The sequence below is a fragment of the Dendropsophus ebraccatus genome, chromosome 10 (assembly GCF_027789765.1).
Source record: "Dendropsophus ebraccatus isolate aDenEbr1 chromosome 10, aDenEbr1.pat, whole genome shotgun sequence".
Taxonomy (NCBI): domain Eukaryota; kingdom Metazoa; phylum Chordata; class Amphibia; order Anura; family Hylidae; genus Dendropsophus; species Dendropsophus ebraccatus.
Window position 1 is genome coordinate 90,703,692 of NC_091463.1, and position 72,089 is coordinate 90,775,780.

Genomic DNA, 72,089 nt, shown 5'->3' on the forward strand with positions numbered 1-72,089 from the left:
TGCCAAGACTGACAAACAATTTAATTAAAAAAAAAAAAAAACATAGGCTCACCTGTACATGTTCCCCCAGTGTCCTCTTCGGGGTCTCTGGTGTCCGCTGCTGATCGTAGCTGCCTCAAGCCTGCTCAGCCAATCACCAATTGGGATGGGACATCGCTGCGGCCAGTGATCGGCTGAGTTGGCTGTCACTCTCGAGACAAGAGTGACAGCCTTCTCAGCCAATCACTGTCTGCAGGGCTGTCCAGTCTCAGTTAGTCAGTGATTGGTTGAGTAGGCTGCCTCTCGTCTCAAGAGTGACAGCCCACTTAGTCAATAAATAACTGACTGAGATAGGAAAGTGCTGTCGACAATCATTGGCTGAGCAGGCTGTCACTCTTGAGACAAAAGTGACAGCCCGCTCAGCCAATTACTCGCCTCACCACTGTCCGGTGTAAGTGATTGGCTCAGCGGACTGGAGGCAGCTGCAGGGGACACTGGAGATTAGAGAAGGAGGACACTGGGGGGGGGGAGCGTGGACAGGTAAGTATTGCTGATCATTTAGCTTTCTGTTCACAAGACCTTGGACTTAACTTAAAAGTTTTGTGAACCTGCCGAACCAAACTTTAGAAAACTTTGCTCATCTCCAGTGCCCAGGGAATCATAAAAAAATATATAAATTTACCTTGCCCCAAAGCTGAGCAAAATTTAAAATATCATCTTTATATAATATACGTATACTTTTTTGAATAATCTACTACTAGCCAAATATTTCCTGAGGCCTTTATGTGGTTAAGATGCACAAAGTGTGGACAAATGGGATATTCCAAGTAATTTTTTTTTAATACAAATCGTTATAACCTGAAGATCAAATTTAAATTTTACATTTCTAAATAGCAATTCAAAGCAAGGGGCTTCTAAAATGTTGCATTATATATTTCAAGTGACTTTTTCTAAACTTAAGTAAAAATTTCAAGAAAGAAGTTAAAAGTTTGCATCTATAGTACTAGTAAATATCCCTAGAGGCAGATCTCCAGAGGCAGCTTAACTTAAATTGTCACTGACTGGTAACAGTATAGACTGAACCTACGTGTCCAGATAAGTGAATGACACATGTTCTGTGGCATATAGGGAATTTTTTATGATAAATCTTTAAGTCCCATAAGGGACTATAATAAGCAATTAGTGGAGAGCTCAAACGTATCTATTGGTATGATTCACTTAACAAGCGAATTACCTTTGGCATCCAACTGGCTTGTAGGACCAAAAAAGTTCCCAAATCTCACCACATTGCAATATGTCATCACAAAGGGGTTCTCCAATGTTCCAGAAGCCCATTTTCTTTCTGCTCATTTCTCAATTATCTCACCACTCTTGGTGGGAATATGGTCATTCTTATACTGGCTGCTAAAGTTGGATAAAGCCCTAAGGCTAGGTGGAAAACATGGATATAGTCACTGGCTGTATCCATATTTTCCAGACAACCTTAGAGCTATATCCAACTTCAGCAGCCGCCGCTAATCAAATGCTGATCGTTCGGGTTCGGATGGACTCGAACCCGAACCCGGTTCGCTCATCTCTAGTAATCATACATTCAGACGTATATTGGGAACCAAGCCAGTAGTTAGATATAGACTTCATTTCCATTGTCTGAGAAAGCAGTAGTGTTATAGATGTCCATGTGGGGGTGAGGACATCCCTTGTCACAGCTATTTTATGATACAATGTCACCCAAGCCACCCAAGTTGACATGTGAGCTCTTGTAGCACTTTGTATTTGGGAGGGCACAATGTGAAGTAATGCACATATGGATTGATAGTTTTATGACCCTTTTGAGAGGGAGGAAATATGTTAGAGGGTACAAACTCACAAAGCAGGTGTAACAACAGGAGTCGTGAATAAGCAGAAGCACCACGAGCAATGACAAAACCCAGAATATGGAGTGAAGTCTAAGGGCCCTATACTACGGGGTGATTATCGTTTGCATAATCGTTAACGATAAACTATCCAAACGACCGCTATTGCAAAAGACCTGAAATCAGTCACCCATTCACATGGAAAGATAATTGTTACTTATGATCGTTCTTGCGCTCGTCTTGTCGTTGCTATTGCGTTCGTCACTACTGCGAACGACCGAACGACGTCTTATTCAATGCAAACGATTTGCAAACGAGCAACGATAAAAATAGGTCCAGGTTTTATTAAACGATCACCAATTTCTCGTTCGGTCGTTAGTCATTAACTGCTATTCAACCGAACGATTATCGTTTAGATTCGAACGATTTAACGATAATATGATTGAAAGTCCTCCCGTGGAATAGGGCCCTAAGGGGCCGCTATTTTTTACCAGAGCCTGACACAAGATGGGTTGGACTTGCTTGAGTACACGGCCCCAGGGTTGCCACTAAGGATGGTCCGAACCTGCTTCTGTTCGGGTTCGTACGAACCCGAACTCTCGGAAATGATTCCCGCTGTCTGCCCGCTCCGTGGAGAGGGTGGATACAGTGGGAGGACCGCCTGGAAAACTGGGATACAGCCATAGGCCTCCCTCTGTATCCACCCGCTGCATGGAGCGGGCAGACAGCGGGAATCTGATGCCGAGCGTTCGGGTTCATACGAACCCGAACCTCGTCAGGTTCAGATCATCCCTAGTTTCCACCCTTGCTTTGGCTGGATACACATAGGAAGATGGGCAGGACAGCAGCAGTGCTCACGTCTGGAACCTGAGATGGAACCATGGGCAGGAATCAAGGGCAGGAGAGCTAGGGACTGCAGCACTAGGGGTTAGCATGCAGAGGTCAGGGCAGGGTCAGATATTTATAGTGGAAATGCATAGAGCAGGGACCAATTAAGAGCAAATTGCCCTTTCAAGTTTAACTGGGGCAGTGCCGGAGGAGAGGAGCAGGAGCGCGGATCGGTGAATTTCCCTGCACGGGACACCACCATGGCCATGACATTACATCTCTGCATATGAAGAGATGTAAAGGAGATTGAAAAAAAGGACAGCTATTTTAAAGTCAAAGCCTTTAACTTTAAGGCTTATGTTAATATTAAGAAGAAATAATCAACAGAAGCCTGTAGAAAGAAAAAAAAATCAAGTAAAAATAACCATTAGGCAATAGGTGACCTTTTACTAAATAGTGTTGTGCAATACAAGGTATAACACTAGGGCTGGAAATCAATAACAGGCAGCAGAAGTTTTCAGGTCACTGTTTCCGAAATGAACATAATCTCCTCCACGTAACTTTCTGAATGAAATCAGCCCCAGATGTGTACAGGAGCACACAGTTAAAAAGTATTTTCTAAAAACATACTGTACAACGTGTTTCTGGGTCGGTCCACCCCTTCATCAGGTACAAAATAAGAATGATATAATTTGACTTAATTGCGTAGACTGTTCCATAGACAGGATATTACATTGTAGAACCATAAATATACATGTATTTCAAATATGGTTTTTTTCACTGACAGGGAAAATTATTTGTAGTAAAGTTTGGTATGCCATCATGATTGTTTTTGGTTTTGTAACATTAATATGCTTTGTTTTATTACTCCATGACATTACCACACTTGTAGGTCACTGAACTGGAAACAGAACAATTGCTCAACTCTACAATTTACACTGCCGCTCGGTTATTTGACATCTCTAATATTGTGTCACGTCAGGCAGGGGTCGAGCTGGGGAAAACACCCCTGAGTCTTAACTAGAGGGATTTATCACTAAAGATTAAATGACTGTGTAGTTCAAACAGTCACTTACAGTCCTTGACTTTTGGATATGGCATGGACCCTTGCTTTGCCCTAAAACTATTCAAACTACGATAAACTATGAATTAAATGCACAAAACACTTTTTTTTCAAAATGTCCACAGCTTTATTAAAATTATAAGACTACAACAACAGTAGTCAGGTAAAGTGCCAGTCTGATTCACGATCACTGAGATCCCCTGCACCCGGCCAGACAGCAATAAAGGGGACAGCATGTTCTGGCTTACCATTCTAGCAGAGACAATACCCTTTAAGGGCAACAATGACCCTACTAAAGATCCTCACCTCTGTGCTTAACCACAGTGCCCTCCCCTGGTTGACATCATCATTACAACATCCGTAAAGGGGTTCTCCAGGAAAAATTCATATTTAGCCATGGTGTCAGGCTGCGGGAGACATGTCAGTAGCTGCGGGTTCCCAGGCCGCCCACTCTGCACCACAGTTATTTCATGCAGCTCCCATCATAAATGACAGCTCAGCATAGAGTCTATGCTGACCAGCCATTCCTATGTAAACGAGAAGTCATTGAATGTTTTGAAAACACTGGCACAGGCAGGCTCTTTGCAATGATTGCAGATTACACTATCTAGGACATGTAAAAAAAACTTTTACAAACTTTAAAATTAAAATAGCAATTCAAAGCAGGAGGCTTCTAAAAGGTTACGTTATATGTTTCCAGTGACTTTTGAACTTTTAACACTAACTTTAGTAAAAGTTTCAAGAAAGAAGTTAAGCATTGTAAGTTTGTATCCATAGTACAAGTAAATATCCCTAGAGGCAAATCTCCAGAGGCAGCTGAACTTCTGAGATAAATTATAAAGGACTAATGTCACCGACTAGTAACAGTGAAGACTGACCCTACATGTGCAGGTAAGTGAGTGACAACCGCTCTGCCGCGTATAGGACGTCTGTGATCACTGCTGGAGAAGTGTAAAACCATGAAAAAAATGTTTGCCTTTGTTGACAAATCTCTTATTACAGAGCCGAATTCTCTCATTTCAGATTTTATCTTCTGATATTCAGGAACAACATCCACGGATTAAACTCCGGTGACTTTATTGTTTAACACATTGGGCCTCATGTATTATGTCTCCATTAAAGTCATTCATAGAAGTTAAATATTGTTTGAGTTCCGGCAATGACATTTATTACTCTTTTCGTTTAACCTGATTAAGAAATGAAAATGCGCCAAACTTTTACATAGTGCTGTTACAAAGAGGAAGAAGAAGACTGAGCTGTAAGTGCGGTGTGCATGTGTGTCAGTCAGTCAGTAATGTGTGTGTCAGTAATGTATGTGTGTCAGTCAGTAATGTGCATGTGTCATTTAGTAATGTGTGTGTGTCAGTCAGTAATGTGTGTGCGTTAATTAGCAATGTGTGTGTTTTAGTCAGTAATATGTGTGTGTCATTTAGCAATGTGTGTGTCTGTCAGTCAGTAACATGTGTGTCAGTCAGTAGTGGATGTATCAATAATGTGTGCATGTGTGTCAGTAAGTGTGTGTTTGTGTATGTTAGTGGCGTCTCAAATGATTGTGCATAGTGGATGGATAAGGGACCCGTTGAGACACTGTCGCCCAAGGACCGCAAAAACCTGGAGCCAGTCCGGAGTGTAAGGACTTTTTTTATACACTACTGTATGATCTGTAGTTTTTATCAGCACAATGTGTGTTTGGATCAGACTTTATTATCACCTTTACTTGGATCATAAACACTTAAATAGATCGGACAATATGCCATATGCCAATATTAAATCCTTTTTTTTTTTTTATGTTTGTATTCGGGGAGGGGGGGGATGATTTTGTGTGTATATATATATATATATAAGTTTTCCACACTTTCTGAGTTTCACTGGCTCAATTAGCAAAGCCAATATGGCCAGCATGGTGGCTAGTAGCTAGCACTTGATATCCATGAAGCCAAAGCACCCCTTGAGCTTGCTCATAGTCCCTGATGGCTCACATGATGTAACTCTACATCACGTGTTGTCAAAGAATTAAAGTGAATGTACACTTGCTTTAAGTGTTGCACATAAATAGAATATAAAAGCAGTAACAGTAAAAGCGTTTTGGTCTAGGATTTATGCACACGCGTACAGATTATCAGACATGAAGCATAAATTACGCAGTGGCGTATGCTCACAAGTTCGGATATTTAAAAAAAAAAAAGATTATAACCATTCCGATAATCGAACAAAGTGTTTGTGATCAACGAACACGAACAATTAGCGCCAATTTACGAGCATGTTAGCTCATCACTAATAGAGAAGAGTTTCACCAGTTATTCAATGTGTACAACAAAAATTATTTTATGGTATTTTTTGTACAGATTTGAGCACGACGTAGAACCAATGAAGTCTCCAAACCTCACCACACTGCAATATTTCATCATTAAGGGGATCTCCGATGTTCCCAAGTTTCAGGTACCCATTTTCCTTCTGGTCTTTCTCATTTACCTCACCACACTTGGTGGGAATATGACCATCCTGATATTGGTTTGGAAAAACAATCATCTGCACACTCCCATGTACTTCTTCCTTGCCAATCTCTCCATCCTGGACATGTCTTCATCCACCATCACGTTACATAGGACCCTCACCAACTTCATAATGGGTGATAAATCTATATCGGTCTGTTCCTGCCTGATCCAGATGTATTTCTTCTCTTCCCTCACCAGTGATGAGTTACTGATCCTGACCGCCATGAGTTATGATCGCTATGTGGCCATCTGTAACCCCTTACATTATCATGCGGTCATGAACCACAGAGTTTGTGCTGTCTTGGCTATGGCTTGTTGGGTCTGGGGGTTTCTTCAGGTTACTCCTGTAGTTATTTCTCTTTTCCAGTACAAATGTTATAGATCCAATGTGATCAATCACTTCTTCTGTGATGTGATGCCCTTGGTAAAGCTTCTGTGTGGTGACATATCATTTTTGGAACTTTTTGTTTTTATCCTTGGGGTTCTACTTGCAACATTTCCTTTTTTTCTCACTTTTGTTCCTTATCTGTTCATAATAACTTCAGTATTGAAAATCCGATCCAGCGCTGGACGACATAAAGCCTTCTATACGTGTTCTTCTCACATTACGGTCATCGTCCTACTCTATGGTACTCTTGTGTGTCAATATCTCAGACCTAACTCTAACTTGGATTCTAACAAGCTCTTCTCTTTATTCAACACGGCTGCAGTCCCCATGCTGAACCCATTGATTTATAGTTTAAAAAATAAAGATGTTAAGTTTGCTTTGAAGCGGATTTTTACTCGACTACCATTTACCCATACCTGACAATGATCAGTTTCTTTTGTGAGTTGTGTACATATTTTAATACACGAAAAAGTGTATATTTCAATTTGTTGTCTTAAATTCAGGTGTATTGGGAGAACCAAGGGTGTAGTTTGATCTAGACCTCATTGCCTCAGTTGTACTATAGATGGTCCCTAGGTGGGGTTGAAAAAAGTCACATCTCCGTTGAAGGCACCAGAGCCCTAGCAACATGTCTGAACATACCATTGAGTGTATATGAGCCATACTGGTATACAATTGATAACATACTTTGATGGGACAATTCCACATGTGGCAATACCAAATGGTTATTTTTTTATTTTTTTATTTATTTTCTTTCATTTATTTTTATTCATATAAAGTATTACACAGCAATATTTGAAACCATGACCACATATCCCAATTACATTTTTAAGTACTCAGAGGGAACTTGTATACTTATCAATGTTATGCTATTGCAAAGCATTGATTAGTTAGATCTGTGCTCTGCTGGTAGAGGCTACCTGTGGCAGACTCTATAAGCAGAGTCATTATGGCCTAGTAAAGGCCTCTGACTTCCATAGTAACTGATTAATACCCTGCCATCATGTTGAGGAGGAGCCAATCAAGCAGCAAAACCACTGACATCAGAGTGATTACTCATGTTGGTCACTACCAGGAGGTACTAGCTGCTGACTGCAGTCATTTTTCACCTGGCATGATGTGACTTCAGTGTGTTAGCTAGCTTCACACCACTTCACTGAACTGAGGGGAAAAAAAATAATTCATGGAAGGTTATTGTATAAAAATAATAAATTAAGCTATACTTACCTACCCAAAGCCCCCACATCTGCTGTGACCCCATGCACAATTCTCTGCTGATCACTGCTTCTTCCTGGGTCTGGTGATGTGTCAACCGAACAGGAACTTACTTACTGATTGAGAGAGACAATTCCCGTGGGGTCAGTACAAGACGGGGACCAGTTAGAAGTATTGAGCAGTGAAGGATTATGAGCATTGGTGAGGCAGCTGTGAGGTCAGGGAAGGTGAGTACAGCTTAATATTGTCTTTACACTGTCCCCAGCCATCGAGATTTTTTTCCCTGCAGACAACCTCAGTAATATAACAGCTATCAGTGGGACCGAACAGACCCCCCCCCCCCCCGACTTCTGTTGTGTTCCGTTGTGATATCAATGTCTGATCGAGAGGTAAAATTATTCTTCTTATAAAATGCAATTCACATGTGAACAGAGGCTTATCGGTGTAGGGATTCTGTCTAGAAAGAGGGAAACTGGGATAACAGCAGTCAGGGAACAGATACACATGATATGGGAGGAAGTGTGGCCTTTGGCCATTGCCATTGGTTATTGAAGTGAACTCAACTTTCTAGATGTTTAGTAACATGTTTGGGGATGATTGACACTTTTCCAGTTAGAAGCAAATAAACCCCCTGCTATGCACTTCTTTCTGGCAGAAATGACATTACAATATTGGTGCAAATTGCTTACTGTTAAAGGGGTATTCCACTCAAAAATAACTTTTCATATGTTCCTGCCCATGAGGGTAACACAACAAACAGTGTGTTCTTACCTATCTGTGTTCCCTCAATGTCCTCCTACGTCATCTTCAGGTCCCCTGCTAAACTATCCCATCTCCCCTTCTGGGACGGACTCGTCTGAGATTGACAGCCCACTTAGCCAATCACTGGAAGAGACAGGACAGCACTGTGGCCAGTGATTAACTGAGCAGGATGTCGCAGCCAGACGAGATCATCTCCAAAATGGAGGCAAGATCGCTCAGTCAGGGACCTGAAGATAACATAGGAGAACACAGGGGGGGGTTACTCGTATGCCATTCTTGTTAATTGTCCCTCCATGGTGTCCAGTAGTTTATGTAAGGCTCCAGGGCTACCTGTGTACCTGATTCTTCAATAGGGAGCAGTCGGGCAGTTACTAACACTAACATGGGAATTCAGGGGGCCATGCAGCATAGATATACACAGATATACCCACATACAGTATATACAGCATTTACACACAGACTAGCATATTCCTTACACACGGCCCTCAGCTGTTTCAAAACTACAATTCCCATCATGACTGGACAGCAACTAGTGCCTTGGCTGTAAATTTATCATAGAAATTGTAGTTTTGCAACAGCTGAAGGGCTGCGAGTTTGACAACCCTGGAATAAGCGTTATACAGAACTACACCCCCTAAACTAATATAAAGGAGTGTGATAATGGCCGATAACTGAGAACAACAGAAAGCGAGTGCTGCATATGTCTGGTCATGCCTTTTCCAATAAACCTTTTTGGACACCAGATATACTTACAGGTAAGTTTTGGTTCAAACAGCTCAGGCATTTTAATGCTTATATAAAATAGACTTTATATTTATATAGTATAATATCAATGTTAATAACATGTCATAGCAAGCCCATCTCCAAATGGATTGTATATTTGTGATACAGAGTTCCAAAATCTCCTACTACCCTTCACATCAAAATACAGTAAACTTAAATAATAAAATTCTGTTTTCCTGCAGCCACCTCTAGGGGGAGCTCAGGTTCTCATTGTATACTGTTTTATTATTTTGTTCAATATATTAGTAGTCTGCAGTAAACCTCTCTGCTGGTGGCAGCTGCAGGGAGACAGAAGAGAGATTGAGAACAACTAATTTTTATTTATTTTATTTATTTATTTTCATTTAAACTTGTGGGCGTTCCTTTTTAATGACTGACAAGCATAACCTGTACATCCATAGATAGCTGCCAATCATTTGTTCAGACCACCCACTGTACTCATAAGCCCAGAATGAACAGAGGTTTAAATCGCTAAATTGTACCTGATATGATTTGCTTTGTTTGTACACCTGTGAGGTGGAAGGTAATAATCCTGCAATGTAGTATTTGCCAGTGCAGAATAGTCTTGTGTCTAATGTCTTACCTCGCCATTAGAGAGTCCTTCTTATAGGAAACTGTGTATGGACGCCCCTCACCACAGGTCTTACACTGTTAGAAAACAAGGGTGTAGATATTTGGATCCACGAACATAGAAGGAAGACAACTAAGTTATGCTCTCCAGTACACAATTAGATGGGGACAACCATGGTGCTCCATCTTTAATAAATCGATGTACCTTTATGGCTTGAGGAGATGGAATTGGGCCCAGGTCCGTGTCCTCTAGCCATATAAGTGTTGATATAACGTAGCATTGTATCATTGAAGATGAAGCACCATGGTTGTCCTTTCTACTTGTGGATATACTGTTGTTACTATTTAACCATTGAGCAACATCAAAGGAGGATCAAAAGGTTGACAAATGACTCTTGAACACATTCCGTGTGAGTAGTGCCAGTGTTTCTTCCTTCTACTATGGTGATGCTCTAGAAGTTGGGCATCACCTGAGTTAATCAGCACCAGAAATGGTCCAGTTCTTAATATTTGGTAACCAATATGTATACCCTTAGTATACATTCATTATATGTACATTCATAGCATATAAAACAAAAAAAAAACAAAAACAGGCCAAGGGACAGATAAATTTCATGTACTAGCAGCTAGAGTTTCCATCAAGCTGGAGAAGCACCAATTTACCGCTCCTGCTCAGTTCTAAAAATTTCATTTTCTGGACTCTCATTTGAGCCTCCGCTTTAGAGCAGCTTTCACATCCTTATTTTTTAAGCTGTATATCACGGGGTTCAGCATTGGGACCCCGGCCGTGTTGAACAATGAGAAAAGCTTATTAGAATTTAAATTGATCGTTGAGTGTGGTCTTAAATACTGAAAGACAAGAGTGGTGTAGAGGAGGATGACCACCGTGAGGTGTGAGGAGCACGTGTAGAATGCCTTACGTCTTGCGATGCTGGAACGGATCCTCAGTATGGTGGCAATAATAAAAACGTAAGGAAGGAATGTTAGGAGGAAAGGACACGTCGCATCAAACACTCCATTTATATAAATGGAAAGCTCTAGGTAGTAAGTATAACCACAGAGGAGCTTTTTGAGGGATAGAGGGTCACAGAAGAAGTGGTTTACCACATTGGACCAATAGCATGTAATACTCGAAAGCACAACAACAATTGGAAGAACCTGTATAAACCCAATGAGCCAACACATGATAACCAATGTCAAGCAAACCCTATGGTTCATGACTGCATGGTAGCGTAAAGAATTGCAGACCGCCATTTGCCGGTCGTAACTCATTACCATCAGAATGAGAAGTTCACTGCATGTTAGGCCTGCAAAAATATACATCTGTATCATGCAGGCCACAAAGTGTATAGTGTTATCCCCGATTAAAAAGTTAACCAGAGTCCTGTGAAGCGTAATGAAGGTTGAGGACATGTCAACTATGGACAGGTTGGCCAGAAAGAAGTACATGGGTGTATGGAGATGGTAATCCAGACAGACCAGAAGAAGAATGGTGAGGTTGCCGCTAAATGTAAGAACATAAATGAGCAAAACCAGAAGAAAACTTGGAGCCTTCAGGTTGGGGTCAGATGACAATCCAACAATAATGAAATGGTCTTTAGGTGTTTGATTCTGGAGATTCTCATACATGGCATGCATCTAAAACACAAAATAAAAATTCATGTAGAATGTGTGTATACTGGTTATTAAGCAACTTAGGAACTAGGCAAGTAAAATAAAAAGTAACGTCATCCAGACATGTCAAAAGTTTAGATCTCACAGAGTCTCAACCCTGAGACCCTCTGCGTTGGCTAGTTGTAAGTGGGTGAAGCACATCTGCTCCATTATAGTCTATGGAGTAAATGAGTCAGATCTTGTGGCTAGTCAGTGAGTGATATACATTGCTACACACTTCACTTCCTTATAACTAATGACGGCTGACGGTCTCAGGATGATCTGTCTGGACAAGTGAAAAGTTTAGATAGATGACAGTCACATAAATGTAGGGATTAGTTTTGAGAGCAGCAGTATATTGTATAAGATGAATAAAGAAGAGCTAGAAGCCTTTCAAGAGCGGGCAGCTAGACGGGATGGGGAAGTATATATTATACTAAAGGGCCGTTCATTTCACGAATTGTAAGACATGTTTTACATGAAGAGGATAAGCAATAAAACATATTGTAAAAGGTTCTTCACAGTAAAAGAAGCCAATACTTGGAATGTCATTCTGCCATTGGAGTTGAAAGAGTGTGAGCATTTATATCACAAGTGTATATCTACACACCTGAACTGTAGAGAAGAAGCGTACAGAAACAAGGCGTCCAATATAGGGCCAATGGGTGACTCTTCATACTCACTCATTCATTCACTTGCTCTTCAAGCCATGATCCACTTGTATAGTCTGATGGTTCTCAATCCACTCCACCACAGTGGGTCTCATAAGTGCTTTATAAAGAAGGGTGTTAGATGAATATTTATTCATGTTTTTATTACCTACCTACCAGTGGGAAGAGAATCTACCAGATATGAGTAAAACCAATGGTTCTCTGGAACTCGCTCTCATTCTTAGTGTAATACATTCAGTCTTTATATGTGTTTGACTCTCTTTGTTCTCAGGTCTCTAGAGAACTTAACAACTTAACTTCTGAACAAACAATCTAACTACTAGTAAGTATCTATGTCATCTAGTAACTCTGTAGGCAGCACATTATGTAACTTTGAGGAGTAACTTTAAGTTGCTGAACCCAATGTATAATCTAGAACCAACCTACTAGGAGTCATTCATGATGTTGGTGTCTTTTATGTAGTAATTTTGGGCCCACTCAGATACCAAAGCCTGGACTTGACTGCAACCCCTGTGACCACAATAGTTGCCTCCTTGTATCCATAGCTGGTCAGCCATTGGCTGCAGACATATCACCAACAGTTGACAAGATACCAAAAGATTTTATGAGATGCCAGCTGTTTACTGTATGTAATAGGGACCACAGGGGCCTTCACGACAAAGATGGCCCTACTTACCATCAAGGGCAAGCATAATTTTCCTGAAGTGAAAATCAAATTCCTTTGCAAATTACAAAGTTTAATATAATATGATTATGGAGATCAGTATTCACTTTTAGGCTATGTTCACATTACGTAAAACTACGGCTGTAGTTCTCGCCGCAGAACTACGGCCGTAGTTTTGAGGGGTGGAACATAGCCTTATCTTCAATGGGATCCCGGACCGAGCGTACACACATCATACGCGCTCCGGCCGGGATCCCATGCGGCGCCGGAAAAAACTGACATGTCAGTTTTCTGCAGCCGGAATTCAGTGAATTCCGGCCGCGGAAAGACCTGTCAGTTAACACAGTGAAGTAAGCGGCTCCGGCTACGGGGAAGCTCTGATGGGCTATGGGAAGCTCTGATGCGGGTGCACCCTGATGCGCCCGCATCAGAGGTCCGCAGCCGGAAAGATCACCCGGGCGGTACTTAAGTACCGGACGAGATGATTCGGGCTGAGACCGGCCGTTCCGTGACCCGGCTGGGGTAACGGAACGGCCGGGTGTTCATGTAGTGTGAACATAGCCTTAATATTAAAAGGGGTTTTCTAGGCATAAAAAAAATTGTACACTGGAGTGGGGTTGCTTTCAAAATATAAAATAAACCATACCTACAGTACCTGCCCCAATCCCCGACGGCTGCTGTTCTGACAATTCCCACTTCCCGCTGCTCTCCACTGCTCCCTGCTTCCATGATGTTTTGTTTGTCTGTTCATTGGCTGAGGCAGGTCACTAATGAGACCAGTGATTGGCTGAGCAGAAATATCCTGCGGTAACAAAAAAACTTTTGTATGCCCAGAAAATTGCTTTATGTATTAATTGTGTATGTATCATAGAGATCCTTATGTCATTGAAAGGGTTCCAGCTCTGCATAGGTGTGGCCTCCTTCCTCATAGGTGGGAACAAGAAATAGAGGGACCTGTCACCGTATTATACGTCCTTTACTCAAGTGAACTTAGGGGAGGAGTCCTAATATAACAGTAATAATTGCATGACATTCTAATACTAACTGCTTAAAAAGGACCTACAGTATCCGCAAGAAAATGGGAGTGTAAATAAGCACATGGCTTGTCATCATGGTTCTGGACATTCAATTTTTCTTTCAATAGTCCTTCATAGCACTGAGATATAAGATATTTTATTAATATATAAATTAGGCTTAGATGCCCTAGGAGAAGTTTCCCAGCATGGCAAGAGCCCTGGGTTAGCCAGCTTATCTTTTATTTACTGCCACCATGCCCATCGTAAATTGAATTGGTGCTAAATGAGAGATGGACTGGCTAACCCTGGTCTTGCCATGCTAAGACATCTAATGTCTGGGCTTCTAAGCCTCATTTACATAGTGAAGGCTTATATTGTAGCAATAGGAAGGACTATGGAACCATTATAGCTAGCCATATCTAACTATTGAAGATCTACACCATTGTTTTTCTGCTGACAGATTTGCTTTTAAGTAACAAGAACAACAACCCAATAACTCAAGAAATTAATTTCCTTCTCCTCCTTAGAGCTTGTTTCACATCTTTATTTTTCAAGCTGTAAATTAAGGGGTTCAGCAAAGGGACGGCTGCGGTATTAAACAGAGAGAAAAGTTTATTGTAGCCATTGCCAGCTGTTGAATCGGGTTGGAGATACTGGCAGACCAGAGAAGTATATAGAAGGATAATGACTGTGAGGTGCGAGGAGCAAGTGTAAAAAGTTTTCCGTCTCCCGGTAGAAGAACTAATCTTCAGAATGGCGCTAACTATAAATATATAAGGAATAAAAGTGAGGAAGAATGGTAATACGGCCAGGAGTAGTCCATTGACGAAATTGTACAGTTCTAAAGTGGAGACGTTCTCACAAGGAAGTCTTATAAGAGGCATGATATCGCAGAAGAAGTGGTTGATCTCAATGGTGCTAAAACAAGTGATGTTTGCGAGCATGACAACAAGGGGCAATACCTGTACAAACCCAATGGCCCAACAAGTGGCAGTCAACTTACTGCAGAACTTTAGACACATCACACTGTGATAGCGCAAAGGGTGGCAAATGGCCATATACCGGTCATAACTCATGATGGTCAAGAGAAGCAGCTCATTGGTAGTTAATGATGCAAAAATGTACATCTGGGCCATGCAAGCAGAGAAGGATATTGTGTTATCTTGTGTAAGGAAGCTGAAGAACACCCTGTGCATGGTGACAGTGGTGGAGGACATGTCCAGGATGGCCAAATTGCAGAGGAAAAAGTACATGGGGGTGTGGAGGTGACGGTCTAGACAAACCAGGAGAAATATGGTCATGTTACCACCGAGAGTGAGGAGATACGCCAGGACAACCAGAAGAAATACTACAAGCTGCAGCTCTGGCACATTGGAGATCCCAGATAGAATGAAGTACATCACCAATGTCTGGTTAGAGGAACTCATAGTCCTGAAAGAAATGATATCAGAAAATCAAAATAAATATATAGGATAGCAATGCTTCCTTCTGCCATACAGAAGTCCTACAAAAGTCCAAAAAGTAGATAAAAAGAACTAAACCAAACACGAGCCAGAAATATCAGACTCGATCATTTATTGTATGGTGGATCAAAGGTGAAATTAGTCAGATGTTTTCAATCAATGGGATGACAATCAGGTGTTTGTGGGCGACTTGTCCCGTTCCCACTTGTCCCGTTCCCCCAACGCTGACGTATCCTGGGCCGCCTGTTCTGCACCTCTTCCTGTTTTTATAACATACAATGACGCTCCCAACGCAAATTATCTTTCAGAATAGACTCTATACTGAGCAGCTGTTTCCTATAGGGGCGCAACTTCATTGGATGTTCTGAAAACACAGGAAGTGGTGCAGAATGGGTGGCCCGGGATCCAGCAATGGGGGGGGGGGGGAAACGAATAAAGTAAGTATACTGCAGCCCCAGAAGCCTGGACAAGTATTAATTTTTCCCAGACAACCTCTTTAATTTAGTGCTCGACCATTATTGGCCAATTATCTATCAAAGCAGCCCGAAATCACCCCATGGAATAGGGCCATCGATTAACCGATGGCTGAGCTGATATTTACTGATCAGATGATCGCTCAATTCTGAAAAAAAAATATGTGTCCCATCCACACAACTCCCTGTGTAATAGGGGATGTGCAGCTAATGGCTGATCAAAGCAAAGGGTGGCACAAATGATCTAGCAATCTTTTGTGCAGCCCTGACTGCATGACCATGGAGCCATATAATAGGCTCATTAAATGACCACTGATCCAAAAGATTAAAAGATTGGTGCTTGTTTATAGTGCAGCTTGGTTCGTGCAATCCGGGCTTCAATTACAATAATATCTGCAACATCAAATATGCAGCATACCCTATAGTGTTAGATAGATGTTAGGGCAATAAGACACGTGGTACCTTTTAAGTATCTGTCTGTGCTTCCATAAAGTAGACTCTTTTAAAGTGTCAGAGGCATTAATAAACTCCTGAAGTGCTGAGGGCTGTAACGTCTCTTTGCTCCACCTCTCATCTCTATGTCTGCTTGGTCCTTAGTTTCCAGTCAGTCAAGCAGGGATAGGGATTGGAGGTGGAGTGAGGAGGCGTTACAGCCTTTAGAACTTCAGGAGCTTGGCAAATCCAAAAGAAACGTCTGAGGACCACTGTGGACTTGTAGATGCTCATCAGTCTGGAAAAGGATACAAAACCATCTCTGTGGGAGAGTTTGTGAACAGATTGTGTTCAAGACCATTAATACCCTCCCCAGGAGTGGTTGACGAACAAGGTCACACAAAAATGGTTAAAGGGAATCTGTCACCGGGGACACGGGCACAGAGCCTGCCCGACCCCCCGGAGAAGCTTCCAGATACTTACCCTTTCCGACGAGTCCCATTCCAGGAGCCGGTCCCGGGACGAAGATATCAGCGCCCGAAGCCATGCGCGCACGCCGCTGAGATGAGTTCAACGCCCATAGAGAATGACTGGAGCTGTCATTCTCTATGGGCGTCGGACTCATCTTAGCGGCGCGCGCACACGGCTTCGGGCGCTGATATCTTTGTCCCGGGACCGGCTCCATGATCGGGACTTGTCGGAAAGGGTAAGTATATATGGGCTGCACCGAGGGGGTCGGTGGGCTCTGTGCCCGCATCCCCGGTGACAGGTTCCCTTTAAAGGAGAGTAAAGGTAAAGTTTTAGAATGGCCAAGATGAAGTTGTGACTGTAATCTAATAATTATATTGTAGAAGAGTGGTTCCCAACCAGGTGCCACAAGAACCCAACAGGGCTGCCGCAACATCCTGGTGGGAATGATGATGCTATCACTTAATGATGCAGGGGATGAAGCATCCCTGAAAGCTGTGGCCATGCAGCTTCTAGGGTGAGCAGGCTAAATATTAAAGTGAACATAATGGAGGAGCAGAAGCTGTCAGTGTCCTGCTCGACCGTTTAATCCCATAGGTTGCATGCGCTACATTGGGGAGCACAGCAGGGGACATTATTACTACAGATGTAGCCAGGGTTAATATGATCCCCGATGCAACAATTATGTCAGGGAGCTATGTTAAGTCAATTAGAACATCGGGTTAAATGCGTCATTGTGATCAAGGTAACACAAGCTACATACAGTGCTGTATTTACCACTAGGCACCTGTGGTCCGTTGCCTAGGGCAGCACCTTGCAGGGGGGCAGCACCAGAGATCAGGGGGGAAGCAAAAAGTTTTCTTTTTTTGTTTTTCTTTTTTTTATTTGCCCACCTCCCATTCAGACTTGCCAGTAAATCTGGTGTCTTTTCTAGGGGGGGAGTGTGTGTGTGCGTGTGTGGGGGGGGGGGGGGGGGGGGAGAGGTATATGGGGGGAATTGTTCAGGTCTGGCGTGGCTGTGTTATCCACTCACAGTATTGCGGTATTTTTCTGGTCTGGTGTGGTGGTGTTATCCAGTCATAGTATGGTAGTATTATTCTGGTCTGGCGTTGTTATCCAGTCACAGTATGGTGGTATTGGTCAGATCTGGTATGGCGGTGTTATCCAGTCACAGTATGGTGGTATTGGTCAGGTCTGGTGTGGCGGTGTTATCCAGTCACAGTGTGGTGATATTGGTCAGGTCTGGTGTGGCGGTGTTATCCAGTCACAGTATGGTAGTATTGGTCAGGTCTGGTATAGCGGTATTATCCAGTCACAGTATGGTAGTATTGTTCTCGTCTGGCGGTGTTATCCATTCACAGTATGTCGGTATTGGTCAGGTCTGGTATGGCGGTGTTATCCAGTCACAGTATGGTGGTATTGGTCAGGTCTGGTATGGCGGTGTTATCCAGTCACAGTATGGCGGTATTGGTCAGGTCTGCTATGGCGGTGTTAAATGTCACTCCTGGAGCTATTAGCTACCAATCCTGTGGTGAGAATTCCCTCAGACAATATGCAGACGGCTCTGATGATTGATTTAATGTGGACATTCATTTATGTCTTAAGCTGTTAAAAACGCAATTCAGACAATGTTTCTCCATGTAGAGAAATGCATGTGTCCGAAACCACTCTCCCCAAGATGGGGCTTCTTCAGGTTTAGTGCCTAGGGTTGCAGCAGCTGTTAATACAGCCCTGGCTTCATCTGTATATGAAGGGGAACAGCAAGGGGGTATTATTACTATATGGAAGCACAGCAGGGGGCAATATTACTGCATAAAGAGGAACAGCAAGGAGGCATTATTACTATATGGGGGCATAGCAGGGGGTATTATTACTATATGGAGGGTACATCTGGGGCATTATTACTATATGTAGGGCACAGCAGGGGGCATTTTTACTCTATGGAAGGTACATCGGGGGCATTATTACTATATGGGGGGCACAGCAGGGGGCATTATTACTATATGTAGGGTATATAAGGGGCATTATTACTATATGTAGGGCACAGCAGGGGGCATTTTTACTATATGGAGGGTACATCGGGGGCATTATTACTATATGGAGGGCACAGCAGGAGGCATTATTACTATATGAAAGGCACAGCAGGAGGCATTATTACTATATGGAGGGCACAGCAGGGGGCATTATTACTATATGGAGGACACAGCAAGGGACATTAGGACTATATGGAGGGCACAGCAGAGGGCATTATTACTATATTGGGGAAGCAGGAGGCATTATTACTATATGAAGGGAACAGCAGGAGACATTATTACAACATGGAGGCCAGCAGGAGGCATTACTATATGGAGGGCATCCGTTTTCCTCAATTTGTTCCATTGACTTCTATTATAAAAAAAAAAAGAAATCAAAACGGATCCGTTTTAACGGACACAAAAACGAGTTTGACTATTTTTTTTTTTTTTTTTTTAGTGGACAGAAAAACAAACAGTCAATGGAAATAATTTTGGAATAATGGAAAAAAAATTTTTTTTTCGTACATCTTTTGCAGAAAACAGACTGTAAAAACGCAGTGTGAACCCAGCCTAATATCAATGATCTGGGCGCCGCTGTGAGATGACTGGTCTGTATTGTAAGTTATAATATCTTCTGTGGTTTTGAGATATTAGATTTTTGTGTGATTCATGTTCTTGCCGAAAATGAAATCATTGTATGTGACACCAGTGAGAGGGAAGAAGGGAAAAACAACAGCACAGAAGTCAATAGGAAAGACTCCATGACTGCTGCCTACTCTGTGTAACAGTGGATGAAAGAGCCGGCAATGTCTGGTACCTGAGGATTCTCTCTTGTTGATGTGTATGGAGTGAATACAGGCTCCGGTCCCCCACGTACCTGCTCAGGGCTATGTACGTATAAGAGTCTAACACATCCTAATATATCATTTATCCAAACCTCTGATGTCGAAACAAGGGAGCGTCTCGAAGGCCTCAAGGCACTGGAGAATGGGGATTGTCAGGAGGGACGGTTATGATATTAGGTGAAAAAAAATATATGATACAAAATAAACATTATTGTATTTAGATTTATGTCTATAAGGTCAATGAATATACTGTATTAAAAGAGTTTGATATCAGGGGTCCATGGATCAATTATTAACCCCAATCTCTGCTATCTCTTCCCAATCTTTTTCCAGACTTTGACTTAAAAGACAACTAATATTGGAGTAATGTGTTCCTGTCTTCCAGGGTAATATTCACAGATCTTGTCAATTCTATGCACTGACATTATCTGTAAGACCATAACATAGTAATAACCATCATCTATGGGCTAAAAACTCTCCTCCTCATGGTTAAAATGTCCTTTTTATTTAAAGGTGAAGTCTAGCGAAAATTTTTATTGAAGTATTGTACTGCATCCCAAAAGTTATACAAATCACCAATATACACTTATAACGGGAAATGCTTATAAAGTGCTTTTTTCCCCTGCACTTAGTACAGCATCAAGGCTTCACTTCCTGGATAACATGGTGATGTCACTTCCTGGATAACATGGTGATGTCACTTCCTGGATAACATGGTGATGTCACTTCCTGGATAACATGGTGATGTCACTTCCTGGATAAATTGGTGATGTCACGACCCGACTCCCAGAGCTGTGCGGGCTGTGGCTGCTGGAGAGGATGATGGCAGGGGGACACTGAGGAATACAGGGCACTGGAGGGAGACTGAGCCTCCCTCTGCCATCATCCTCTCCAGCAGCCACAGCCCGCACAGCTCTGGGAGTCGGGTCGTGACATCACCATGTTATCCAAGAAGTGACATCACCATGTTATCAAGGAAGTGACATCACCATGTTATCCAGGAAGTGACATCACCATGTTATTCAGGAAGTGAAGCCTTGATGCAGTAGTACGTGCAGGGAAAAAAACACTTCATGAACATTTCCCGTAATAAGTGTATATTGGTGATTTGTATAACTTTTGCAGGGCAATACAATATTTTGATTTAAAGAAAAAAAATTGTGCCAGGCTTCTCCTTTAACAAATTTTTTGTCATGTCACAGAGACCCATGAAAGGTTTTGATTGCTCAGTGTCTGGGTGCTCCCACCCCCACCAGAAGAACATGTAGTAAGAAAACTCGTGGCTTACTGAAGGCACGCCCACTGAAGATGATGTCAGTGAGTCATATGTCAACCATCTTTTCAGTGGGCAGGGTCATAATCGCTGACCCAGCCCATTGAAGAGATGGAGGAGGCGTGATTTACGTTTCGGAAGGTGAGGGCCAGGAGGAGACAGCGAGACGGAGTGGACTCCATTTAGCTCAGTTTATGCATCCAGAGGGGGTGAGTCTGCCAAAAATGTGGCAAATGGGCGCAGAACACATAATTAATTGCTTTGACCAACACGTGAAGCTATGGATGGGCTATTACATAATGCAAAATATGCAGATTGTTCAATACTTGAAAAATATGTACATAATTCTCTGCAAACATAGCTATACTATAATTTCTATGGTTATCCTATACTCTCCAGCTTATATGGATGTCACCTTTATCACTGTTATTATTTCAACACATTATTTTGTCTAGATAAGCAGGTTTGTACATGAAGTACTGTAAATACAGATGGTTCCCCTGTGTGTAGGTTCAAAGCTGATGACGCTGGGTCAATGACAACAGCTTCATGATGTGAGATACTGCATGTATTCCATATACCAGATGTAAGGACTACATCTGGAGACAGTGCACTGTACATAGTAGGACACTACTAATGGGGGCAGAGCACTGACCACCTCCATATATCACAAAACATTAGAATATAAACTCTATATGGCGTTTGAACTCAATTGTAACATGGCTGCTCGGGTTACATGAGGACAAACTGAACAAGCAGTATGGGAATAGCGCCCCCTCGGGGAAAGAGACAAAGATTCTTAGACAAATGCTTCTTAGGTTCAATAATTATTGACTATGAGACTTAGATATGTTAGATATTTAAGTCCAATTTTCTTCCTAATCGGTCCCTAGACTCTTACATTAAACGCTGGTTATTTAATTTTATAGAATTCTGTTACATTGATTTTTCATACTCTATATACTTAATTCTACTGAAATGTATTGATCAGTTAATAATCTCCAGTCGGTATCTACTGGGCATGCTTATGTGCCTGTTGGCTTCTCAAAGAGTTCGTCTTTACTGGGATGGAGGAAATACTCGCTCCATAGTGGACAGGACTTGGAGAGTTGAGGCTCACTGGGAGGGACCCCATAGAATCTAAGAGTGGGGATAATAATAATATACATAGTATAGTAGGGGCCCCACTGCACACATCGATATAGACCACCATTTACTTTGTCACATTTTTCCACCTAGAACAAAAAGGCATTTGTTTGCTTTTACTTTTTATGCTCTTTCGAGTCTTTCCTACCTCAGTTGCTGACTATGGAGACCCTCTATGGAGGGAAAACATGTACAGATCGTAAACATTGCTGGGCCCTTCCCTCCTGATGGGCCCTACAGCAGCTGAATTATTACAATGTTACAGAAAAAGAAAAAATTTATTGGGGAAAACCGTACAATTGTGCAGAAGTACTAGGACCCTGTTGGGCGCCTCCTGCCTGGTTACAAGATGAGATAGTCGGCACCTCTAGCTTGGATACAAGATGAGATAGTCGGCACCTCTAGCTTGGATACAAGATGAGATAGTCGGCACCTCTAGATTGGATACAAGATGAGATAGTCGGCACCTCTAGCTTGGATACAAGATGAGATATGGTCAGAGCCAATTTAAGTTTTCTGCTGCCTGAGACAAAACCTGAAATGAAGGAAAGGGAAAGGAAAGTGTGTCCTCCCTACATCATCACACCAGTAGGGGGCAGTGTATCACTCATATCATCACACCAGCAGGGACAGTGTGTCCTCCTCCACATCATCACACCAGCAAGGGGAACTGTGTCTTTCTCCACATCCTCACACTAGCCAGGGGCAACATGTCCTTCACCTCATCATCCCACCATCAGAGGGCAGTGTGTCCTCCACATCATCACACCAGCAGGGAGTAGTGTGTCCTCCATATCATCACACCAGCAGGGAGTAGTCTGTCCTCCACATTATGACAGCAACAGGGGGCAGTCTGTCCTCCACATCATCACACCAGCAGGGAGTAGTCTGTCCTCCACATCATGACAGCAACAGGGGGCAGTGTGTCCTCCACACATCATCACACCAACAGGGAGTAGCGTGTCCTCCAGGTTTCCCGCATACATGTCCTTCTGCTAAGTGGCTGGAGGTATAATAAAGGGGCTATCTGTGTCTGGATGGTGCACCATGAAATTTTGGGAGCTGCTTGTGCTTGCGGATCAAACCACCCTCTCTACTGGTAATATATCCAGGCCATCCAGAAGCTGTTCTCACAATAGGCTAGATAGTAGGAAATTTGTTGAAAAAAAGATCCCGTTTCTTTCAGCCCAGTGGTGCGACTTTTCTTACCGTCTGTCACATGAGTAAAATGTCCTTAGGTCGCACCGTGATACTTTCCAACAAGAAACAGGAAGAAAAGAGGGAGAGGTAAATAAGGGTCAGGTCTGCACCAACATCCAAAAAGGGAGACCACCTCATTTCAATGTATTTAGTACCAAAGGATCCCGTCTTGTATAGTATGAAGTGAGGGGGCCGCGTCATGTGAGGGGGTTTATTATCCTATGTTCCTGATTGCAAGCTCTGTGCAAATATTTAGTTTCTGTGCTGTACTTTGTTTTCTCGGCACGTGGAGCCTTGGATCATTGACCCCTGGTGATAGGCGATGGTTTGTTCTGCTGTGGGATATATCAAAGCCCGCTCCTGGAAACCAGCTCTCTTTTTTAGTCTTCGGGTAAAAGCATGAGGTCTGTCTCCATCCTCCCATGGATTGTCGGCTTTCTCCTTCATGTAACCTGGGGAACCGCCTCAGATCCCTGCCTCAAAGGAAACGTGCTGCCCACTAATATCAGCCAGGTAAGCCATATTTGTAGCCCTCTAAATTCCTTAATCTCACGTGAAACTTTTAATTTTTTTAAAAACACATTTTATTCTACTCGGGTGATCTTGATCCACATCATCCATACCAAAAGGAGGAGCTAAAACCACCCCTTTAACATTGAATAAATGTCCCCACCCCCCTTCAATGCTAAATTGGAGAAGCTGACTCCATCCACAGTTAATATTATGAGACCCTCATAGTGTTTTATTGTTATTCAGTTTGACTTTGTAGTTTTTCATCTACATCAATGGTACACTTTTTTTTTTTTTACATAAAAGTGAATTATAGGTTGTCTCGGTTCTGCCCCTAGTGTTACTGGACTATGGCATTGTTTACCCCTAACAATATAGAAACATTTGTCATGACAAGGACGGGGAAGCACTGTTGCTGGAGCTTATAGTTCCGTACAAATAGTCGTTTAAGATCTCCTCTGTGCTACCCTAGGGACGCCACAATTTAAAGCAGGGATGGGGAACCTTCGGCCCTCCAGCTGTTGCAAAACTACAATGCCCATCATGCCTGGGCTTTGGCTGCCCAGGCATGATGGGCATTGTAGTTTTGCAACAGCTGGAGGGCCGAAGGTTCCCCATCCTTGATTTAAAGAAAGGGGCTATGCTGGAGAGAGGGAATTCAGCTTCCTGTGGTACACCCTGGTTGAAAATGTTTCATGGCAGGTTAATGGCGGATGGGGCACCTTGGTGGTGTTTGTGCCGATGATACCAAGACTCAACTCGAGAATTTAAGGAGATCCATTGTACATAGAAGTCCATATCAAAAAATTTTAAGGGCCCCTACGCACAACACAAAGCACTGCATATATATATATATATTATTCTCTGTGATGTGGCCAAAAAATAAAATCTCTTGTAGCCAGTGGCAGAATCCTGGTTGCAGCCTTAAGAGTGACTGGCAGAGCAGAGAGCCAATGGCTGCTTGCTCTGTCAGTCCACTTTTTTTTACCTATAAGGGCCAATTAGGAGCCCTTATTGTTAAATACATAGGTGCAGGAGCGGACTACCTTCTGCTTAACCCCTTATGTGCTGCAGTGTGTAAGTGACCCAAAGTTAACAAAACAAGGAGATATCTGCTTTACTGCTGGTGCACTGATAACCCCTGACCTCTGCACGGAGCCCCGCACATTTTCCCACTTGATTACTCAGCTGGAGAACAGAGGTCAGAGGTTATCAGAGGAGATCTTTGTCTTCTGCATAATAACCTTTTGTGTTGCAGCATGTAAGTAAACATTGGGTCACTTACACACTGCAGAACATAAGGGGTTAAGCAGAAGGACACAGGAAACTCTTATTTTCTCCCCCGGGCCCCCCTCCTGCACGGGCCCCATAGCAACTGCTTACTCTGCCTCATTGGTAGCTACGCCACTAACTTCTAGATATTTCACAATACAGAATTTTGAGTTCGATACCGTCTTTTTTATTTCAATACTTTGTTACAAAGTTTGAAAAAAGCGCTTAAAATACAAATATAATGACACCCGCCCAGACTGTGGGTATGATGCCCCCCATGTACCACATTTTTATTTATATGAATTTTTGATCACTTTTTTTGTTACATTTTACAGTTCAGACAATCACGCATGCAATTATGCCAAATGTTTATTTTTTTACTTTTTTATTTTTAACAAAAGAGAAAAGCGGGGATTATTAGAATTTTTATTCTGAATTTTTTTAATTGTCATCGGCCTCATAGGGGTTTTCTCCTTCCCCTGGATCAGCACAGTAGGGTTTCCCTAGGTTGAACCTGATGGACTCTTGTCTTCTGTCAACCTTATTAACTGTTATTTTTAACCCCCCCCCCCCCTTTTTTTTTTTTCTTTTACACTTTTTAATTCCCCTTTACCCTCCAGCATACCACCTTGTGCACTGCAAACCCCAGCATACCTCTGTGCACAAGAAGGTATGCTGGGAGTCGTAGTGCACAAAGAGGTATGCTGGGAGTTGTTGTATCAGGAGGCTGCTGCACAACTACAACTCCCACAATATCTCCTTGTGCACTAGAACCCCCAGCATACCTCCTTGTGCACAAGAACAAAGAGGTGCACTAAGAGGCATGCTGGGGGTTGTAGTGCACAAAAAGGTATGCTGGGAGTTTTAGTGTACAAGGAGATATCCTGGGAGTTGTAGTTATGCAGCAGCCTCCTGATACAACAACTCCCAGCATACCACTTTGTGCACTACAACTCCCAGCATACCTTCCTGTGTAAAAGGAGGTATGCTGGGAGGGAACTGGCTGGTGCGAGGGACCGCAAAGTGCAGCAGCGGCGGCTCCCAGGGGGGTGGGGGGTTGAGAGGATGGGCAGCGGGTCTCGGTGGGGGGATGGTTAAATGACTGCTGCACGTAATATCATGGGCTGCAGTCATTAGCAGTGGAGGCTGCCCCATATGCAGCATACCCCTGCTGTATATGGAGCAGCTCGGGAGGAGTTAAATGCCATTGCCAGTTGTGACAGCGGCATCTAAACTGTAAAATATCCGGCATGAGCGATTTACTTCTATTAAAAAATCTCAGGTCTTCCCATACTTATTAGCTGCTGTATGTCATGCAGGAAATGTTGTTTTATTTTCAGTCTGACACAGTGCTCTCTGCTGACATCTCTGGCCGAAACAGGAACTCTGTCTCGATTTTCTATGAATCCCCATAGAAAACCTCTCCTGCTCTGCACAGTTCCTATGGGGATTCATAGAAAATCGAGACAAAGTTCCTGTTTCGGCCAGAGGTGTCAGCAGAGAGCACAGTGTCAGACTGAAAATAAAACAATATTTCCTGCATGACATACTGCAGCTAATAAGTATGGGAAGACTTGAGATTTTTTAATAGAAGTAAATTACAAATCTGTATAACTTTCTGATATCAGTTTATTTAATTCGCCTGGATCATGCATGTAGCCCTTTAACCCCTCGCAGCAAAAAGACGTTTGGGGAAACGTCATGTAAAGCAAGTTCCTGCAACATGACGTTTCCCAAACGTCATGCTGTCCCTAACGATGATCAGGCAGCAGGAGGAGGCTGTGCCGTACTCCCCCCGGGCAGTTGACCCCATAGTCACCGCAGTCCATGGGGAATCCGGAGGGAGATCTTCTCCCTCCGACCCCCCCCCCCCTGGTGCGGATCTGGGGGTTACCATATCAACCCAGACTCTGCCTAATGCGTCTGGGCTGCTATGGTTAGAACGATCAGGCCCCTGCACTGAGGCAGGAGTCTGATCGGATGAATGAGCTGTCAGCGTTCTGACAGCTCATTTACTCTATAATACATTACAGCACAGATCATGGGCTGTAATCTAATATAGAGGTACCTGAAAAAGTTAAAACATACACAAATACATACAGTGGTACCTTGGTTTAAGAGTAACTTGGTAACTTAAGAGCGTTTTGGTTTAAGAGCTCACAGTTTTTTTAAAATTGTGACTTGGTGTAAGAGCATTGCTTTGGTGTAAGAGCTCCCTGTACTGGATGGCAGGGGGAGTGGGGGAGGGGCGTGGTCTGCATAGCGGGGTCTACAGCCCTGTACTCTGACCCAGGAAGTCTCCCTCACCTTCCAAATCATAGCAGACCCACTTCAGGCTGGGGCTTGCATCAGGGGACAGGACTGGGGAGGTAATCTCTCCATAGATGTAACCCTTCTCTCCCTGGACAGAAAGTGCTGCATGTATGTGCCCACATCTGCCCTGCTCATTCCTTCATACCCTGCAGTCTCTATCCGCCCTTGTGTTTCCCATCCTCTCTATTACTGTACAGTAACTTATAATATCACAGATTCTGCTGTTTCTGAATTTGCTATTTCTGCTTTGGTGTAAGAGCGGATTTGGATTACAAGCGCAGTCCCGGAACGAATTATGCTCCTAATCCAAGGTACCACTGTACATACATACATAAATACACAAATAAATGAATAAAATAAATACATAAATAAATAAATATACATATTCCCCATCCCCCTTTATAAATGATCCCCTATAAACAAGATACACATATTTGGTATCGCCGCATCCGTAATGACCCCGTCTATTAACCTCTTACATTAATTATACAGCCCGATTAACGCCGCAAATCCCACCCCCTAAAAAATACCCAAAAAGGTAAAAATGTCAGTTTATGCCGCAAAAAAAAAAATTGGCGAAAAAAAAAAATATTACTGCTCTTACAATATGCAAGACACAAACAGTAATTATAGTATAAATGTCATAAACTATAACTAAAGTTAGATAAAATGGATATCGCTGTAATCCTACCGACCTGACGAATAAAGATAACATGACATATGTAACGTATAGTAACCGCTATATAACATGGATATCACTGTAATCGTACTGACCTGACAGATATCGATAACATGTCATATGTAACGTATAGTAACCGCTATATAACATGGATATCACTGTAACCGACCTGACGAATAACAATGACATGTCATATGTAACGTATAGTAAACAGCGTTTTTTATTCATACACCTCATAAAAAATGTAAAAAAAAAAAAAAAAGATCAGGGTGTCACATGTCACCCAGAATGGCACCGATGGTCAACTTTTCTTACACAACTATTTTGGCACCGCAAGGCCTCTGTGACATGGTATAATGGCTAAAACAAAACTGAAATAAAAAAAAGGCCCCAAAATTCGCCATGTCTCTGTCATGTCTGCCGCCTGTGGTTGAGTCAGGTGACGCACTGCGGCCACATATTGGGGATTTCTAGAAACACTGGAATAAGGGGAATAAATAGAAAAATTAAAATAGAATATCTGCCAAAAAATGAAATTTTTAAATTTCCCCTCTCACTTGCTTAAAACCTAAAACCTAGAGGGTTAATAAATTTATGAAATGTTACTTTAAATACTTTGAGGGGTTCAGTTTTAACAGTGGAGGGATCTATGGGGGTAACTAACATACAGGTCCCACAAATCCACTTCAGAACTGAACTGGTCTCTAATAAAATCAGAATTTTAATTTTTATGAAAATTTGAAAAATCCCTGCAAAATTTCAAAGTCCTCTAACATCCTAACAAGTAAAAGGACGTTCACCAAATGACGTCACCATAAAGCAGACATGTTGTAGATATTGCAGTAATAATTAGTTTATGTGATATGACTATCTTTCTTAGGAAAAGAGAATTTTGAATATGAAGAAATGTAAATTTTTCAAATTTTTGCACTAGTGGTTTTTTTTTACAAAAAACTACTGAGTGTATCAACCAAATGATACCACAAACATAAATACTCATCAGCCCAGGCGACATGATCTTTTATCAGGATGGGAAAAGATGGTAAAGAGAGTTTTTATGTAAGGGAAGTAGTACTGTGCATGACATATAATGTCTTCTATGTCCATTCCCTACAGATCAATGGCCTGTGGAACCTCAAAGCATTTGGAGCCCATAAAATACTGGAGAAACTGTCTCTTCTGAAGAAAGTGGAGTATTCCTATGCCAAAATATCTCTAACAGAGAAAGGGGGAACAGTAACAGAATCCTTCAACCCGTAAGTATAAAGCGTACCTGTCACAAAAACTAATCAGACAAAGGTTACTTTTCCCGATAAAAGTCAATGAGACATTATTGACGGACTGCAGGGCCGGCCAGGGATCAGCAGTGAGACCCGCTGTGATCCGAAGCTTTTGACATGTCTGATTACGTAATGAATCAATGTGCAATAAACAAAACCTAATCCAATAGGGAACAGGAGGTGGAGGGAAGGGCGACAGGTATCATCTACCTGGGAGTCTGCAAAACCCGGATCGGCTCTACAAGTGCCATCCTACCAGCGGCAGGCGGCTTGTCACACTGCTCATGAGCGCTCGAGCCATCATTCTTATCTGCCTCTACTTTGCGTTCTCTTCATCCCAGATCAGCTGTACTGTTGCCTCCCTGATTTACCTCCAGCTTCTATTCCCCTGATTTCTCATTGTTCTCGCAGCGAGCGTGTTAGATGGGTTTCATGTGTGCTTACATGGGCATCAGGCTACCTGTAGGCAGTACCGCCGATGTGCTCTTCTATTTGGCCAACTTTGTCACTGTGCCGGTCACTTGACCACCTTCCCGCGCTGCAGACCGTGACAGCCCGCTTTGGTGTCCGGATACTGTCAGTATCTTTCTCTCCCGCCAGCTGCATTCAAAACCAGGTACTTAACTACACTCATGTGATATGTCACATACAGTAGCTCAGTGGTATCTATTAGAAAAGTGTACCTGTCGTTAAAAAAAAAAACATGTCTTAGAGACATCAAAAGTTTTGATCGGTCTGGGTCTAAGTTTTCAGCTGCAGCACTTCCACCCCCTGAATTAAAAAAAAAGGTCGAGCTCGATCGGTATGGGTCTGAAAACTCACACCCAGACCGATCAAAACTTTTGACATCTCTCTATGACATGTAAAAAGTTTTTTATAAGGACAGGTATATTTTAAATTTTAGTTTTAGGCTGTTAAATTATTATGTTATGTCTCTACAATATTTAAGGTAGAGATGGCCCTTTAGAGTAACCGTCACGAGGAGAGGTGAGCATCTTGCCTCAGGGTGCAGATTGCGCAGTGCCTCAGATTGGCAATAATTCATACTGTGTACTGTACATACCACCCCCTTTGTCTCTGTCATTCTGTACTACAAACCTTCACATGACAGCTGGACACTGTGAAACGCAAGGCAGTCTGGGAATGCAATAATTATTTGGTAACTGTATGACTGTTATATAGAAGTATACAGTACACTTTGCTGTTATTGTTATAAGCTGCAGATTCTTTCCTGCTTATGATTTTTAATGGGGGGAACAAGGGAGTGGGGAGGGGGGCATTTCAGTTTTCACTGGAAGCAACAGAAAAGCTAAAATCGGCCCAGGGAAGAGCAGTGTTTCTCAACTCCAGTCCTCAAGACCCACCAAGAGGTCATGTTTTGCGGATATCCCATACAACGAACAGCTGTGGCAGTTACTGGTGCACTGACTAAAATTATATCACCTGTGAAATCCTCAAAACATGACCTGTTGGCGGATCTTGAGGACTGGAGTTGAGAAACACTGGGGTAGAGACTATAATTATATACGGAGCTCAGGTTTTTGAGCCTTTATATCATTTGCTAATATATTTTTCTAACCATTACAGCATAGATGGGATCTATGGTGGAGTCACTTATTTTGAGAGGGTAGATGGTGAAAAGGAAACTCTGACTTACAGAAAAGTTACTAAGGAAGGTAAGATGCATGCACATCTCATATGCTATAAGCTAGGTGGTATGACTCCTTAAAGTGACTGTACCACCAGGCCCAGGCTGAAGCACTGGAGGCGGGCCGACCCACCCTTAGTGGGAGGAAACCCTAGCCCCTCTATGATAGGGTTCCATTGATTCACATCATGGAGGGGCTGGAGTTTCTTCCGACTAAGGGTGGGTCGGCCCGCCTCCAGTGCTTCAGCCTGGGCCTGGTGGTACAGTCACTTTAATAACCGAGCCATAATTCACAAAAAGTCTACTTATCTGTATATTTTGTAGTGTGGAAAAAAAAAATAAGTACCCAAAGGAGACCCACACAAACATGGGGAGAACATACAAACTCCTTGTAGATGTTGTCCTTGATGGTACGAAAGGGTTGGCCAGTACATGTAGTCCAAATTGTTTAGGATCTGGGAGGTCATAGACCTCATGGGTAGCTGTTTGGAGGATTGGACCCCAGTGTTTTCCAGATTGTACATTACAGGGGCTGCACTGTTGGTGTCACTGTTTGATGCCCTGGGGTATTGCCTGGTTAAAAATGTCCGAGTGGGTGATAAATAGGGACCTTAACTGAACTTCCCCCACAATGTGAAGGCATGAAGCTTGAACAGTGGTTCCTGTAGTGGCACGTTAGATGGCACTGAAAAAGTCTACGTCACATGAAGTCAATGTGGTCTATGGATTAGTTCCTGAGATTGGAGATCCTCTGAATAGACTTGAATGAAGACTGCAGTTTAGAAGGTGGTCTGGCCCAACTACAGATCCACAAGGGCTAAGGGGCCCTCAACATTTCTACTCAGCTTTAGAATTTTAAAAGAAAGAAAAAAGTCCTTCACGTCAGGGCAAAGTTCAAAATTTCTATAGAAGGGTAGTGTAGTAACCAGTCCTGGATAAACATGACCCTGTTAGTCTTTGGCAACACATCAGAGCAGTGACGGAGTGAGATTACAAGCCCGGCTACTACTCCTATTACAGAGTGGTGGTTGGGAACCTAGACAACCAACTGTAACCATAACGGACACATTAGAGTGCCATAGAACCAATTGCAAAGTTTAACTTTTAATGACCTAGTGTTTTAGGTATAGTTATTGTGATTAGAATACCCCTCTAACGCCTTCATACCATCTGCCAATACATAGTAATATATACAATAGTAATATATATACATTGAGTTTCAACAATAAAAGTACAATTTGCATACTGTTCAAAAATGATAATGACATCATCATTTCTCTTCCCTCCAGTCCCTAAGTTGTACACATTGTATAACCTTCACCCCGATGTGTTAATCATCAACCGTTACAGTGAGAATATTGAAATTACAGCTCTATACGGTAAGTCCGGTGTATATGAGTTTACATATTCTGATATATATATATATGTGTGTGTGTAATAACCCAGGCAACACACGCATACTATATGTATATATATATATATATATATGTAATAATCTAGGTGACCAGCTGTGGTTTCACATCATGTGATCTTTAACACCATTAGGTACAAAACCACCCAATTGACTCTTAGACCACCACGTATTATTTGATAGTGTATGGCGATATTATTTCGGAAATTAATTGTAATTTGGTTTTGATTTTGTAAATTATGTGGACATGCTACATATGGATGTATAGATTGATAGATATCGTACTGCAGCCTGTATGTATGTGACATTAAATACTTTAAAAGACATTCAAGGAACAGTGACAAAACTGCTCCCCAAATAAAAGTTTAAACCACCCCCTTTACCATTTTTATAAATAAACATATTTGATATTGTTACTGCGTAATTGTCCAGTCCAGTAAAATAGTGTTACTTAACAGTAAACAGCGTAAACATTATCTATCAGGACAAAAAAAGTTAATAAAAGGCAAGCAAAAATTCCCATCTACACAATATCAGTAAAAACTAGAGATTGTGGATAAAGATGAGTGAACTAGGTTCGGGTTCGAGTCGACCCGAACCCGAACGATCGGCATTTGATTAGCTGGGGCTGCTGAACTTGGATAAAGCTCTAAGGTTGTCTGGAAAACATGGATATATCCATGATTTCCACATAGCCTTAGGGCTTTATCCAAGTTCAGCAGCCACCGCTAATCAAATGCCGAACGTTCAGGTTCGGATCGACTCGAACATGAACCCGGTTCACTCATCTCTACTGGTGGAACAAAAAATTTAGCCTTAAACAAGGTGTGTAGGTGGAAAGATAAGAGCTCTATGGCTCTTAGAAGGTGAGGAGAAAAAAGCAAATATAAAAAAATTTCCTCTATCTTTAGGGTCAAAATCCAGTGTGTCCTTAAGAGGTTAAAGGAGTTATCTGGGATTAGAAGTATAAATAGAAGTAGAGCCACTTCTGTCTTTAGTTTGTGCATGAGGACAAATGTGGTGCTGTTTTTGGGAAAAGAAAAAAAAAGCTACTTTTTTTTTAGTCCTAAATAACTTTATAGGTCAAAAACAAAATTAATTAAACGTCCAAATTTCAGCGAAATTTCGCGAATCTAATTTTTCTCTCATCTTTACTAGTATTATACATACATATACAAGGAGCTGCCCCTATCAATAGCTGCTGAGAGTAATAAATGTATCACTTAAAGGAATGTTCTATAATTAAAAAAGGAAAAAAATTAGATGTTGCTGAGGGGCTGGTAAAAAAATAAATGATGCCTAGCAACTTCTGACTGCTCCCTGCTTGTAGCTGCTTCCAAGTTCACATGTCAGATCAGGACTTGTAAGTCCGCCAATAGCTGGGCATCTAGTCGGGAATTCGGAAAGTTTCTGGAGCTGGAACTGCCGGGGACGAGGCCAGGTAAGTATAATTTCTTTTTTCTTTGTAATAACCCCCCAAATATCCTGAGGCTTCTTACTTATAAAGACCCCTGAGGACAATTTAATTGTTATAATATTTTATACCTTATCATTATTCCAATCCATTATTTAAAATACTGGAGATCATAGGAAACCATTCTCACCACTTACTACTTTCTGTCTCTAGAGAGGTCATCTACTCATCCAGAACCAGATGTGGATGAATTCAAAGAATGGGCCAAATGCAAAGGATTAATCTTCCTCAAGGACTTGAACATCACTGGTGATTATGGTAAGAAAATGAATATCCCTGGTCTCTGAAGTTACACAAATTAGGAGACACATACATTTAATCTTATGTACACTGTCTACGTTTCATGGGAGCCATCATAGTGGCATGTCAGAAATCAAAGAGGGCAACCATGTAGCCAGGTGTTGCTCTTAAAGTGGCAGTACATCATTAACAAGTGTACTGGCCCTTTAATTCAAGTATCTTATTATATTAAGAAGGGTGATTAAAGAAGTCCATTGTTTAAATGTGTTTTTTGTTAGAAAAGATTATCAGCTTTTTTTGCTGAGAAATCCAGTGATCACTTGTAATGTTAGGGAAGCTGGCAGCAAGTGTTCAGCTTCCCTGCAGTACAATCTTTTCCATTTGTCTTGATCTGTAATATTGATTGTTCTGTTTTGATATAATGTATATTCTTCTTTTTAGCACAGCACTGTTATGGTTTTCTTGAAGAGAAAACCCCTTTACATCTGAAGACAAATGAGGTGTGTGTCCTTCTGTGTATTAGAAATACATAATAGTGACAGCAGTCTGGAATTTCATCAGTCCGCCATTTGATAATTTTTGAAGCTTGATAATCCAGCACTGTTTATATCATAGCCACTAGTGATGAGCGAGTACTAAAATGCTCGGGTGCTCTGTACTCGAGGCGAATATTTCCCGATGCTCGTTTCGAGTAACGAACCCCATTGAAGTCAATGGGAAACTCAAGCATTTTTGCAGGGGACCCAACCTTGGCCCAGGGAAGGTTGTGTAAGATCCTGTCAACCTCAGAAAATTATGGAAACACCACGGAAATGGACAGAAAACAGCAGGGGTAGCATGCATGGATGTCTCTGAGGCTGCCTAATCGCACCATTACGCCAAATTCTGGCCAACAGCCTGGTGGTTACACAGGACAATGAGCAGTGAGGTTGGATGTGGCTGCACTAAGAAAGAAAGCAACCCTGTAGACTGGCTGCTGATGTTAACAGATAATGGTCAGACTAGTTTTGGAGGTTGTCGTATAGAGTCTGTGTCTATGTGGTGCTTTATGGTGTATGGCATCTGTTACACAGGACAATGAGCAGTGAAGTTGGATATGGCTGCACTAAAAAAGAAAGCAACCCTGCAGACTGGCTGCAGATGACAAAAGATACGTGTCACACTAGTTTTTGGTGGTTGTCGTATAGTCTGTGTGTAAGTGGTGGTATATGGTGTATGCCACCTGTTACACAGAGAAACAGATTGCTGAACTCAGAGAGACCAGCCAAACGACAACACTGCCGGCTGCAAGTGAAAGCGCTCAATGAAGTGAAGTCCTAGGTGCATTGCCCCTGGGAAACATGAATATGCAAAAGAAGAGCCCGTAGAGCCTCACCGAAGAGTCTCAAAACACAGGACTAGCCAGATATCCCTCCCGGAAGGACCCTAGCTAGAATCCTGCTCCACACTGATGAGGGGCAACACCCCAAAACAGCTGTATGTGGATGGTTACCTAGCCTTGGTTTATCCCTTGTCATTACATTGACTAATAGGGCCACTTAATATGGTGGTTTTGGTAGTTTCCTAACAGGAGCTGCCCCTTGGCTGGGTCCTTCCCGGAGGGATATCTGGCTAGTCCTGTGTTTTGAGACTCTTTAATGAGGCTCCACGGGCTCTTCTTTTGCATATACTTCTTACACAGGACAATGAGCAGTGAGGTTCCATGAAGCTGTACTACAAATCACAGCAATACAATGTACAACAGCAGCAGCACCAGCCACAAAAAAAATAATATAATAGTATTGAGGACTTCTTTGGGGTCTGTATGCACCACCTGCTGTCCTCTTTCTGCCAGCAGTCGATCACCACAGTGTACATCTAAAATCATGGTAGCTGCACTGCAAGTCCCAGCCAGCAGTCTGGAGTACTCCAAAAAAAAAAATTAAGATTTTAAGCCCTTACAAGGACTGTTGGGTTCTTTCTCAAGTATCCCTGCCTACTGTAACGCTAATTCCCTCCCTAACGCTCTCCATGAAAGACAGCAGCTCTCTCCCTAATCTCTTCCAGCATACATGTGAAGCGAGCATCGCGGGACCTGATTTGTATATGCCCGGGTCATCTGATCTGGCCAGCCAATCGCTGCTGTCGACATGGAGGATCCCCATGTGATGCTACAAGCTCCCAAAGACTCTCCTGCATGATGATTGGCTGAGAAAAATCCACCAAACATGCAGGAAGAGGAGGATGCCATTGTCTCGAGTATCGCGAGATGCTCGTCTGAGTAACGAGTACCATCGAGTAACCTAATACTCGAACGATTACCAAGCTTGGAATAGCATGCTCGCTCATCACTACTAGCCACCTAAAAATGTCAATTTATTAATGCTCAAAGGATAGAAAAACAATACTATATAAAGCTCTACATGTCTCCTGGACTCCTATTCATTTTTACGGGTTATTTTTAATTAGGGACTTTAGCTCTTATTTCAACCCATTGCTCCAGCGTTGAGATATAACATTTAGAAGTTTTATGAAGATTAGGAGATAAAGTCCGTGAGGTGTTACCCTGTTGCTGGACCCCTTCTCTGCTAATGTCCTTATGCCTGAAAATAAACACCCACTCCTGAGCTTTATACCCCCATTTAGCATTAAATTTCTAAGGTTACGTTCACACATAGCAAAACTAGCGGAATTCCGCGGTGGAATTGTCCGCCGCGGAATGCCATTAGCCTCCCTCTCATAATGGGAGTCTATGTTCATTCTTCAGCGCAAAGAGACGCTGTGAGAACAGCAGCGCGCGCCTCCCATAGACTCCCATTATGAGAGGGAGGCTAACGGCATTCCGCTGCAGACAATTCCGCCAAGGAATTCCGCTAGTTTTGCTACGTGTGAACGGAGCCTAAAGCTTATATCTAAGCATTAGAGTGATGGATTGAAATAAGAGTTTTATCTCCTGATTCAGGGTAAAGGGCCTTTTACACAGGCCAATTATTGTATAATAAATCGTTAAATTGTTTGAAATTGAGGGATAACCTTTTGGTGTTAATGTGGCAATGATCAAATGACAAACTAAAAATTATTTGCATGGTGTCAATCGCATCTTTTTAGCTACCCTCCAAATCGTTGTTAATTGTTTGCAAGTCTTTCAGTGTGAACACTCGTCGTTCGTAGTGATGACTATTATAATATGATTGTATTAGTAACTTTTCCTCGATTTATCTTTACTTGTAAAAGGACCCTAAGATGCCCTTTTATACCTGCCTTACTGTTAGTCATCAGTGCTTTAAAAGCTACAGAAACAAGTAGAAATACTTGCTTTCCCGTAACTCCTTATGCAGTAGATCTCAATGGAGACTGCCATAATGGTGGTAATGTAGGGCATGGGATTTCTATTCCAGTGAGTGGGACCCTCATTAGTCAGTTATGGCTGCATATTACTGTATATGAATATGCTATAAATGTAGTAATGGATGAGATAGGATCTCTCTTCTTAATCTATGTCCCAGTGATGAATACCCAACAACTAAAAAAAAATTGTCAAATAATAACTTTAGGATAATAATGAGTTACTCTTCTACTCCCTCCACTTTTGTAGGATATATTTACTACTTGGCATCTTGTGGCTAAGTCTTCCAGTTCAATGGACCAACATTATAATGTAAGAATCCTCTACACAGCCTGGCTGGAGATCAGTAAAAACGAAGGCGAAATTACTCTAAAAGAGATCATTTCAGCGTAAGTTCTACCTGAACATTCGAGTTTCCAGTAACTTCTCTTGGAACTTACATTTAATAACCATAGTCAGGTATTTTCTAGGTTATAGAACTTCCTTTGGTCACCCATTCTGCACTCAAGTATATATATCCGTTCCTGGAGGTGTCTACAAGATGTAAAATGATTTCGCTTTGCTAGCAAGGTTGCCAGAACAATGGAAACTGCAGTTTAATGTGTGCAATTGTAAAATAAAGCACTTGGAGGAGAAGGATTCCTCTCTCCGAGTATCCTATCCACAGTTCTGTGTTAGTGACGACTTCAGAAGAGAAGGATTTAGAGGCAGTAATTTATGACACCTTACAATGAGTCACCAGCTCAGGCAAATGGTAGGGAAAGCTAATCGTATGCTTGGCTGTATGGATAGAGCTATATGCAGTAGAGAGAGGCACATCACATCTAGAATACTTTGTCCATTTCACCTACAAAAAGATATTCATAAAATAGAATGGGTCCAAAGTTGAGCTACAAAAATGGGGTATGGTCTGAAGTATAAAACCTTGAAAAGACTAAAAGGGGCATTCCTATCTGGGTTTGATATCCCCTATCCAGCTGTAGAGCTAAGGCTTTGGCTGTCCAGGCATGATGGGAACTGTAGCTTTGTAAGAGCCGGAGGGCTGAAAAGTCCCCATCCCTGTTCTCTATTGTCTTGTAAAGGACACAAACGGCAGACATACAATATTTATAGTGCAATTAATATTCAGACCATAAAAGAAGTATATTCTAATGAAATCTTTTATTACCTTCTTAGGCCAAATGACAACATAATCTCCGAGATGAAATTCGAAAACCCCTCAAAAGGTACAGTACCAACAAACGAAAGATGCAATGTTGGAATGTTACTGTATGTGCATAGCTAAGAAAAACAATGGTGACCACTAGAGATGATCGAATCAGCCAAAAATTTGTTTTGTGAGATTTGCGAATATTCGCAAACCAGATCCTACCAAATCTCAATTAAACAGGCAAATTATTGTAGCTACTATAGTGGGACTACTACAGAGTAATGCTTTGTCCAACAGATGTTGCTGTGACAGTGTCAAAAATTGGAAAATGTCAATTTCTTCGACAGCTGTTGGCATTGAGGGATCAGCAGCGTAAAATCAATTTTCTCCAATGACAGCAGTGGGTATTGGTGGATGAGTGGCGTAAAATGATGCTTTCTCCCAGGACAGCAGTGGAGATTGGTGGACCAGTGGCGTAAAATCAATTTCTCAAATTTATCTCCGGGATTGGCTACTGCCTGTCTTGGAGCTGGAACTTTGCATGATCCCCTCAACAATCCCAGCCTGGATGATATTCACCTGCCCACTAGATGTTATAGGGAGCTGAAACTTTCCTCCAATCTGGTTAGGATCACCACTCACACAAGCCTTTGTTCCACTTGGACCACCTTGTCTGCCACCTCCTCTGCTGACACTGGCCGTACCCTAAAAAAGGGGCCAAATTCTTTAGCACACTTAAATATTTTTATTTTATATTTTTTTAGGTTTTCATTTTAAAGGGAGCGAAAGAAATTGTTAATATGGGGGATAATGCCACTACTGGTGCCTCACTAAATGGGCCTAGACAAATATGTAGCCTAAATGGGTGGGGGATTGAATACTTTATTGTACAAGGGTTGGAAGGGTTTAAAGTACAGTACTGAACAACAGCAGTATCCAACTCTCCACTAAGCCGGAACTCCACAAATCAGGAACACTGGATGAGCTTCACACACAGCACCGACACAATGGGTTAACTAAACATTGGGTTAACAATGGATTAACTTCACTCATAGCACCAACACACTGGGTTAACTGGACACTGGCTTGATATTCGGTTAATTTCACCTAAACACTGGGTTAACTGGACACTGGCTTAGTAATTGGTTAACTTCATCCACACACTGTGTTAACTGGACACTGGCTTAACACTGGGTTAAATTCTCCCACAGCACTCAGACTGGGATAACTGGATATTGGCTTAACACTCGGCTAAAATCACCCACAGCACCCACAGCACCCACACACTGGGTTAACAATGGGTTCAACTTCACTCACAGACAACCACAGAAAATCACACACTTTCTCCTCAATGCTGGTTTAACCTCCCCCCATTCTTTTATTTATTTATTTTTTTAAATCTAATCTTCTTAATTTTCTTGCCAGATGGCAATTTAGCCTTGACTTTCAAAACAGAGGACGGTTTGCTGCTTTTGGGGATACAAACTGAAAAAGGAAGAACCTTATATCTTGCATGTGAGTATATAATGTTGACATATAGTATTTTGTAGGCTATATGGTATATAGAATATGTAGACTGTTATATTTCCTAGCTCAGTCACTTATAATGTACTTGCTATGTTCAAGATATGAGGAATTATGGGTACACTGGCCTAGTCTTCCTCTGGCAGAGCACAGAGCAAGCAAATCTGAGGGTGCGTTCACAGCAAGGTTGTGCTTAAGAAGGCACCAATACATCAGCAATTTATTTATCTGTGCAAGGCACTTCAATGGTCCAGACATGAGTGGGTCTTACATAGATAGCCAAATGGTCTGTTGAACAATGGGCACCCAATGGGATCCTTTGGGTTTGTCTGGTCAACATTTATTAAGCAGAATCTATGTGGTTGAGATTTTACTGTTTACTTTGGAACCACAGACAAAGTGAGGCATTTATCAAGATTAGTGTACTTGTCTTATATAAAGCCTTGCCCTCTTTTTCCTGGATGGATTTACTAAGAGGCGCATGCCTCTTAGCAAAGCTATACTTACTTTTATCCAGGTCCAGTTTCCTGATGGCAGCTTTTTAGTCTTCTGCTGGTTGAAAAAAAGAAGACTAAACCCAGAAAGTCTCGGTTATCTGAGATCACAGAGAAGACAGTCATTTGATTGATGGATACTTTGAGCCGTACCACTTTTTATGGCTGGGACTTCCTGTGTTTAGTCTGTTTTTTCCAACCAGCACAAGACTAAGGGTCAGTTCACATGGAGTAAAATTGGCGTAAGGTCAGTTCTTTCAGCAGAGAGCCACGGAGAGCAGATGCGCACGAGCCCTCCCATAGAGAAACAGTGTCAAACTGAGGCAACTGGCATTCTGCGGCGGAGAGTTCACAGACTGTTGCAAAACAATTACCAATCAGAGAGTTTAGCGCTCGTTTGCAGTACCTTTACATGTGACAAGAAATCAAGCGCCCTTACATACTTACCAAGTGCACCACTGCTGTGATCATTCTGGAGGAGGCGGGGACTGAAGATACAGCGGCTGGATGGGAGAGCCGGAGAAGAGGATGCCGGATCACAGCAGCAGTGCACTAGGTATGTACTGCTGTGTGATATAGATGTATATCCGTCCTGTCAGTTTGCCTTTATGATCATCAGCCTCACATCCCCTGTATACACAGAAAGATAAATTTTGAAGCCTGCTCTAAAGTCACGATCAGCCAAGGATTGCGTTTTCCCCGGTCCTTGGCTGATCAATGTCACTTTTACATAGACTAATTATTGGCCACAGAAGCTTTCAAAGCTCTTAGCCAAAGTAAGAGGCTGCCTTAAGGAGACTGGGCCTGGATACAGTAAGTATACTTACTGTATCCAGGCACAGTCTCCTGAAGGCAGCTATATAACTGCTATGGGGCGACTTCAGGTTTAGGGCCTGGATACTGTAATACTGTTATATTGCTACCTTCAGGGGACTGGGCCTAGATATAGTAAGTATAGCTGTTATATAGCAGCCTTCAGGAGACTGGGCCTGGATACAGTAAGTATAGCTGTTATATAGCTGCCTTCAGGAGACTGGACCTGGATACAGTAAGTATTGCTGTTATATAGCTGCCTTCAGTAGACTGGACCTGGATACAGTAAGTATACCTGTTATATAGCAGCCTTTAGGAGATTGGATCTGGATACAAGTAAGTATAGCTTTGTTTTAAAGCGTTATAACAAATAAAAATAATAATAATGAATGTAAATTGCAGACATGCTTTATATCAAATCTCCTGCTAATTTAGATTTTGAAAGTTATAACGACGGTGACAATTTACGATTTCTCCCTGACCTTTCTATATGGCTGTCAGGAGTTCTGATGGCTCAGAAATGAGCTGCTGACAGATGCCCTTTACAGAACTATCACTATCTGACCTAATACTAACCTGCTGGTAGGTGGTGATGGGTGAGGTGACAGAGCCACTTTTCTTATGTAAATCTGCTACAGCATTCCTAAGAAACTATGCAGTATATGGTGTGACGGGGGCTGCATGGCTTCAGCCATCTACTTCATACACCTCCCTATAAACTTTCCCAATTAAGTGCAAATGTCATTGTACACTCTGTCACTATAATCATTTGCTTAGCTCCTCATACGCTATATATATAAAGTTTCATGTGTATATACAGTAAGTGCATTTTTGGCCATTATAGTAACTTTTCTCCTTTATACCTTGCAGCCAGGACCCCAAAAGTAAGGCAATCTGTCATCGAGAATTTCAAGACGGAGGCCATGTGTTTCGAGACTAACAACATTTACTTTATACCAGGGAGGATTAGGGAAGATGATGGTGGTAAGAGTCTACAGATAATATATATATTTTATCAGTAAGATTGCTCTTTTTATGGATCCATTTGCTCACTGCTCACCATACTGGAGAAGGGGAGGGAGTAATATCTGTGCCTATAATAAACATTGAAACCAGCACCTACATCATTTTCAGGGAGTATGGATAAGATAAAAGATAATTCTGTTTGTCCCTATATGATATATACGGAGCGACAGCCAGCCAGTATCTATCTGAGCCTATATCTTTAAGGGAAGTAATAACTATAGAACGCCGCCGTGCACGGGAATTGAGCCACAGTTCAAATAAAGGAACGCGGCATCGGCTTCCCCGCGAGGACACCATTCTAATTATGTGCAAGTATTGTATTGCCCCCAAAAAGTTATAAAATGCTTAAGGGTGCGTTCACACCTACAGGATCTGCAGCAGATCTGCAGCAGATTTGATGCTGTGTTCAGTTAGTTAAATGAAATCTGCTGCAGAAAATCAGCTGCAGATCCTGTAGGTGTGAATGCACCATAAAACTGTTTTTTTTCCCTTCACTTACTACTGCAGCAAGGCTTCACTTCCTGGAAAACATGGTGATGTCACTTCCTGGATAAAATGGTGATGTCACGACCCGACTCCCAAAGCTGTGCGGGCTGTGGCTGCTGGAGAGGATGATGGCAGGGGGATGCTCAGTGTCCCTCCAGTGCCCTGTGTCCCTCAGTTTCCCCTGCCATCATCCTCTCCAGCAGCCACAGCCCGCACAGCTCTGGCAATCGGGTCGTGACATCAACATTTTATCCAGGAAGTGACATCACCATGTTATCCAGGAAGTGACATCACCATGTTATCCAGGAAGTGACATCACCATGTTATCCAGGAAGTAAAGCCTTGATGCAGTAGTAAGTGCAGGGAAAAAAAGCACTTTCTATATTTCCCGTAATAAGTGTATATTGGGGATTTGTATAACTGTTGGGGGGGGGCAATACAATACTTTATTAAAAACTTAATCTAAAACACCAGAAAATAACGCCTTTAATACAATGTCTAAAGACATTGTTCCCCCACCCCTTTACTTCTAATTTCCCAGATCTTGTTGTTCTGATTTTAGGAGCTGAAGCTTGTGCTCATCATCTGGAGAAATGGGTACCCATCAATTTCCGGGAAGTACGTCAATCACTTTTTCCTGTGTTTTCTGCGCAATGTTTTTGCACATTGACCCTATTGTGCATTTTTCGATGGTGGATCTTTATTTTAGTCTGTAGGTAAATGGGTCCTGATGGTTTCAGCTTATGAAGACACAAACATGGTTCTTATGGAAGTCTTATCCCCATACGGATCAACAGTTATTGAGGTTGTAGATGATAAAGTGCACTTCTCCCATGTTTCAATTGCGTGAGTATGACCAGTGATACCCTACATAATGCATAAATAATACCAACACACTATAAGCTCTACAGGCCATATGGACACTATACAAGATTGCAGTGCAGTTACATTCAGTGACTCACAGGGGGAGTCTTTTACTTTTACTTTTCTGTTTGATAAATTGCAATTTCTTTCAATAAGTGTCTCTGGCAGAATCTGCCAAACATTTTAGGCTCAACATTTTCAGAAGGGATTTAAAGGGGTTGCAGCATTGCCATGTTGGGTCTTCTTCATATAAATCATCATGTGAATGACTAACAAATAATTACTGATTTTAATGTTTTTTTTCACAGTCAAGGTGCAGTCATCACTATGAAGGATATAGAGGTGGAGGAGAGTACGGGCCATATAATATATAAGGGTAAGAGGGCACTGATCACTACTGATGAGATGGTCGGGAACAGGGTCTACATAGGAGTATACACAGGAGTATACACAGATGTCATAGGGCCTAATATTACAGTTGCACAGTCTACCTCAATGGTATGTACTGTGTGGGAACAAATATGGTTCCAATAAGTCCCAGGGGATCTGTATAAAAACTTCTCTACAATCTCAACCATTACAAAAGTAATGGTGGCATATTATCAATATGATTAAAATTACTTTAGCTGATATATTGATGTCCTGTATAGTCACTACTTTAGTTTTTTTTTTCCTTAATTCTCCAATAATTATACTATTATAGCTTGTATGTCCAGTTTGGCCAGATATTAACAGCGGACTGAAAACATGTGACCCCATTAACTTAACCTGCCATATTTTCTCTGTGCTCCCTCCGTACCATAGATGACCCAGAGACCCGAGCTGCCGTCCACAGTGTGAGCCCCAACTGCATCGTCTTGTCACCTGAGGGACGACAACGACAATATTTTATCTGTATGTAAACTACAAAAAGATTACACTGTATTACTGTACATGTGGGGCAGTATTATAGTAGTTATATTCTTGTATATAGGGGGCAGTATTATAGTAGTTATATTCTTGTATATAGGAGCAGTATAATAGTAGTTATAGTCTTTTATAAAGGAGCAGTATTATTGTAGTTATATTCTTGTATATAGGAGCAGTATTATAGTAGTTATATTCTTGTATATAGGGAACAGTATTATAGTAGGTATATTCTTTTATATAGGAGCAGTATTATAGTAGTTATATTCTTGTATATAAAAGCAGTATTTTAGTAGTTATATTCTTGTATATAGGGGCAGTATTACAGTAGTTATATTCCTGTATATAGGAGTAGTATTATAGTAGTTATATTCTTATATATAGGAGCAGTATTATAGTAGTTATATTCTTGTATATAGGAGTAGTATTATAGTAGTTATATTCTTTTATATAGGAGCAGTATTATAGTAGTTATATTCTTGTATATAGGAGTAGTATTATAATAGTTATGAACAAGGATCAAGAAACAGAGTCTCGCACTCACCGGACTGAAGATGCAAGTGGTTTATTTCCGATACATCAGAGTAGGCTAGGCGGGGAGAGGGGAGATGGTGAAGCAGGTCTGTTCAGCAGGAGCAACAAAATGTTTCACGCCTACAGAGGCGCTTCGTCGGGCTAGGAACGTTAGCGTTCCTAGCCCGACGAAGCGCCTCTGTAGGCGTGAAACATTTTGTTGCTCCTGCTGAACAGACCTGCTTCACCATCTCCCCTCTCCCCGCCTAGCCTACTCTGATGTATCGGAAATAAACCACTTGCATCTTCAGTCCGGTGAGTGCGAGACTCTGTTTCTTGATCCTTGTTCATTTATCCTGCCTTTTTTGTCTCTGCACCGCCGCTCCACGGTTTGGATACAGTTTGTGTGCTATATACTCCAGTCCCGGGTTTCCCACATTGGGTGTACCTTGTAGTTAGTGCCGGCCGGAACTCTCACCATACGTATACTATTATAATAGTTATATAGTGAGTGTAATACCTTATCCAGACTTGTGCTGCTTGGGGGCGACCTTCTCCGCCGGCGGTGCTGGCCGGGTTCTGGTGTGGTGTTTGTGGGTCTGGTCCTGTGGCATGGGGGTCGCAGGGCCGTCCCATGGCCCCCGTTCCCTGGCTGTGCATGCCTGCGGGGTTGGTGGCCACTGACTGGCACGGTGTGGACTTAGTGTAGGGACCCATGTGTATCAGATACCGGCACGAGGTACATTGGGCAGTATGGCTTGATCAATTCATACACAAAATTCTGATGTGTTTTTTATTTAGCCTAGCGGCACTAGTATCAGCCATAGGTGTGAGGTGCAGCACTCTGTTTCTTCCCTGAACCGCATTATAGTAGTTATATTCTTGTATATAGGGGGCAGTATTATAATTGTTATATTCTTGTACAATAGCTGATGTTCTTACAGAATGTAAACATGGCCTAAACCTGTTGTCCCTATAATAACTCAGCTTTCAGAGCACAAAATATATTGTCACAATGACACAGACACTGTTTTCTGTCTCTCCATTGCAGGTCGTGCAAACCATTTCCCTACTAGCGGGGATATCAGTCAGTTTGTGAAGCATGCAACTTGTCGAAAATTTAACAAGCTTTTGATTCGCCAACCTGCATGTGAGTATCGGACTCCTGGATTTAGCCATATGGCGTTTTACAAGTCAGCGGCACAACCAAGATCATAAATACCATAGAGTTGATGGATAAAGTATCTGCTATGAAGGAAAAGGAACCAAGTTTGCCCATACTTCGGCATGTATTGTGCAAACTCTACATTAGAATATAACCAGACTGACCAGCAGACCAATGCCTTATGCCCTATAGCAGTACCGTTATGCTACTGCTATAGGGCACTGTTATCAGTCCAACCCTTGGGGATTGTCACTGATTTGGGCATGTGTAGTTCTGGCGGACACAAACAATTATTTCCTAAGTTTCCTTTGTGTTTTGCAGCATTTTTGTGCTCAGAGATGCCGGCTGAGGTCCAGAATCTAGACGTAGAAAAGGTAATGTAGATCTAAACCTCCACCCTAACACCTACCTTTATGTGCATCTAAGAAGTTTAAGAGAGTGATGCCATCAGTGAGGGAGGAGTAAGGTAACTTCTCTATCTTGAGTTCCAATACAAATCCATACAGCTGACAGGTAGGACATTGCTCATAACTAGAGATGAGCAAAATAAATCTGGAGAATCAAGATTGGCTGAAAATCACGCGGTCAATTCCCTTCATTGTGCCAAGAGAATTCCCGTCGATTCGTTAAGGAAATTAGCAAAAAAAGCTAAATGGTGGCCGCACATGCTGTCTGGAACGTCACTGGGTGGGAGAAAGGGATTAACCATAATCTTTAGTGCCCGTCCAATCAGCTGCAGGCCCCTCTGTGATGTCAGCACCTCCCACTCTATATAAGGCGGTTTGGTAACGGTGGCTGCCAGTCGGCTGTGTGTGGAGAAGAGAGCAGGATAGCAGCAGGCACTTAGAGCAGAGCAGGGAGAGACTAAGGGTACTATTACACGGAACGATAATCGGCCGAATTGGCCCGATTCGGCCGATTATCGCTCCTTGTAATAAATGCAACGATCAGCCGATGATCACTGTCATCGGCTGATCGTTGCATTTATTACACGGAGCGATAATCGGCCGAATCGGGCCAATTCGTTGATATAGGTTAGATCCTATTTTTGTCGGGCGCCGACCACGCACCGCTACGTGTAATAGCGGTGCGTGGCCGGCGACTAACGATATACATTACCCATCCACGTTCCAGGGCTGCTCCTGCCGTCCGCTTCTCCCGGGGTCCCGCGCGCTATCTAGCTTCACAGCGGCCTGTCAGCTGGTAGGCCGCTCAGCCAATCACAGGCCGCAGCGGTCCCGGCCTGTGATTGTCTGAGCGGCCTACCAGCTGAAAGGCCGCTGTGAAGCTAGAGCGCGCACGGGACCCCGGGAGGAGCGGACAGCAGGAGCAGCCCTGGAACGTGGATGGGTAATGTATGCCAGTTTAGCAAGGGCTGCAAGGACATCGGTAACGATGTCCTTGCAGCTCTTGTCAAACGATTATCAGGCCGTGTAATAGGCCCAGTAAACGAGCAACGATCTAGCAGATCGCTGCTCGTTTACAGGTATTATCGGGCACTGCTCGGCCCGTGTAATACCACCCTAACAGAGGGATATAGGGACAGAAAGAAGAGGAATGGCGGAAATTGAATGAGTGACTGGCTGATTATCTTTTTTTTTTATTGTAATTTTTTTGACACTTTTGCAATAACATGCATTTGCCCTTCTACAATAGTCCCAGTATTGTAGCTACTATAGTTTTAGCTCTTTTAATGATTTTTTTTTAAAGATTCAATTCACGAATCTTAAGGAGTTTGACAGAAAATTTGTGAAGCTCGCTAAACAAATTTCCGGCTTCTTTGCTCATCTCAACTCTCAACCACTCCTACATGTTATGTTAAAAAATATATTAATAACTCAAGTCGGGAGCTATCTTTTATGTTTTTGGTGGATTTTTCTTCTCCTCAGATTGCCGGCACATGGACGCTCGCCGCTGCTGCCTCCAATATTCCAGAAGGTGATGTAAACTTTCCAAATGAAATACAATTTACTGTGAATGATGGTGAGGTGACAATCACGGACGGCAACTGGTAAGAGACAACTGGCTGACTGTAGTTGTACCTGCTTTAGAAGTGAACCTACATTTAGTCCTAACTAAAAGGGATAAGCATCAAACGATAATCTAACCAATAAATATTCCACTTCAGATACCTTTTAACATACCTATCTCCAACTACCAGTGAATCTCAGCATTCTCTGCTGTCTCAACTGTTTTCAGAGGAGCGAGTACTGCTTGGTCGAGTAGGTATTCGATCGAATAGTACACTATTCGAAATACTCGACCCGAGTAAAAATGTGATTCCCCTCCCACCTTCCCTGGCATTTTTTTTTCTAACCAATAACTATGCAGGGGGTGGGACAGGCACTAGAAGCACACAAGAAGTGACAAAAAAGCATCTGCATTCATTGGCTGGCTAAACCATGTGACCTTTACAGTCACCGAATAGTGCATTTGAGATTTGTTTTCTGATGAGACTTGAAGCTATAGAGGAAGACAGTGTGTAGCCGGGACAGTCAGGTATTAGGTCATATTAGGCAGGAGAGGCCCCCAAAAGCCCTTGTTAGGGCTAAAGCTATAGAAGGAACACATTTATCTAAAGATATACTGATATCAAACCGGCTAGCAGCACATAGGTCACATAGGTGTGTTCAGACAGACAGGCAGCTGGCGTGCAGTGTGAGGAATAGGAGCAGTGTATCTGTCTGTAAAGGGTATACGGCTGTATACTCCATGTGTGCCGAGGCCAAAAATATAAGTGTATTACTACTGTTCTGCGTGCTGTGCGCCACATAATAAAGTCGAATGCCTGTTGCCTGCCTTAGGGCATTCTTATTATACATCAGAGAGGGTATACGGCTGTATACTCCTTATGTGCCAAGGCAAATACTGCGTAATACTGCAACTTGGCGTGTTAGATGCACCCAGGCATGCTTCCCCTGCTGTCCAGTGGCATTCCAGAGGAGTTGGCATCATTTCCTGAGGTGTCATTGAGGATTTGGTGACCTCCAAGTGGTCGAATTTTAATTTCCAAGAGTCGAGCATTTTTCTCCCATAGACTTTAATGGGATTCAATATTCGATCGAATAGTCGAGTATTAGGGTCTACTCGATTAGATATTTGAAAATTCTACTATTTCACTACTCGCTTATGTCTAGTTTTAACCACTTAGAAAATTCCAGAAAAAACTTCTATCGTTAATATTACACCCCAGTACTATTAGCTTTACTTTTTAACTCATCAGATAGGTGCTGGGAACGCAATGAAGGGAGATCTCTACGGCACGTTTTATGAGATTGTCCGTCAGTATATTGGCTGTGGAGAAAAGTTGGCTATCTTGTATCTGTGGATACCCAGTAATTATCTCACCCCAGCTACCTCTACTCTCTATTGTCAGACAGCCCCCCACCTGACCACATGGTGGTAATAACGCCGACCTTAATTTCTGTAAGATCTAAGTTAGCATTATATTGGAAATCGCCAATGCCAATGCCTCTTATGGACATGTTGAGCAGTATCAATAATAACTGTTGGTATGAATCTAAAATTGCCTCATCACTAAAATCCCTTCCCAAATTTCTCCACAACTGGAAAATATGGTTGGATTCAATATACAACACAGTCTTGACTCCCTAATTACTACTCTCTTTCCAAGAATTTCCACTCCATTATAATTGTTTAATAGTACATGACATTACATTGAATAATCTGTGTTACTAGAACTGTTAGGGCCATATTACATGGAACAATTATCGTTCCGTGTAATAAATGCAATGATCAGTCGATGACAACAATCATCGGCTGATCGTTGATTTAGGTTTGGACCTATAATAGTCGGGCGCCGACCATGCATCGCTACGTGTAATAGCGATGCGCGGTCGGCGGCTGACAATTTGCAAAGTGTGTATACATTACCTATCCACAGTCCAGGGCTCCCCTTGCGGTCCACTTCTCCCCAGATCCCACGCACTGCAGCTTCAGAGCGGCCTGTCTGCGCTGACAGGCCGCTCAGCCAATCACTGGCCGGGACTGGCGCGGCCAGTGATTGACTAAGCGGCTTGTCAGCTACCAGTTTAATTATATTAGTTGAGATGGGAAACCCCATTTAATTTTGGTATTGCCACCAAGTGAAGCCCAAACCCCACTTAGATCTAACATCTGTCTTGGGAACCAAGTGGTTCCAGTTGGTGACAGTAAACGCCATGGCAGTGCCAGTCTCATGAGAAAAGATGATGGCGCCATTTTGATTTTATTATGATGTTATCTCAATTAAAAGCCAATACAGAACACCTTTCTGAGACCTTTGTACTGTAGCTAGAGCAGTCCAGACACAGTCCACCAAAGGGTCCAACATATATATCTACAATACATTATAAAGGTTTGTAATTCCAATAAATACTAAGCCTCCATAGGAAGATATTACACTTTAAGATTAAATGCAATTTATGGAGAAGCTGAAGTGGAGCAAATGACATGCATTGATATATCATTGCAGGAAGAGCACAGCCAGGAAGATAGGAAATAATCGACTTAAATATGCTAAAGGTAAGAACTTCATCACATGACACTAAGCTTATACCATAGACTGGGTTACTTCTCATGGGTTGTTGGCTATTTCCCAGGTCACGAACATGCCATGGAGATGAGATTTCATGAACCTCTTGGAGACTCCCTGCTGACCTGGGTCGGAAACCCTGTAGATCATAAGGCCTTCTTGATCCTCTTCTGTAAGTGCCTATGTTGGCTGCATCAATATAATAAAATATACGGAGTATTAAAGGATAATGATGTCCGGTCAACTCAAACTGTCATCACTTTAATGCAAATGATCTAATTCTATTAATGTTATGTATGAGCAAATGACAAATCAGTATTAAGGACAGAGACATAAGGAATTAACTGCAACATTGCTGGGAAACTTTATAGATGGTGGTGGTTACCAGAAATATCAGTTTCTTTTAGACTATGAACGTTACTTGTTTCTTCCTGAAATTGATGATATTTCTTGCACTCCGGTGAGTCACAGGTTCGGTTGCCGTTATAATGAGTAATACGTGAGAATACACCTGTAGTTTCTGATACTGAAACCTGGAATGTCACAGTCAGCATAGAGAGAACAGTTCTTAAATCCTCTGAGCTTGTGTCTAGGTAGATAAGGCCAATATGAGACAAAATGGATGGCACTAATATGGTGATACTAGTGCCAGAAGGTTATATGGAATGGGCTCCATACAAGGTAGTTGACTATGTATGACCATTAAAACCCACTAGCTGTAGCTTTTAGGTCTTAGCCTGTGGCACGCTCCACTTGAAATGGTTGTGCGGTGCCAGTTAGGATGATATATGCAGTTCACCTTAGCACTCCAAAGGCAGAGTACAGATCACTTTACACTGCAATAAAGAAGTAATGCAGTGTTTGTTAAGAGATCAAGAGGGAACTAAAAGTAGTAAAATAGTACAGACATGGTAAAAAACTAAAATAATAAAAAAAATACACAGTAAAATAAATAAACATAATATAATTTAGGACTGGCCATCTGGCATTTCTGGAAAATGCCAGATGAGCCAGTGCCTTTGTGAGCCACTCTCCTCCTCCTCCCCAGCAGTGAAGCCTGGACTGTCCTTGCAATTTCGTTGCAATTTTGTGTGACTGCACCTCATAACTATAAGGTTGAGAGAAGGCATTGACAGAAGGTGGGAGGGTGGGCACTAGAGGTCAGACACAGAAAGGAGGAGAGTGGACACTAGAGGGCAGCACAGAAAGGAGGAGAATGGACACTAGAGGGCAGCACAGAAAGGAGGAGAGTGGACACTAGAGGGCAGCACAGAAAGGAGGAGAGTGGACACTAGAGGGCAGCACAGAAAGGAGGAGACTGGACACTAGAGGGCAGCACAGAAAGGAGGAGAATGGACACTAGAGGGCAGCACAGAAAGGAGGAGATCGGACACTAGAGGGCAGCACAGAAAGGAGGAGACTGGACACTAGAGGGCAGCACAGAAAGGAGGAGATCGGACACTAGAGGGCAGCACAGAAAGGAGGAGACTGGACACTAGAGGGCAGCACAGAAGGGAGGAGAGTTAAAACTAGAGGGCAGCACAGGAAGGAGTAGAGTGGACACTAAATATTTTTGATGGTGAACTTTAAATATTTTAAGAAGTAGTGTGCAGTGTTACCCAGTACAAAAAAATCTGCAGTAGCGTGAATTGCGAGCTGTTTCTGTGTGTGTGTGTGTGTGTGTGTGTGTGTGTGTATGGTGTCAGGGGCTGGTGGGGTAGTTTTCGTGGCCAAGCACATATTTAGTATTGAGTCCTGATCACCACAATTGTAAACGTCTGAACTATTAGATAATAATTGTTTTCATCCTGCACAATGAACAGAGTCTGAGGGGGGAAAAAATGCTCAATATCAAAAGCACATTCTGAAAAAAAAAATGGATAGAAAAAGTGATTCGAAAGTCCAATTTCTCAAAGCAATTGGGGCGAATATAAACAATGACTCACCCCGCATAATAAAAAGCTCCATAAATGGAAGAATTAAGGAATTATAAGGGGTCGGAACATGGCCACACAAAGCACTATGGCTTGAAAAAGGTCCATATGGTATGGACTGAAACGTTGCTGTATCTTCTTTTAGCAAATAAACCACATTTTTTTTCACTATTTGGACGTGACGCTTTATTTTTGGATACTATATTGCTTACGCCCTGAATCGGGCGGTGAGAGCTAGCACCCTGCTATCCACTTTCTAGTGCTGCGGAACATTTTTGAAACTCGCACAAAGCACTAGAGATAAGTGAACTTGCAGTAAATTCAGCCAAATCTGAACCTGATGGCTCAGCTATTGATTGCTTTAGCCTCACGCCTAGAAAAGACCAGGATGACAGTCATAGGTCTCCTAGGGCTGTATTCATCTTTTCCAAGCAGCTTTAATCAATGGCCAAGCCATCAGGTTCAGCTCCGGCTGAATTTATTGTAGCCCTAGGGGGTCTGAGAAAGCATGGATATAGCCATAAGCCTTAGGTTGTCTCCATTTTTTCCCAGAGTCCCTAGGGCTGCAAGCAACATTTCCATCCACTGGTATTCAAATGCTGAACCATCTGAATGCAGGGGCGTAACAAGGATTCATGGGGGCCCAATAGCAAAAAATTTGCAAGGGCCCCCCCTCCCCTACACACAACCACAAAGCACTGCACATATAAATAGGCTCCTGTGATGTGGCCAAAAATTAAAATTTCTTGTGGCCAGAGGCAGAATCCTGCCGGCAGCCACAAGAGTGACTTGGACAGCAGGGAGCCAATGGCTGCTTGCTCTGTCAGTCCACTGTATTTAACTAGGAGTGCAGGAGTGGACTATCTTTTGCTTAACCCCTTATGTACTGCAGTGTGTAAGTGACCCAAGGTTCAGAAGCCAAGGAGATATCTGCTTTACTGCTGGTGCACTGATAACCCCTGCGGCAGCTCAGAACAGAGGTCAGAGGTTATCAGTGCAGTGAAACGGAGATCTTTGTTTTCTGCTTGTTAACTCTTTTTTTGTGTTGCAGCATGTAAGTAAACATTGTGTCACTTACACTGCAGTACATAGGGGGTTAAGCAGGAGGACACAGGAGGCTCTTATCTTCCCTGTGCATGCCTGGGCCCCTCTCCCCCAGGGGCCCCATAGCAGCTGCCTACCCTGCCTCTATGGTAGCTACGCCACTGTCTGAATGATTGATTTGTGCTCTTCTCTACTGATCAGTAGATGGAAACTGAATGGGTGCTGTCACTTAAAAAAAAAAATTGACATGTCCTAGAGACATATTCCAAACTGAAAAGTTTTAGAACTGCACCCTGTTAATAATTATTAGATGTACAGGACTTAACTTGGATGAACTTGATCCAGTGTACACCATTGTACAGTACAAAGCACAACCACGTTCTGACCAATACAGAGCAAAAACATGAGGGTCCAAACATTGCGGAATGTGTACTATGTCAGCACTATGAACAAGACTGATCGATTTTTTTTTTTTTTTTTTTACCAAAGAATAAACATTGTAGACAAACCTGCCCCTCCCCCTTTACACACACTCACACGAGGCAGGACTGCAGGGGGTTTCTATGCCACCCTACAAATTTTTTTTCATTTTCTCAATACATTGGGCAATAATGGATGCCGTTAATAAATGCCTTGCAAATCGTCTTGCAAAACCTAAGAACTCAAACAGCTCTGTTGTAACTATTGATTGTTTTTTTGTTTTTTTCCTGTCCAATTTATTACAGCTAAATCTGGCCAAGTCGGACCCACTGAGCTCATGAGGTTTAAACAGTTTGCAGCCTGTTTGTCAATCCCAGTGATGTTTGTGAAGGAATAACGGTAGGAGCTGGGGGGACTTTGTTTCATTTACGATTACAGCTCTAGTGCACATGTTTGTTTTAATAGAACACTGACCACAAACTATTACTCTACTGTATACAGGGAAAGAACTACAGATGTGTCCACCTTCACCTTATCTTCAATATGTCAGTATGCTAAGAGATGCATCTCATGAGATTTCCAGCCTATCATAGTAACTTAAAGTGACTCTGTACCCACAATTCCCCCCCCCCCCCAAAACCACTTGTACCTTCGGATAGCTGGTTCTAATCCAAGATCTGTCCTGGGGTCCATTCGGCAGGTAATGCAGTTATTGTCCTAAAAAACAACTTTTAAACTTGCAGCCCTGTGTTTATGTCCTAGGCTTGCACCGCCTCTCCGTCATTTCTCCCCACCCTCTTCACCATAAGGAATGCCCTAGGCAGGATTTCACCTGTGTGAACACTGCACAAGTATTGGATCGTTAAGGCACCTGTGCGGTGTTTAGACAGGCGATGAATAGGAGAAATGCTGCCTTGGGCATTCCTAATGGTGAGAATGGCAGGGACATAGACAAATTTGGCACAGGGCCACACAAATTTGTCACAGGGCTGCAAGTTTAAAAGTTGTTTTTTAGGACAATAACTGCATCACCTGCCGAACGGACCCCAGGACAGATCTTGGATTAAAAGCAGCTATCCAAAGGTACAAGCAGTTTTGGGGGGAGAAGCAGATTGTGGGTACAGAGTCGCTTTAAGGACATGCCTTCAATATAACTTTAAACAGTGTTTTAAGTCTAAAAGAAGAGACAGAGATAATGCCTTGTGACTGCTCTGATAGTGTTTTCCAATATTATGTGTAGAGATAGATAGGTAGATAGATAGGTAGATAGATAGATAAAATATATACACTACCGTTCAAAAGTTTGGGGTCACATTGAAATGTCCTTATTTTTGAAGGAAAAGCACTGTACTTTTCAATGAAAATAACTTTAAACTAGTCCTAACTTTAAACAAATACACTCTATACATTGCTAATGTGGTAAATGACTGCTAGCGGCAAATGTCTGGTTTTTGGTGCAATATCTACATAGGTGTATAGAGGCCCATTTCCAGCAACTATCACTCCAGTGTTCTAATGGTACAATGTGTTTGCTCATTGGCTCAGAAGGCTAATTGATGATTAGAAAACCTTTGTGCAATCATGTTCACACATCTGAAAACAGTCTAGCTTGTTACAGAAGCTACAAAACTGACCTTCCTTTGAGCAGATTGTGTTTCTGGAGCATCACATTTGTGGGGTCAATTAAACGATCAAAATGGCCAGAAAAAGAGAACTTTCATCTGAAACTCGACAGTCTATTCTTGTTCTTAGAAATGAAGGCTATTCCATGCGAGAAATTGCTAAGAAATTGAAGATTTCCTACAATGGTGTGTACTACTCCCTTCAGAGGACAGCACAAAAAGGCTCTAACCAGAGTAGAAAAAGAAGTGGGAGGCCGCATTGCACAACTAAGCAAGAAGATAAGCACATTAGAGTTTATAGTTTGAGAAACAGACGCCTCACAGGTCCCCAACTGGCATCTTCATTAAATAGTACCCGCAAAACACCAGTGTCAACATCTACAGTGAAGAGGCGGCTGCGGGATTTGGGGCTTCAGGGCAGAGTGGCAAAGAAAAAGTCATATCTGAGACTGGCCAAAAATGAAAAAGATTAAGATGGGCAAAAGAACACAGACATTGGACAGAGGAAGACTGGAAAAAAGTGTTGTGGACGGATGAATCCAAGTTTGAGGTGTTTGGATCACAAAGAAGAACGTTTGTGAGACGCAGAACAAATGAAAAGATGCTGGAAGAATGCCTGACGCCATCTGTTAAGCATGGTGGAGGTAATGTGATGGTCTGGGGTTGCTTTGGTGATGGTAAGGTGGGAGATTTGGGTAAAAGGGATTCTGAATAAGGAAGGCTATCACTCAATTTTGCAACGCCATGCCATACCCAGTGGACAGCGCTTGATTGGAGCCAATTTCATCCTACAACACCCTAAACACACCTTCAAATTGTGCAAGAACTATTTACAACAGAAGCAGGCAGCTGGTATTCTATTGGTAATGGAGTGGCCAGCGCAGTCACCAGATCTGAATCCCATTCAGCTGTTGTGGGAGCAGCTGGACCGTATGGTACGCCAGAAGTGCCCATCCAACCAATACAACTTGTGGGGGCTGCTTCTAGAAGCGTGGGGGGCAATTTCTCCAGCTTACCTCAACAGATTAACAGCTAGAATGCCAAAGGTGTGCAATGGTGGAATTGCTGCAAAAGGAGGATTCTTTGACGAAAGCAAAGTGTGATGTGAAAACAATGTTATTTCAAATACAAATCAATATTTCTAACCTTGTCAATGTCTTGACTCTATTTTCTATTTATTTCACAACGTATGGTGGTGAAGAAGTGTGACTTTTCATGGAAAACACAAAATTGTTTGGGTGACCCCAAACTTTCGAACGGTAGTGTGTATAATATATATATAATATAATATAATATTTATATATATTTATATATATTATGTGTGTGTGGGTATATATAGGGATTGAATATTGGTTTAATATTGAAGGACATTGGATTAGCATTTAATTATACTCCAGAGATTGGTTGGGGCCTTCAACATTCTTGCATTTTATGGCTCCTTCCAAACACTGTTTTATATGTAGATTGGAGCAGGATGATATGGAATATTTGGTGGACATCATACTCCTTACTGATAAGCAGGATGTGGGGGCATTTGGTGGAGGTAACTTCACAGATCACTCTTGTTTTCCCTGGTAGGTTTTATGGTTTAGATAACACATCTCTGAACAATAGGCCGACCACGGAACCTTCTCTCGAAAGGAAGGAACATTTGCATAGTTACCAACACAAAATAGTATCAGCCTCTTGGACTAATTAAATTGAATCTTTATTTAGGAAAACCAGATTGTCCTGCTCCTGTCCAATAAAATGTTCTTCAATGTTAACCAATGAAGAAGAAATGGTATATAGACAATGGAAGAATGGATGATACACACACAGACAAGATGGAGTAATAAGGAAGAACATAGAGAGGGTAGGAATAAATGGAGGTAATGATTCTGGGTATGGTAGTACATTCATTCATAACTCTTTAACATCAGAGCTATACCTACTTGTTCTCACTCTGGGACTGAATCTTAATAAAGGATTCAAGTTATAATTCTGGGTACTACCATACCCAGAATCATAACCCCTATTCATTTATACCCTCTCTATGTTCTTCCCTATTCCTCCATCTTGTCTGTGTGTGTATCATCCATCCTTCCACTGTCCATATACCATTTCTTCTTCATTGGTTAACATTGAAGAACATTTTATTTATATTACAACAACATGGTGGAAGACTGTGATGAGGAATCATAATCCATCACTTATCTAATTAAAAGGTGAGGCTGGACACATCTGACATTACCATTTTCTCTGGTTACAACCAAAGCTACAAAATTCTACTATGTCTTATGTAAATAGCAAAACACAACAATTATTAGAGAATTACTTAAACACTTTCAAACCAGAATAAACTTTTTAAGAACTGTGTATTTAGCACATCTGGTGGGAAGCTTTAGGGGGAAGTAGAGATATATAATTCCAAAATGACATATGATTTGTTTGCATCTCCTCCATAAGCTTCCATTTTTGCAAGGAGTAAAACATTATTATTATTATTATTATTATTATTATTATTATTATTATTTATTATTATTTTATTTATTTTTTGGGAACAAAGACATGTTGGGACGATAGAATATTTTAGAAGGTTTTAGTGGATAGCAAACTGGGCAGTTCCAGAGTTTCTTGAGGACCCTTTTGGAGCAACTAGAATTATCATTAAACCTTTCACTGCCCAAGACCACCAGGGAATCCACGATTAACCATTTTTCTACCCTAGACCACAAGGGATTTTAAAGTTACTATCACAAATTTACTGTTGTCTTCTTTGCTTTGGTTCTAGATAGAACATTTCCAAGCTTCAGACTGCAAGAGGCTGTTTGGTCTTTCCAAGGAACTTTGTGACTGTACCAAAATAAAGACAATTTCTATGTATTCAGACTGGACTACTATGTGTATACAGAAGAATGAAAGAAAAAAATGGAAATAAATATTCAATTAACTTATTAGTGAGTGGTGGTTTTAGTGTTCTCACTGCTATTATTGAGCCCCGTCTATGGTGTACAGCTATTTCTTATTCTTTCCATTTTAGGAGTTGTGACCAGAGCTGAGCTGTTTGCCAAAAAGGCTGACGGGCACCTGTCTGCGCAAAAGCAGACAGTCCAGGAGTGCTGACAGATTCTCTTTATTAGAGATGAGCGAATACGATTCGATTGAGATGATACTCAATGGAATATTGCGGTATTCGAAAGATTCAAATTCAATCGAGTAGTGTGACGAATACACGGGGAACATTCAAAACCCCTCCCATCGCACTTGGAGCTTTTTTTAATCCAATCACCATGCAGGGAGGCCGCGAGGGACCCTAGGAGTACGCACGCAGCGCAAAAACTGTGTCTACCCTCATTGGATGGCTGAAACACATGACCTCGAATATTTAATACTTGACTTCCGCCTCTTGACCGCAGATGCGCTTTCAACCTAGCCAGGGAAAGATCTTGCAGCAGGGAGAGATAGGTTTTAGTAGCGTTTTGGTCAGGCAGGCTTACTACAGAACCCAAAAGTCCTTTTCAGGGCTAAGATCCAGTGAAAAAGTCATCTCTTGATCCAAAGCTTCTCAGTGCTAAGAAATAGATGATATAACAGCAGCAGCATCAGCAGGTGTATTCATTCCAGTTCCTGTGTGTACAAGTGACTTATAGTGTCCCTGGTTTAGCCCACTAAGGGCACCTGATATATACTGTTCCAGTAGCCCACTAAGGACACCTGATATATACTGTTCCAGTAGCCCAGTAAAAGGCACGTGATACATATTGTTCCAGTAGCCCAGAGAAAGGCACGTCATACATACTGTTCCAGTAACGTTCATACAGCATGATGCGTGATACGCGTGAATAACATGACGCTCTACAGACGCACATTGGAATCATGTATGTAACGCTGCGCAAGAAATACGAATGAAATGTGTGAGAGTGGCAATTTTGGGGTATTGGGTGCACCGAGGCATGCTCCCCCTAATGTCCCAGTGTCATTCCGGATGTGTTCGCATCGTTTAGGGAGCTTTCATGGGGGACTACCAAGTGGACGAATTTTGATTTCCAAGTGCCGAGAATTTTTTTCCCATAGACTATAATGGGACCGAATATTCGTTCGAATAGTTAAATTTCAGTGCCTATTCGATTCCAATTCTCCTACCAGATCTGGTGCTTGTTCCTTGGTAGATTTATATCCCTGTAAAACGTTGTTTTATCCAATGCGCGGTGCAGGAAGAGACCCGAGACTAGTCACAGTTCTCTGCCTGTCAGTGCGCTTTATGGGGGTGATTGACAAGCAAAGAGGCCCATTAGAGGCCACTTTGCCTGTCAATGTCCCCCACAGAGTGCACTGACAGGCAGAGCCTGTGACACCGCCCAGATGACTAGTCATGGCTCTCCCCCAGCACCATGCGCCAGATTAAACAATACTTTACTGGCATATAAAGCTACCATGGAACAAACACCAGATATTGTATGAGACCTATTTACAACATCTGTGCAGCCTTGCTGGGAGCTTAACGTGTACCTGTGTTTATCACTTTCAAAATCTAAACTGTGAAATAAAGCAAGTTTGCAACATACATTCATTTTTTTTGTTGTTGTTACCATGCTGTAAAACAAAGCTGAACTTACCAGAAATTCAGGTCCAGTCTCCTGAAGGCAGCTATATAACAGCTATACTTACTGTATCCAGTTCCAGTCTCCTGAAGGCAGCTATATAACAGCTATACTTATTGTATCCAGGTCCAGTCTCCTGAAGACAGCTATATAACAGCTATACTTACTGTATCCAGTTCCAGTCTCCTGAAGGCAGCTATATAACAGCTGTACTTATTGTATCCAGGTCCAGTCTCCTGAAGGCAGCTATATAACAGCTATACTTACTGTATCCAGGTCCAGTCTCCTGAAGGCAGCTATATAACATCTATACTTACTGTATCCAGGTCCAGTCTCCTGAAGTCAGCTATATAACAGCTATACTTACTGTATCCAGGTCCAGTCTCCTGAAGGCTGCTATATAACAGCTATACTTACTGTATCTAGGTCCAGTCTCCTGAAGGCAGCTATATAACAGCTATACTTACTGTATCCAGGTCCAGTCTCCTGAAGGCAGAAAACAGGAAAACAGGAAGTGCAATGTTTTCCATGATATAAAAACGAAAAAAAAAACAACAATAAATTAATGTAAATTGCAATAAACACATGGTATAACAACAATATTAACCCATAACTTCCTGGAGCTGTGCATATAAGAACAGACAAATATATAAAACACTGTCATCTAGTGGTGAAACCTTAGAGTACCTTTTTCACCACTTAACCTGAAGTGAGAACTTCATGACAGGTGCACAGAACACGAATAGTGGGACACCACAATGAGAGGAGGTAAATAAGTGATCTTTCCTACAATTGTGAGGCAATGGTCTACCAGAAATGGGGCTTTTCTTTGATTCTTAAAACAAGGCTGCTTTTCTTTATTCTGCTTTTCTGTGTTAATATTTAGTGTTATGACATGAACTTTGTTTCTCTGTCCCTGGAGGACCTCAGATCATTCACCCCTGGTGATAGGTATTGGGACTAGTTTATTACTGGGTGACTATAGGGCTAAATTAAAGCCTGCTCCGGGAAACCAGGTCTCATCTTGTTCAACCATGAGGACCACCACCATCCTCCGACTGGTTCTTGGCTGTCTCCTTCATATCACATGGGGGAGTGCCTTTGACCCCTGCTTTAAAGGAAAGGTGCTGCCCTTAAAAGAAAAAAATGTAAGTAGTCAAAGTTTTGAGTGATGTTTTATTCTTTACGCTCGTCCCTAATTAACTACTTTATTTACGCCTTGTAGCTACAATTATATAGTTTTTTACTTATTTAAATGGGCACTGTCACCAGAAAAAAAAAAAGATCATATAGAAATATAAAAAAAAAATCTTTTTAGTTGAGGCTGAGTGTTCTGAACACATGCGATCAGAAGTCTTCACTTGGCACATTCTCTTCCGGTTCTGTGTCATGTGACCAAGATGGCTTCATAATGTAAGTAAATAGGACAGTCTCGCTCACATAGACACACATCTGCCGCTTGCCTCTCTTCCCACTCATTTTCCTGATATGTCACAGTCTTAACACTCAGACCCCCAATGATCAGTAATAACTTCTAACATGTCTCTGTGACAACCCGCAAGTGTTAAGATTACCATATACACTCTCCTGTCATGTACACAATATAGAAATTTGAAATAGCCTTTTCTGATGGAGCTGTTGTGCAACGACACCGAGACGATATACCCCTGTTTGGCTTGATCTTACAACAACAAGAATGGCTGTATGCAGGACATCAAATGCAGGTAAAAAAAACTTTTATTCCACAGTCCAACACGTATTCAGGGCTACAAATCCTTCCTCAGGGACACCTGAAAGGGTTATAGCCCCGAATACGCGTTGGACTGTGGAATAAACATTTTTTTTTTTTTACCTGTATTTGATGTCCTGCATACAGCCATTCTTGTTGGAAATGGTTGGAGAGCAAGCCAACAGCACATAGCCACACCCCCAAGAAGCCAACAGCACATAGCCACACCCCCAAGAAGCCAACAGCACATAGCCACACCCCCAAGTAGCCAACAGCCCATAGCCACACCCCCACATAGCCAACAGCACATAGCCACACCCCCAAGAAGCCAACAGCACATAGCCACACCCCCAAGAAGCCAACAGCCCATAGCCACACCCCCACATAGCCAACAGCACATAGCCACACCCCCACGTAGCCAACAGCACATAGCCACACCCCCATGTATAACACAAAGAGGAAAAAATACCAATACCAATGGTCAATACCACTGTCCACACTATGCAGGTTATACAATGCTTTGGCTAAAATACAGAGAAAAACAGAAATAAGCAAATATTAATAATAAATATTAAATATTAAATAATAAATATTTTATTCTACATTGGTTATTCTGATCTACTTGACCCAATGGGGTGTGCTAGAATGTCTGAATTGAATGTTCCCTTCTCTCCAATGCTGCTCCGCCCCTTTCACTTTTATTGGGCTTGTTTAAGTTTCTGACCCCTAATAATATAAGATTATTGAGAATAGAAGCAGCAGTGATGGTTCCATCAGGTCCTCCTTTTATTGTTGTGCTTGTCAGAAGAATTAAAGGGGTAGTTCAGCAAAACAATTTTCTTTCAGATCAACTGGTGCGAGAAAGTGCCAGAGATTTGTAATTTACTTCTATTAAAAAATCTCAAGTCTTCCACTACTTATCAGCTGCTGTATGTCCTGCAGGAAAGGGTAGTCTTTCCAGTCTGGAGAGCAGGAGAGGTTTACTATGGGGATCTGCTCTGGAAAGTTCCTGACATAGACAGAAGTGGCAACAGAGAGCGCTGTGTCCGACTGGAGAGAATGCAGCACTTCCTGTAGGACATACAGCAGCTGATAAGTAATGGAAGACTGGAGATTTTTCAGTAAATTACAAATCTCTAACGCTTTCTGGCACCAGTTGATTTGAAAAAAAAAATCTTTTTGTTGAACTATTCCTTTGAAATTTTCTTCAAAATATAAAGAAAGTGACCAAATTTAGATGTAAAAATATAACAGGTTGAAGTATTCTGGTATACGGCCACTATTGTGCAGAATGTATATATAAAATGTTGTGTTATCGAAGTCCGTGGTAGACAACTGCCTTGTCTCAGATACTTGCCATTCAATAAAGAAGCCTGCCTTTGAATTCAGATACGTTTTTGCTTCTCTTGATAGAGTAAAGAATTCCTATGAGCGCCCCCTCCACCACTCGCTCAGGTGAGTGAACTTCAACTTTACATCTGTTTTACGTCCTCTATCATATGCAGCAACTGTGCAAGTTGTACAGCAATCTCCTATACAGCACTGTCATCACATAACCCCTTCGCACACACGGACATAACTGTATGTCTGTATTGCACAGGGTTTAGTGCAGTCCTGTATACAGTCTCATATACTGGCTAGATAACTAGATAACTTAATCTAAACAACTTAATCTACAGCTTCCCATACTGGTACAGTATATCAGCCTATATAGTGTTTTACTCTCATTAACCCCTTAAATGCTGTGATCGACAGCGATCGCGGCATTTAAGGTGCTCAGTGACAGATCAAGCATCTGTCGCTGAGTGATTGGGAGCCCTGCAGCCGTGCTGCAGGGGTCCCGATCACATGTGCCGACAGGCGGGGGTAAGCTTCTTACCTCTGTTCTGTCGGTTCGGGGATCCATGCATACAGTCTGCTCTCAGGCAGGCTCTATACATAGATCGCCGATAACTATGATCTATGCTATGCTATGGCATAGCATAGACCAGTATACGTACCGGTTTTCGGTGCAGGAAGGCCGGGCGCTGCCATCTTGTTGACGTCACTTGCGTTCCAGCGGTGGAACACAAGTCACGTCGTCAAGATGGCGGTGCCCGGCCTTCCTGCACAGAAAAAGAGGATTAGGTAAAGTATAAGATACAGACTGCAAAGGCAGTCTGTATCTTCATAGATAGACTTAGGGAGAGATGAGAGATGATAATAGGGACAGTGAGTTTTAGGTGATAGGTCACCATCATGCATCCTATTCACATGTTCTATAAGAGGTCACCACCCAACTCCTGTTCTGATTGAATTGCGCTGCTCTCTAAATCTGACAAAGAACTGTCTAAATGTAATTTTTTTGAAAAAAATTATATGTGTGGTGAAATTGGAGGGGGTTTTGTTTTTACACCGTTTGCCCTGGGGTAAAACTGACTTGTTATACATGTTCCTCAAGTTGTTGCGATTACAACGATATGTAACTTGTATAACTTTTATTTTATTTGATCGCTTTAAAAAAAAATTAAACCTTTTAAAAAATATATATGTTCCTTAAAATCGCTCGATTCCCATCCTTATAGCGCTTTAATCCTTTGGTCTATGGGGCTGTGTGAGGTGTCAATTTTTCGAGATTTGATGCAACCAAAAATGCGCAATTTTGCACTTTGGAATTTTTTACGCTAACGCCGTTTACTGTGTGAGAACAGGAATGTAATAAATTAATAGTTCGAGCGATTGCGCACACCAAGCCTTTTTATTTACTGTATTTAAAAGACTTTTTTTTTTTTTTACACATACACTAGAAATCCCCCTGGGGTTAGGGTTATCCCCCCTAGGGTTAGGCAAAAGAAGAGCCCGTGGAGCCTCATTGAAGAGTCTCAAAACACAGGACTAGCCAGATATCCCTCCGGGAAGGACCCAGCCAAGGTGCAGCTCCTGTTAGGAAACCACCAAAACCATCATATTAAGTGGCCCTATAAGTCAATGTAATGACAAGGGATAAACCCTTGGGGTTAGGGTTATTCCCCCTGGGGTTAGGGTTATTCCCCCCTGGGGTTAGGGTTATTCCCCCCTGGGGTTAGGGTTATTCCCCCCCTGGGGTGAGGGTTCCTCCTCCCTGGGTTTAGGGTTATTCCCCCCTGGGGTGAGGGTTATTCCCCCCTGGGGTTAGGGTTATTCCCCCTGGGGTTAGGGTTATTCCCCCTGGGGGACATCTAGTATTACTACACTGATCTCTCATAGAGATCTATGCAGTATTACTAGTATATATGAGATAGGCACTCTATTGCTTTCAGCTGCTGCAGCCAAAAGCAATAGAGTGCCGAGCCGGAATCGCATCGCGGAGGGGGGGGGGCTGGGTGCGGGATCCGGGATGTTACTGAAGGTCCTGGTGCAGCTAAGGGTAATGTTTGTACCTACCTGAAATAAAGCATCCAAGCCAATGAATTTTGGCGAGTGCCATTGTATTTTTCCTGAGGACTACTTGCATTGCTGAATCTACTGTTTTCCCAACTTGCACCATTCAAGTGGGATGATTGCTGATGGTCGATAAGTCCATGGAGGGGGGACGCAGTAAAATAAAAGAAGCCCTCATATGTCTACATTGATGGAAAAAAATTGTAATTAATGGCTGTTGGATTTGAAAAAATGGAACAGTGAATACTGGCTGGGTTAAGGGGGTTGTTTTCCCTTCTTAGCGAGTGATGACACATTGTTAGGATATGACATTACTTTCTAATTAGTGGAGGATCCAGCCACCAGTGGCAATCTCTGCCACTGGCATGCATCGGAATGTGTTCGAATTACCTAATAGTAGCAGGAGGTACCACATTTCAATGGAAATTCTTAAAGGGGGGCTAAACCAGTGGTGTAACCCCTCTATTCTCCTAAGTCACAGTAGTGATGTGTCCTCTCTTTCTAGGGTAGGAAACCCACGACAGTACTTGGTGGTAACATGCATAGGCCATGCTGGACACTTATGAACGGACATTTGTATTGGACATATACTGGCTCCACTACTAAACTCAGGAAATTAAGAGAGTTACTCTGCCCAAAACGCACTGGACGCTTTCAACTTTGGCATACGGATATTTTAACAAAAGACTTGAATCTGATTTTCATTTACATTTTCTGGTAAGACGGAAAGGCTTTATATAGATTAAAGGGAACCTGTCACCCCCCGTGCCGGGGTGAAGGCCGCCCGACCCCCCGCTAGAGCACCGGATACTTACCCCATCTTGCCAAGTCCCGTTCCTGGAGCCAGTCTCGGGAAGGAGAAATCCTCGTCTGAAGCCCGGCGCGCGCTGCTGAGTTGAGTCCGACGCCCATAGAGAATGAATGGAGCCATCATTCTCTATGGGCGTTGGACTCATCTCAGCAGCACGCGCACCGGGCTTCAGATGGGTATATCTCTGTCTCGGGACTGGCTCCAGGAACGGGACTTGGCAAGATGGGGTAAGTATCCGGGGCTCTAGCGGGGGGTCGGGCAGCCTTCAACCTGGCACGGGGGGTGACAGGCTCCCTTTAAGTTAATGGTAAGTAGTACTGTGCACAAGGCTTAGTATTTCTTGTGTAATTTCCCTACAGATAAATGGCTTGTGGAACTTCAAAGCCTTAGCGGTCCGACCCACGTTGACTTCTCTGACTGTTCTCAGTAAAGTGCAGTATTCCTATGCCAATATATCTCTGACTGAGAATAGTGAAACAATTACAGAATTCTTCATCCGTAAGTTTAAACAAACAGGTTTCCTCCTCTTCAAGAACTAGCTGAGTGGTATCCATTATTATTCTGTGGTAGGAGCCCAGACCATATTTTTCATTATTATGTTATGTATCGCTGTAATCGTTTAAGTAGAGACTGTTATCATACAGGCATGCAGTCTGGGATATTGTCTGAGATGTCCTCTGCTTGTCTATGGGTGACACACGCTGTTAGGGTTGTTTGGTATAATCCAATTTGAGTGTGTCTATGGGTGTGAACCCAAAAATTGTTATGTCAATGAAGCTTTTCGAGCTTAAAGATACCATGTCATGATATTGTGCTGAATTGGTTTCATGAGAAATAGTAATCCTTAACTAAAGGAAAGATAAAACTGGACACATCTCTGTAGAGCTTTTGAGCTCTTATACAATTTCCTAATATCTTTCCTACCCACAGTATGGAGGGGATCAATGATGAGCCCATTCATTTACAGAAAGTCCCTGAAGAAGAAGAAACGCTGACTTACAAAAAAGACGATAATGAAGGTAAGTGCATGCTCTCATGTTAAAACATGGGTAGAAAGACTTCTCAAGTATCAAGAGAAAACCATAGTTCAAAAATGCCAACTTAGAAGGTATAATTAGGATAAAAAGAACATGGCTGCTGTCTATTTACAGCAGCACTTCTCAAACTGTGAGGCTCACAGTCCCGTAACATGCAGGGTCCCTGCCTGTGCCTGACATCAGCACATACCAAGGACTCCTAAGCAGACACTAATGGCAGCCCTGCTTTATCAGTGGTAGGAGATTGGGTTATGGGGAAATAATCGCTACACTATGGCGCTGGTTTAACAGTGGAAAAGTATGTACTGTATTTCTGCACCGTGGTGTTGGGTTCTACAGGTGCAGCCGAACGTATTATTTCAGTGTGATGTTGGGTTAAACATGTAGAGCAGTATGTATTGCTGCAGTGTGGTGTTGAGTTAAGTAGGTGGAGCAGTATGTATTGCTGCAGCGTGGTGTTAAATAGGTGGAGCAGTATGTAATTCTGCACTTTTTTTCACAATATCAGAATAGAGATGAGCGAACCTCGAGCATGCTCGAGTCGATCCGAACCCGAACTTTTGGCATTTGATTAGCGGTGGCTGCTGATGGATATAGTCATTGGCTGTATCCATGTTTTCCAGACAACCTTAGAGCTTTATCTAAGTTCAGGAGCCCCAGCTAATCAAATGCCGATCGTTCGGGTTCAGAACGACTCGAACTCGAACCCGGTTTGCTCATCTCTATATCAGAATAATGTGACCAGAAATGCCTAAACATAATGTATTCATTTCTCCTCCCTCCAGCCCTTGAACTGTTCACAATTGTTAGGCTTCACAGCAAAGTCTTAATCATCAACCGTCTGTCAAATGGGACTATTCAAACATCAGCCCTATATGGTGAGTCCTGTGTATGTAACTTTTCATATTCACCACTATAGAGATGTAAGTGTGCAATAAGTTTAACATAAAACCACCATCACTTTCATGCTGTTCGAACGATGATTCATTGGGGCAGTTCCCAGTGGCTTCTTCCCACCCCAGACTTGATTGACAGATATCTTCCTGTTAGAGTATAGGGAGGGATCTATCAATCAAAACCAGCAGGGCAGGCAGAAGCCACTGGGGACCACCTAGATGACTCATGGTTCAGGCAGTTCTGGTGCTGACACATTCCCTTTAACTAGTGGTGGTTCCACATCATGTGATCTGTTACAGCATTATAGGCAGGGCCACCCTAAACATGTCATATTACAGGTTATATTAATTCTATATATTATTTGGTCCATATAATTATCCCAGAACCCATGACCGTGGCTGCTAATATATGTATGTGTAGGGTGGCACTGTCTTTTATTGCAGGTCTCTAAAGTGGTTTACTCTGTGGATGAAGTGAAACTGCATTTATTTCTATGTAAGCAAGCATAGGCTGAGAGAGCTAAAGGGCTTCATTACCTAGTGACATACTATACCCACACATACACAATCCCCTCTGGGCCTATCACAGCCCTGTAAAAGTTGTGTCCAGTTCTGACCTATTAGGTGACAGGATACCACAGATCCTTTTCCTCCAATAGGAAACTAGGTGCTGGGACATAGGGAGATCTCCTACCACTCGTACCATGACAAGTGTCACAGCGATACTGCAACCTCAGCTCTTACATATAACATCTTAGAAATTTTGAACATAATTTAGAAATTCTGAAAACAAACATTTAACAAATAAATTATAAATAAAAATATTATTTTGATTGTCTGATGTTACGGCTTGGGGGTGCTCACTGAACCATTTATGCAGATTTTTTTTCCTTTAAAGTTTGCTTACTAAAGGAAAGGTAAGGCTGGACACATCTGTATGTAGTTATCATTTGAGGGTACTCATTTATACCGACCCCTGAGAGCAGTGCCACTAGTTATAGATATGGTTGTAATTATAAGTAATCTATATTGCACCTCATTATCTAATTTACTGGATCATCCTCACCATCTATTACTTTCCGTCTATAGTGAAATCATCTTCAAATCCACCAATAAATCTGGAAGAGTTCAAGGAATGGGGAACATGCAAGGAATTAACCTTTTATAAGGAGTTCAACATCACTAATGATTATGGTTAGAAAATGATCATCAGTCACTTTAATTATCAATATAAAAGTTAGGAGATTATTTTCACTCCCGTGCATTGTGCAAATTTCATGGCAGCCATTATGGTGGCAAGTCTTCATCAAAGGAGAAGTGCAGCACTGTCCATCATTAACCAGCATAGTCTCGATTTATAGTGTACCATTCGCTTTGGCTATCTGAAGTGATACAAACTTCTATGTGTCCCTATGGGTTCAACAGCTTCCACTATTACAGGATTTTCCGGGCATAACATGCTGATGAGTTATCCACAGGACATCACCGATTAGCTGTACGGTGCCCACACCACACAATGAACAAGGCAGAAAGCAGTTGGCTCTGTTCACTGTGTAGTGGCCAGAGTAGGTTACTGCAGCTCAGCTCCTGTTCACCTGAATGGGATTTGAGTTGCAGTTACACATCACTACCACTACACAGTGATTGGAGACAACTGCTTCCGGCCCCATTCACTGTGCCAAACAGCTGATCGCCAGAGGTGATGACACCCTGTTGATCAGGGACCGATGAGCTTTTTGTGAATGGTTTATCAGTGTTTTTCCTATAAAAAAAAAAAACCTTTAAACCAATCCACATTAATGGCTGTTGATTTAGAATGTGATGCCCTAATAGCTCCTGTGGGTGTAATGTGGAGAAGTCCAAATACATTTGTCCATAAAATATATATTATTCTGGTAATTTTTTTATTTTTCTCTTTAGCAAAGACATGCCATGGTTTTCTTGAAGTAAAGACACCTCTGCATCTGGAAGAATCTAAGGTTTTTGCACATAAGTGTTTTAGAAATAGAAAAGGGTAACCTAAGTGTTGCAATAACCCAAGAATTTGAAAAGGGAATTATCCCTCCAAAATTTTCTATTTAGTGGGGTTGCCAACCCCCTAGTCTGAAAGAGCCTCTTCTATGTGGAGACTGTCATCATTATAATAATGTGGAACATAGAATTCAATAAATATGTTGCCAGTGGGCCCCACCTCCATCATTTATACATGAACAGCTTATCCTATGGATCCTATGCCATAAATGTAACTTAAAGGAGTACTCCGGTGGACACAAAAAAAACACACACACACAGCTCACATACTTACCATCCCTCCGGTGACAATCGCTGCCTGAATCTCCCGGTGGCCGCGTCCCTATCATCTGCGTTGGCCGTCCTCAGATCTCCCTTATTTCTGGTTTGCGAAGCAGTGAATGGGAGAGAAAAGGCTGCTAGTGTGCATGCAGGGCTGGTGCGCCAATCGGGGCTGGGCAAGCTGGAAGCCATGTGATGTGCTCCAGCCAATGAAAAGGCTGCTGATGCGCAAGTACTGAAGCAGCCTTTTCCTCTCCCATTCACTGCTGTGGAAGATGCCCAAGAGGAAGGAGACCAGGCCCGCCTCCTGCTCTGATGACATCAAAGTTGGTTCCTTAGATAAAAGGACAGGGTTGACAGTTATTTGGTATGAATACTTTATTTCTCTTCCGGAGGGGAGGGGGGAGGGGGAAAACAGGGCCAGATACATTATTAACACATTAAAAACTTGCTTCATTTTGCTTCACAGAGAGAAGTGAATTGACATTGCAATTTGTTGGGACTCTTGATTCGCCGAATTCGCTTCGCTCATCTCTATATAAAGCATTCAGCAATGGGTTTGAAAGTACACATTTGTATGACTTTTATAATAAAACGAAAGGAAACAATTTTTCCCATTATATTCTGAATTCAGCTGGGCCACATTATATTGGGAGAGCTACATATGTTATGCAGGAACATAAACTAGAGCTTCAGTTTATGCATAGATGAGCTTCAGTTCCCCTACCAAAGCTGTTGGAATCAATTGACTGAGTCTCATAAATATGTCATTTAAGGCTACTGGTTTAGGAGTCTAATAATTACTGGGGGCAGCGTTTATGCTGAAGTATCTGTATATTTACTTATAATCTCTAGCCATACACATTGTGCTAGAAGATAAAGATGGGAATTCTAAAAATGGCAAAACATTAAAGACATAGATTGTGATTCATTGTTGGACCCCCATACCCTCTAAAGTTATATAATTACATATAGGTCACCTAATTCTTTATTCTTCAGTACTGGGAACTATGTATTTTTTTTCAATAGTGACCAAGGTCCCACAAACTATATTTCAGTCATACATTTCAGCAATTCCCTTTTGCCAGTAATTCCTAATTGATGGTAAATTTATAAATGAAATTGTATATTTTTATATTTGTAGTATGTTCTGATTTCAGTCATTCTATTGTAAACAAAAAAAATGGCAAAATTAGAACAAATATATACTGTATTAAGTGAATATTTAGTAAAAAACTGGCGACTATATTGTATTAGATGCAATCCCCTTGCATTTAAGCCGCCAGGTATTTTACTATATATTTACTTAATGCTGTATATCTTCATTCTAATTTTGCTATTTTATAAACTGTATATGCTGCTTTAAATTAATATACTGTTCGTTAAGGTTTGATTCACAAGTTATGCCAAAAATTTGTAAACTGGTGAACCAAATTTTAA

General features: G+C 42.1%; 4 protein-coding genes across 4 annotated transcripts; 2 read left to right on the plus strand and 2 right to left on the minus strand.

Moving 5' to 3' along the window:
• The first annotated feature begins 4,980 nt into the window (after window positions 1-4,980).
• LOC138766566 (olfactory receptor 5G9-like) lies at window positions 4,981-7,026 on the plus strand. The gene is made up of 2 exons (XM_069944157.1): window positions 4,981-5,352; window positions 6,069-7,026. The coding sequence occupies exons 1-2, from the start codon at window positions 5,216-5,218 to the stop codon at window positions 7,024-7,026; spliced, it is 1,095 nt and encodes a 364-aa protein (XP_069800258.1). The 5' UTR covers window positions 4,981-5,215.
• A 3,612-nt stretch (window positions 7,027-10,638) lies between these two features.
• On the minus strand, window positions 10,639-14,202 carry LOC138766567 (olfactory receptor 8D1-like). Its single transcript, XM_069944158.1, has 3 exons — window positions 14,188-14,202; window positions 13,988-14,080; window positions 10,639-11,574 (listed from the first exon to the last, which is right to left on the minus strand). Exons 1-3 carry the CDS (start codon window positions 14,200-14,202, stop codon window positions 10,639-10,641), a joined length of 1,044 nt encoding a protein of 347 aa, XP_069800259.1.
• A 235-nt stretch (window positions 14,203-14,437) lies between these two features.
• On the minus strand, window positions 14,438-15,367 carry LOC138766569 (olfactory receptor 5V1-like). The gene has a single exon (XM_069944159.1). The coding sequence runs from the start codon at window positions 15,365-15,367 to the stop codon at window positions 14,438-14,440; it is 930 nt and encodes a 309-aa protein (XP_069800260.1).
• Window positions 15,368-23,622: 8,255 nt separating this feature from the next.
• LOC138766337 (uncharacterized) lies at window positions 23,623-58,838 on the plus strand. Its single transcript, XM_069943875.1, has 21 exons — window positions 23,623-23,768; window positions 29,146-29,285; window positions 30,897-30,985; window positions 32,247-32,336; window positions 33,996-34,100; window positions 34,524-34,582; window positions 37,657-37,796; window positions 38,584-38,633; window positions 39,983-40,072; window positions 42,259-42,372; window positions 43,463-43,518; window positions 43,610-43,746; window positions 44,073-44,140; window positions 44,569-44,658; window positions 46,235-46,333; window positions 46,670-46,722; window positions 48,238-48,359; window positions 50,823-50,872; window positions 50,950-51,054; window positions 54,586-54,679; window positions 58,676-58,838. The coding sequence occupies exons 1-20, from the start codon at window positions 23,655-23,657 to the stop codon at window positions 54,675-54,677; spliced, it is 1,863 nt and encodes a 620-aa protein (XP_069799976.1). The 5' UTR covers window positions 23,623-23,654; the 3' UTR covers window positions 54,678-54,679; window positions 58,676-58,838.
• The last annotated feature ends 13,251 nt before the right edge of the window (window positions 58,839-72,089 follow it).

What these genes read in the sequence shown, in the direction of transcription:
- LOC138766567 (XM_069944158.1), bottom strand. An exon ending in CCCATTTTCTTGCGGATACT is followed by an intron (nt 11,575 to 13,987) that starts GTAGGTCCTTTT and finishes TTTGTGTTTTAG; the next exon opens with ATGCATGCCATGTATGAGAA.
- LOC138766569 (XM_069944159.1), bottom strand. Translation starts at nt 15,367, where the DNA reads ATGAGTTCCTCTAACCAGACATTGGTGATGTACTTCATTCTATCTGGG.
- LOC138766337 (XM_069943875.1), top strand. Translation starts at nt 23,655, where the DNA reads ATGAGGTCTGTCTCCATCCTCCCATGGATTGTCGGCTTTCTCCTTCAT. An exon ending in TGAAATTACAGCTCTATACG is followed by an intron (nt 32,337 to 33,995) that starts GTAAGTCCGGTG and finishes TTCTGTCTCTAG; the next exon opens with AGAGGTCATCTACTCATCCA. An exon ending in GGGCCATATAATATATAAGG is followed by an intron (nt 44,141 to 44,568) that starts GTAAGAGGGCAC and finishes TCCGTACCATAG; the next exon opens with ATGACCCAGAGACCCGAGCT.
- LOC138766566 (XM_069944157.1), top strand. Translation starts at nt 5,216, where the DNA reads ATGTGTGCATGTGTGTCAGTAAGTGTGTGTTTGTGTATGTTAGTGGCG. An exon ending in ACCTGGAGCCAGTCCGGAGT is followed by an intron (nt 5,353 to 6,068) that starts GTAAGGACTTTT and finishes TTTTTTGTACAG; the next exon opens with ATTTGAGCACGACGTAGAAC.